General features: G+C 31.5%; 4 protein-coding genes and 1 pseudogene across 8 annotated transcripts; 1 reads left to right on the top strand and 4 right to left on the bottom strand.

Moving 5' to 3' along the window:
• Positions 1-14,194: 14,194 nt before the first annotated feature.
• On the bottom strand, positions 14,195-16,677 carry LOC110652339 (probable WRKY transcription factor 49). The gene is made up of 3 exons (XM_021807905.2): positions 16,233-16,677; positions 15,988-16,134; positions 14,195-14,731 (listed from the first exon to the last, which is right to left on the bottom strand). The coding sequence occupies exons 1-3, from the start codon at positions 16,505-16,507 to the stop codon at positions 14,332-14,334; spliced, it is 822 nt and encodes a 273-aa protein (XP_021663597.2). The 5' UTR covers positions 16,508-16,677; the 3' UTR covers positions 14,195-14,331.
• Positions 16,678-29,301: 12,624 nt separating this feature from the next.
• LOC110672668 (laccase-17) lies at positions 29,302-32,187 on the top strand. Its single transcript, XM_058147099.1, has 5 exons — positions 29,302-29,516; positions 29,609-29,760; positions 29,876-30,120; positions 30,250-30,378; positions 30,699-32,187. The coding sequence occupies exons 1-5, from the start codon at positions 29,430-29,432 to the stop codon at positions 31,661-31,663; spliced, it is 1,578 nt and encodes a 525-aa protein (XP_058003082.1). The 5' UTR covers positions 29,302-29,429; the 3' UTR covers positions 31,664-32,187.
• Positions 32,188-32,709: 522 nt separating this feature from the next.
• On the bottom strand, positions 32,710-36,471 carry LOC110672654 (protein FAR-RED-ELONGATED HYPOCOTYL 1-LIKE-like; annotated as a pseudogene).
• A 2,052-nt stretch (positions 36,472-38,523) lies between these two features.
• Positions 38,524-46,158, bottom strand: LOC110672650 (probable protein S-acyltransferase 16). 3 transcript variants are annotated; one of them, XM_021835475.2, is made up of 8 exons: positions 45,999-46,158; positions 44,794-45,169; positions 42,588-42,680; positions 42,403-42,504; positions 42,109-42,186; positions 41,930-42,028; positions 41,736-41,831; positions 38,524-39,151 (listed from the first exon to the last, which is right to left on the bottom strand). In XM_021835475.2, exons 2-8 carry the CDS (start codon positions 45,064-45,066, stop codon positions 39,041-39,043), a joined length of 852 nt encoding a protein of 283 aa, XP_021691167.2. In that variant the 5' UTR covers positions 45,067-45,169; positions 45,999-46,158; the 3' UTR covers positions 38,524-39,040. The 3 variants fall into 3 exon arrangements, with proteins under 3 accessions (XP_021691167.2, XP_058003081.1, XP_021691169.2); XM_058147098.1 differs by having other exon boundaries at positions 44,794-44,870; positions 44,973-46,122; XM_021835477.2 differs by lacking the exon at positions 42,403-42,504 and having other exon boundaries at positions 44,794-46,121.
• Positions 46,159-47,833: 1,675 nt separating this feature from the next.
• Positions 47,834-51,485, bottom strand: LOC110672647 (laccase-4). Of its 3 annotated transcripts, none has more exons than XM_021835471.2 (6): positions 50,605-51,485; positions 50,366-50,517; positions 50,024-50,268; positions 49,821-49,949; positions 48,760-49,722; positions 47,834-48,234 (listed from the first exon to the last, which is right to left on the bottom strand). In XM_021835471.2, exons 1-6 carry the CDS (start codon positions 50,731-50,733, stop codon positions 48,104-48,106), a joined length of 1,749 nt encoding a protein of 582 aa, XP_021691163.2. In that variant the 5' UTR covers positions 50,734-51,485; the 3' UTR covers positions 47,834-48,103. The 3 variants fall into 3 exon arrangements, with proteins under 3 accessions (XP_021691163.2, XP_021691164.2, XP_021691165.2); XM_021835472.2 differs by having other exon boundaries at positions 51,367-51,485; XM_021835473.2 differs by having other exon boundaries at positions 51,395-51,480.
• Between the last annotated feature and the right edge of the window lie 20,604 nt (positions 51,486-72,089).

The following is a 72,089-nucleotide window of genomic DNA, read 5'->3' as shown; positions in this document are numbered from 1 at the left end:
GTACTGGTTATATTCATTATTTTATTAAATTTATCCACTTTCATTTTTTATTATCCAAGTAACCTATACTGGACGACTGGACTGGATAAACGGGTAAACTGGCACTGGGTATCAAGTACCTCGGGCCGTCACACCATTGGTCACATATGTGTCTCCCGGTGTGTAACAGAACAACTAATAAGCTGTAATAACTTTATGCACAAGGCCAAGTATCAACATAATGTCAAAATGGCTAAAAGCCATGAAATCACAGAATGGCATAATGCCATGTGCAGTACTGCTAACTGAACCCTATTGGCATGCCAAGCTATCTAAACCAATCTCGTTAGGTATACTAGGGCATTTTACACTTTTGAGTTTTACAATTTTTGAATTTCAAGTTTTGGTGTTACTATTTACTTCATTAGTCAACCAAAATGTTGACTTTTACATAGACAACAGGTACATTGGTTTTAATACTCCCAACATACCACATTTTGCATTCAAAATTTGTTGGTATTGGTTGCCAATACCATTTCTAAGCTTAAAGTTAATTGAGCAGAATTTTCAGTTTTCATACCTTATTTTACTATTCCATTAGTTATTTTTGCAGTGGGAATTTGGCAAAATGATCAACATGAAAGTTGTTCCTTATTTTGTCTAGTTGAATTTTCTTTTTTGAACTACTCCATTTGGAGTTTTGTAACTCAATTTATGGTCCAAAAACCATAACTGGCCAGATTAGAATTTTTCTAGACTGACCATATCTACAGTGCACTGAACAGTGACTGCAACTCACTTGGTGGATAGGTTCTGGTCATAATTTGGGTTAGGTTTCTTCATGAAAGTTGTTGGTCTATATCTCAACTTGTTGCTAGTAAAATTTCAGGTCAATTGGACCATTCTACACTGAGTTATGGCCAAATGAACAATCACTGTTCATTTGGTCATTCTGCAGAAACAGACTGAAAGTCACCCGGATTGGGGCAAGCTTTTGATCCACTTGGTTTGGTTTTATGAGCATAGTTTCTTCACCAAAGTTATGCAATTATGTGTCTAGTTTCATGTCCAATTGGCCTTGCACTAATTGAACCTTTACAGTTCAAGTTATGACTGCCCAAACCTGCTGGACTCATGTCCAATTCTGCAGGTCACCTAGGGCAGCCGCACTAAACCTAAATCCCATCACTAAAAACACTTCATTTCTTGTTTACCAATAACCAAATGGTCACTAATTGACCATTAAAATGTTTCTACACCATTATAGGATTAAAACCTCAATTTGGTCAAAACCTTAAATTCTCAATTCCTCTATTCTTCTATTAACTTACAATATAAGGTGCTAAGTGTTAATTTCATATCAAAGGACAGCTTATATACTCTTTTAATCTAAAAAAAATCATCAAAACTCTCATAAGTCCATAGCTGCCAAAAATGGTAAAAATTCATCATGCAACTTTTGTTTAATTTCACTTAATTTTCACACTTAATTCCTACTCCACATATGATATACATAAAATTTCTAGAAGGAATTGGCACTAACCTCTTTTGGGAGATAACTTGAGCTTATAAATCTTCTTAGTTTCTTCTTCTAATTGCTGCCTAGAGATGGTTTAAGGTTTGAGGAAGAGCTTTAGTGAAGAAAGTTTAGGGTTTTATGGTGAAAAGGTAAGGTTTGGCATGAGAGAAAGAGAGAAGCTCTTCAATGGTGGAGGGAGAAGATGGCTGCCTGAATTTGGGAAGAACAATCTGGTTTCTTTTTATTTTTTTATCCTTATTTATTAAGTTTTTATCCTCTTAAAATATTTGTCAAGCTCCCATTGGTTGGCACTTTAATTTATTGTAAATTTTAATTTAAACTTTATGACATCATGGTTTATGTCATAGGTCTAATTTTTATTTTAAATTTCTTTTCTTTTCTACTCATTTCTAATTTAATTTTTAGCAATATTTATTCATATTTTATGTCATAATAATTATTTACTTAGCTGAAAAAGTTGGCCAAAAATAATCTCTGAAGACAAAATGACCAAAATGCCCTCCGTTTGGCCTAACAGACTAAAATTATCTGTACCGATTGAAAAATTTTTCTAAGTATTTTCTTGGCATTCTAATGCCATAGAAACCTCAATAACCCTTCTCTGGAGTCCCAAAAATTATTTTATAAATTTTTCCCCAGGTCTAGGGCTCCTAGATGCGAGAACCGCAACTTCCTACTAGGTTATCCATCGCTTGGGCACCGGCTCATTTAACTTAATTGTATTTTATTTCTAAAATTTTTCCTAAATTTTTATTATTAATATTTGAGTTAATTATGGTTCCTCACTTTAGTTTAAATATTTTTCCAGACGTTCTAGCTGTCCGGACCGACACCGATCACCGAAACAGTAGAATGTACGGAATTGCTACAGGGAGGGTGTTACAACTCTTCCCCTCTAATTTAAATTTCGTCCTCGAAATTTACCTGATGCAAACAGTTGAGGGAACTGTTGCCTCATCGTCTCTTCACTTTCCCAAGTTGCCTCCTCGGTGTTGTGGTGCCTCCAAAGCACTTTCACTAGTGGAATCTGCTTATTTCTCAACTCTTTCACTTCCCGAGCTAGGATCCGTATGGGTTCTTTTTCATATGTCAAATCCGGTAGTACTTCAATTTCTTCCATGGAGATGACATGTGAAGGATCTGAGCGATATCTTCTTAGCATAGACACGTGGAACACATTGTGGATCTTGTCCAGCTCTGGTGGTAAAGCTAGCCTGTAAGCTACTGGTCTCACACGTTCAATGACTTCATATGGGCCAATGAACCTAGGGCTCAACTTACCTTTTCTTCCAAACCTCAGTATCTTCTTCCACGGTGACACCTTGAGGAACACTTTGTCACCAATCGCATATTCTATTTCTTTTCTCTTCAGGTCGGCATAAGATTTCTGTCTATCTGAGGCAACCTTTAGATTGGCTTTGATTAGTTTTACTTTCTCTTCAGTCTGTTTCACCAGGTCTGGCCTTACTAGTTTGTCTTCGCCCAATTCAGTCTAGCACACTGGAGTTCTACATTTCCTCCCATATAGTGCTTCATACGGGGCCATTTGGATGCTAGCTTGGTAGCTATTGTTGTATGCAAATTCTGCCAGTGGAAGATATCTATCCCAACTTCCCTCAAACTCAATGACACAACTCCTCAGCATATCCTCAAGGACCTGACATATATTTCACATTATTATTACCATTTCAGTTCAATATGTGTATTAGTTTAATTGATTTCAATTGTTTACCTGGATTACTCTTTCTGATTGCCCATCCGTCTGAGGATGGAAAGCTGTGCTGAAGTGGAGTTGTGTACCCAAGGACTCATGCAACTTCTTCCAGAATCTCGATGTAAACCTTGGGTCTCGATCAGATATGATAGAAAGTGGAATTCCATGCAGTCTAACTATCTCACTCATATACAATTTTGCTAACTTCTCCAGTGAGTAATCAGTCCTAACTGGCAGAAAGTGTGCTGACTTCGTCAATCTATCTACTATCACCCATACTGCATCATGCTTCTTTTGGGTGAGAGGTAGACCACTTACAAAATCCATGGTTACCCGATCCCATTTCCATTCAGGTATGCGTATAGGCTGTAGTAAACCCGATGGAACTTGATGTTCTGCCTTAACTTGCTGACATGTCAAGCATTTAGTCACATAATCAGCTATGTCCTTCTTCATACCAGGCCACCAATACTGAAGCTTCAGATCATGATACATTTTTGTACTTCCTGGGTGCATAGCATATACACTGGTGTGTGCCTCTTTTAGAATACTGGCCTTCAATTCCCCATCATCTAGTACACACAATCTTCCTTTGTAGTATAGACACCCATCTGTTTTCACTTCATAGTCAGTTTCCTTCCCTTCTAGGATTTTTCTCATAATAGCCTTTAGCTTCTCATCTACCTTTAGCCCATCTAAAATCTGCTGTAACAAGTTTAGCCTCACTTGCAACTCAGCCAAAATAGCTCCATCTCGAACCAAAGATAGACGGGCATTCAATGATCTCAAAGCTGTGATGGATTTTCTGCTCAAAGCATCAGCAACTACATTTGCCTTCCCAGGATGGTAGTCAATTACACAATCATAGTCCTTCAGGAACTCAATCCATCGCCTCTGTCTAAGGTTGAGCTCCTTCTGGGTTGGCAAGTATTTCAGGCTTTTGTGGTCTGTGTAAATGTAGCACTTTTCACCATACAAGTAATGCCTCCATATCTTCAGTGCGAAGATAATTGCTGCAAGTTCTAAATCATGGGTAGGGTAATTCTGTTCATGTGGCCTTAGCTGCCTGGAAGCATAAGTGACCACCTTCCCCTCTTGCATCAATACACACCCTATCCCATTATGAGAGGCATCACTGTAGACCACAAAGTCCTTTCCCGACACTGGCTGTGTTAACACTGGTGCCTCTGTCACCATAGCCTTTAACTTCTTAAAACTAGTCTGACACTTGTCATTCTAGTCAAATCTGACATTCTTATGTAATGACTTGGTCATTGGAGCAGCTATTAAGGAAAATCCCTTCACCAATCTCCTGCAATATCCAGCTAGCCCCAAGAAGCTTCTGACCTCAATTGTATTTCTAGGAGGCTTCCATTCCATCACTGCTTCTATTTTCTTGGGATCCACCCTAATCCCATCAGCTGACACTATGTGTCTAAGGAATGCAATCTCATTCAACCAGAAGTCACACTTGGACAACTTAGCATACAGCTTCTTTTCTCTCAGGGTTTGCAGAACAATCCTCAAATGCTCATCATGTTCTTCACTGGTCTTGGAATACACCAAAATATCATCAATAAAGACCACTACGAACTGATCTAGGTATGGATGGAAGATACGGTTCATAAGGTCCATGAATGCTGCTGGTGCATTTGTTAGGCCAAAGGGCATCACCAAAAACTCATAATGCCCATACCGAGTCCTAAATACAGTCTTTGGCACATCTGCATCTTTCACTCTCAACTGATGATACCCTGATCTGAGATCAATTTTGGAAAATACTCCTGCTCCCTTCAACTGATCAAATAGATCATCAATTCTAGGTAATGGATACTTATTCTTCACACTTACTTTATTCAACTGCCGATAATCAATGCATAACCTCAAAGTCCCATCCTTCTTTTTCACAAACAGCACTAGAGCTCCCCATGGTGACACACTGGGGCGTATGAACCCCTTATCCAGCAACTCCTGTAACTGGATTTTCAGTTCCTTCAATTCTGTGGGCGCCATCCTATAAGGAGCAATAGAGATTGGTGCTGTACCCGGCAGTATATCAATAGCAAATTCAACTTCCCTTTCTAGTGGCAAACCAGGCAATTCTTCAGGGAACACATCTGGAAGTCTTTTACTGTGGGTATGTCACACAGATCTGGCTTAGCCTGCCTAGTATCCACCACATGTGCTAGGTAGGCTTCACAACCTTTTCTCATCAGTTTTCTTGCAAGTGTGGCTGAGATGACATTGGACAAGAAATCTGTCCTTTCCCCCATAACTATAATCTCATTACCCTCAGAAGGTTTCAAAGAAATCATCTTCAGTTTACAATCAACCATTGCCTGATGACGTGACAACCAGTCCATTCCCAAAATCACGTCAAACTCATGGAAAGGCAACTCAATCAGGTCTACCAAGAATTCATACCCTTGAATCCTTAACGGGCAACCCTTGTAAACTTTGTTCACCACTACCCTGTGGCCCAATGGATTAGTGACCAGAATGTCTTGGTCACTTTCCCCTACTAGTATCCCCCTTTCTACGGGTAGGTTGATGTAGATGTATGAATGAGTGGATCCTGGATCCACCAATGCATGCACAGATGTATTGTAGAGGAGAACGCACTCGATAACGCCCGGCATCTTGCTCCTCCCGAGCTCTCATGGCATAGGCTCGCAGTGGTCCGCCTCGTGCCTCTCTGCTGGCTCAGATGCAGGCCTCTGTGATGGTCCCACTGCCTCAGATTTGCCAGATTTCCTACCCCTTTGTGGTGCAGGAGCAGGTCTGTCTACTTGTGTTAGAGCAGCTGTAGTAGTTCTGCGTGGACAGTTCCTCAGCTGATGCTCTGTCGACCCACACCTTAAGCAGGCACCAGTCACTCTCCAACACTCCCCCTTATGCCATTTCAGACAATGTGGACATGCAGAAGATGCTGGGACTGGTCCCCTAAACCCCGTCCCTGGAGAGCTGCCCACTGATGGTGTGAACTGACCTCTCCTAGGGGTGAACTGTGGCCTGGGCCCCTGAGACTGACCCTGACCTTGTGGTTGACCTGAACTCTATGCAGGTGGACCTTTGAACTTCTTTCCAGGTGCAGGAGATGAACTAGACTGACCCGGGCCCTCTTCTGCTGTCTCTCTCTTCTGGTCTGCTCACTTATTCTAACCTTTTCAACTTTTATTACAGCTCCCACTAACTTGGTGAAGTCGGTGATTCCCAAGGCAGTAATCATAATCTTTATGTTGTCATTTAATCCCTCTTCAAATCTCTTACACCTTTCAGCGTCATTAGGGACTATCTCCCTTCCGTAGCGGCTCAATCTGACAAATTCCTTTTTATACTCTGCCACTGTCAGCTGTCTCTGCCTCAGGTTAATGAACTCTCTTCTTCTCTCTTCCAAGTATACACTACCCACATATTTCTTCTTGAATTCTGAGAGGAAGAAGTCCCAAGTTATTACTTCTGGCTGTACTTCACTGAACACCGTATCCCACCATTCATATGCATCATCTTGCAACAGAGATAAAACAGCTTCTAGATTTTGTTCAGGAGTGCAGTGGAGTTGTTTTAAAACTCACTGCTCTGTTTCAACCAATTTTCTACCGCAATGTAATCATCTTCTCTCTTGCCAAAGAAGTCCACTGCTCCAAATTTTCTCAATCTTTCTAGGTGTGATTTCGGTTGTGGAGGTGGTGGTGGTGGTGGCATTACCCTAGCCATTTGTTTGAAGAATTCGGCCATTTGCTGGAACACGACCTTTGAGGTCGAAAGGTGCTCACTGAGCCGGTAGAGCAGTTCTCCCTACCCCCGCCTCGCCATCAGTAGGTGGAGCATGACTCTCCACTTCCTCCTCAACTGCCCTCTGAGATGTGGGGTCCATATCCTAATCAAAATAACAAAGACAAACAGATCTGCATTAGTGTCACCTCGACTCTTACAAATGCAATGCATGGTATGGACTCAATCTAGGCCTAGAAACGCCTAAACCGTGCTCTGATACCACTAAATGTGACCACCCTTACCCGTCTATAGTGTAGCCGAGCAAGATATGCCACGCAGTATATCGGAATACCCTATTTTAATTCAATCATTTTTTTCCATAATTTATTATTTTTTTTTGTTTTTTTTTCATAATTATGAAGTAAAATTTATGAAATATAATTCATTTAAGTCATTTATTGAAATTATAATTTATTTGAGGTTTCGAAAATTTTATAGAAAAGTACCGGCTAAAAATGGAGAAAACAGTTTTTTGGAACCTGTGAAAAACACTTCCAAAATTTTCAACCAATCCCAAACTCCATTTCATCATCAAAATCTCAATATTTTTCAATAACATTTCCATTTCTCAATCATTCATTTCTCATAGTATTCATATACAAGCAATAAATAAATACTCAATTTTTCATTCATAAACACAATTTTCACTATTTACATTAACATCAAAATATATTATATAAGTCTCAATTGCACAAGAGAAAATAAAAGTTAGTTACAAAATACCAAAATGAAACCTAGTGTCCTACCAATGCATTGAAGATGGTGAGGTGACACAGACACTATGCAGAGCTGCAGGAGGTCTCACCCAGTCTGTGGTCTACTGGGCTCTCAACAAGATTCTCGGAACCTACGCGTGGCAAAAGCAACGCGCTAAGCAATAATGCTTAGTGGTGCCAACAATAAAATAAAAAGAAATAACAGAAAATAAGTATGCAGTGAATGTATTGATGTCTCATTGCAAATAAATTTTCGATGAGTATTTGTAATCGTACTTATTTTGTACTGGTTATATTCATTATTTCATTAAATTTATCCACTTTCATTTTTGGTTGCCCAAGTAACCTATATTGGACGACTGGACTGGATAAACAGGTAAACTGGCATTGGGTATCAAGTACCTCGAGCCATCACACCATCGGTCACATATGTGTCTCCCGGTGTGCAACAGAATAGCTAATAAGCTGTAATAACATTAGGCACAAGGCCAAGTATTAACATAATGTCAGAATGGCTAAAAGTCATGAAATTACAGAATGGCATAATGCAATGTGCAGTACTGCTAACTGAACCCTATTGGCATGCCAAGCTATCCAAACCAATCTTGTTAGGTATACTAGGGCATTTTACACTTTTGAGTTTTACAATTTTTGAATTTCAAGTTTTGGTGTTACTATTCACTTTGTTAGTCAACCAAAATGTTGACTTTTGCATAGAAAATAGATACATTGGTTTTAATACTCTCAACATACCACATTTTGCATTCAAAATTTGTTGGTATTGATTGCCAATACCATTTCTAAGCTTAAAGTTAATTGAGCAGAATTTTCAGTTTTCATACCTTATTTCATTAGTCATTTTTGCAGTGGGAATTTGGCAAAATGATCAACATGAAAGTTGTTCCTTATTTTGTCTAGTTGAATTTGCTTTTTTGAATCACTCCATTTGAAGTTTTGTAGCTAAAGTTATGGTCCAAAAACTACAACTGGCCGGATTAGAATTTTTCTGGACTGACCATATCTACAGTGCAGTAAACAGTGACTGCAACTCACTTGTTGGATAGGTTCTGGTCATAATTTGGGTTAGGTTTCTTCATAAAAGTTGTTGGTTTATATCTCAACTTGTTGCTGGTAAAATTTCAGGTCAATTGGACCATTCTACACTGAGTTATGGCCATCATTCTGCAGAAATAGACTGCAGGTCACCCGGATTGGGGCAAGCTTTTGATCCACTTGTTTGGTTTTATGGGCATGGTTTCTTCACCAAAGTTGTGCCATTATGTGTCTAGTTTCATGTCTAATTGGCCTTGCACCAATTGAACCTTTACAGTTCAAGTTATGGCTGCCCAAACCTGCTGGACTCATGTCCAATTTTGTAGGTCACCTAGGGCAGCCACACTAAACCTAAATCCCATCACTAAAGACACTTCATTTCTTGTTTACCAATAACCAAATGGTCACTAATTGACCATTAAAATGTTCCTACACCATTATAGGATTAAAACCTCAATTTGGTCAAAACCCTAAATTCTCAATTCCTCTATTCTTCCAATAACTTACAATATAAGGTGCTAAGTGTTAATTTCATATCAAAGGACAGCTTATATACTCTTTTAATCTAAAAAAAATCATCAAAACTCTCATAAGTCCATGGCTGCCAAAAATGGTAAAAATTCATCATGCAACTTTTGTTTAATTTCACTTAATTTTCACACTTAATTCCTACTCCACATATGATATACATAAAATTTCTAGAAGGAATTGGCACTAACCTCTTTTGGGAGATAACTTGAGCTTATAAATCTCCTTAATTTCTTCTTCTAATTGCTGCCTAGAGATGGTTTAAGGTGTGAGGAAGAGCTTTAGTGAAGAAAGTTTAGGGTTTTATGATGAAAAGGTAAGGTTTGGCATGAGAGAAAGAGAGAAGTTCTTCAATGGTGGAGGGAGAAGATGGCTGCCGGAATTTGGGAAGAACAATCTGGTTTCTTTTTATTTTTTTATCCTTATTTATTAAGTTTTTATCCCCTTAAAATGTTTGTCAAGCTCCCATTGGTTGGCACTTTAATTTATTGTAAATTTTAATTTAAACTTTATGACATCATGGCTTATGTCATAGGTCTAATTTTTATTTTAAATTTTTTTTCTTTTCTACTCATTTCTAATTTAATTTTTAGCAATATTTATTCACATTTTATGTCATAATAATTATTTACTTAGCTGGACAAGTTGGCCAAAAATCATCTCTGAAGACAAAATGACCAAAATGCCTTCCGTTTGACTTAAAAAACTAAAATTGTCTGTACCGATTGAAAAATTTTTCTAAGTATTTTCTTGGCATTCTAATGCCATAGAAACCTCAATGACCCTTCTCTGGAGTCCCAAAAATTATTTTATGAATTTTTCCCTAGGTCTAGGACTCCTAGTTGCGAGAACCGCAATTTCCTACTAGGTTACCCATCGCTTGGGCACCGGCTCATTTAACTTGGTTGTATTTTATTTCTTAAATTTTTCTTAAATTTTTCTTATTAATATTTGAGTTAATTATGGTTCCTCACTTTAGTTTAAATATTTTTCCAGACGTTCTAGCTGTCCGGACCGACACCGATCACTGGAACAGTAGAATGTACGGAATATATATATATATATATATAAGTTTTCATGATTACTTTGTTTAAAATATAATAAAATTACTTTATTCAAAAAATAATTTAAATTTCATGAAATTTTTAAATTTTATCTTATTATTTATGTAAATTAATATTTATATTTTTTATAAATTACAAAAAATATATTAAATTAATGAGAAAATAAAGTTATTTTAAAATATATAAATATAATATTTTTTGTTATTAATATAATAAAAAATATATTAAATTACTAATAATGAATTAAATTACTTAATTTTAATAATAATGAAAATATATAATTAATTAAAAATAACATTTTATTATATTATTTTTTTAAAAAACTATATCTTTAAATTTTTTAAAGTGTAAGTCTTTTATTTATATAATATATTTTTTATAAAATAATTCATTTACCAAAATAGTTATATTTTTATATAAATTTATGATATAAAAATTAAAATTTTAAAATATCATAATTTTCTATTAATATAATAAATATTAAAAATATATACTATTTTTCAAAAGACCGATCCCATAATTTTGATATTGTAACTTTAATTTTTTTTTAATCATCTTTACTTGTAACTAAATTTTCAATGTAATTATATTTATAATCTATTTTTATAATTCTACTTCTATATAAAAATATAGTTGAAAGATAATTTATGCATAAAAATTTAGATATTTAATTTAAATTTAAAAATAATAAAAAATAGAGTAAATAAAAAATGATTTGAGAGCACTTAATTAGGTGGAATGAAAATATTTGGTAAGAGAAGTATGGTTGATGTGTATCAAATATCTCATATGACACACTATATATATAGACAAATAAATGAAAACCATTTAAATGAAAATTTAATTTTTTAACTAAATATTATTTAATTGAAAATGGTAGCAAAAAATTCAAATTCAATTTTTTTAACAGTAAAATATTTTTTATTTACTTGACCATTTCAATTCAATGGCAACTATAATGATAATAATAATAATTAATCTTAAGAAAATGAAATAAAAAGAATATTAAATTATTAATATAAAAAATAATACATACTAATTATGAATAAGCCAAATATCTATATTTTATCTTTACAACTGTTATGTAAACTACACTTTGTCTCTCAATTTTTTTTTACAAAGATTTCATAATAAAAATAATGCAAAATATAACAATATAATAAAAATATTTATTAAAAATATGAAATAATTTAAGGTTGATTAAATTATATGATAATTGATTATGATATTACAAATTAATGATATTTTTTTAAAATTAATGGCCATAGTGAATTATTATTATTATTATTATTATTAAGGGTGACGTATGATAAATAATATTTTTACATAAATGAATTTATAAAAAAAATAATATAAATAATTTTAAATATTATATTTAATCACAAAATGTCTTAATTTTTTAAAATTAAAATTTAAAGAAAATAATAATTTAAATAATAAATATTAAGGTAGTATTATAATTAATATTAATAATAATAAGAGAAATAAAAAAATTAAATAATAATTCGTATTAAAAAGAGTTATTTATGGAAAGTGACATGTGTCAAGCTTTTTAAGGAAAATACCATATATATATATATATATAACATATGTGTTATTATAATTAATAAATTAATTTAATTAGCTTTTAATTTTTTCTATCTCTAATTAAATTAGCTTTCTAGGCATTTGTAATAATAATAATAATAATAATAATAATAATAATAATAATAATAATAATAATAATAATAGGTACTTATTATAATATTAAAGTGTAATAATTTAAATAATTTATAATTTATATATACATAATTAGGAAATTAATAACTTAATCATAATTTAAAGAAATTATATAATTAATTAATAAAAAATAAAGAGAAATTAATAAAATTATTTGGCATATATATATATATATGATTTAAAAGTTTTTCTAAATAATAATAAAATAATATAACATGATTAATATTGATCAAAGTAATACTATTAATTATTTATTAATTATACTATAAAAATATCAAAAATAATGAAAATTGAATATTATATAAATATCTTGTTTATCATAACTATGAAAATAAAATTTTATTTTATTTTTTCATAAGTCATTATATATATAGCATTCAATATATAGTTGAAAATATTTTTTTATTAAATGCATACTAAAATAAAATAAATAAAAATAAAATAATATTAAAGTAAATTAAAATTATTAAATATATAAAAAAGAGGAAGGATAAAGTGTTTAACTCTATGCGACCACTTTTATATTATAATTTTAAATTATTTTATTAATTTTAAGATATATAATTCTTAAATTTCTATAATTAAATGAAATAATTAAAAATTTAATAATCATTAAATGAAAAATTTATAAAATTATTGAAATATATAGTATTTTTAATTAGTTAGCTATAAAAATTATAGTGTAAAGATATTTAATGGTAATAGCAATGGTAATAATTATTTATATTAATTATTATAATTATTAAATATAAGTGCCACATGACAGTATTAAAGTTTAGAATACCATGTGACGGTAGTAAGAAGAGATCTTACTTTATAATGCGATGTCACGTTATAGTACTAAAATTTAGAATGCTACGTGACAGTAGTAAAGTAAAACTTTCCTACTTTATATATATATATATGACAAATTATAGAGCGATGTCCATTAAAAAGAATTACAAAATTCATTTTTTATTATTTTTTTAAAAAATTATTTGCTCTTATAATCTTTTATATTGTTCATAAGAACAATGCCTATAATTTTTTTTGGCTTTTTATTTTTTTTTAATATCTTTTTTTTAATTGTTTACTTTTTTTTTATAAGAGTGTAACTCCACTTAATATCTCCTTTATGTTCCACTATCAGTGGGTGTAAGTCGAATTTTAAAGATTTCAAACTTAATTTATTAAAATTATATATTATTTATTATATTATTATAATTATTTTATATTCTATATTATCGGCTCATTTTCTAAACGATCAACATGAATTTTTATGGAACCGAACTTTTATTAAACTAAAATTTGAACAGCTTATAAGCGACTTGACTCACTTATACCCTTAACCGTTTACCTTATTTCTCCCAACTATCTATATTTTAGATTTTTTTTTGTTAAATGTTTTAACTTAACAATAACTACAATACTGTTTCTGATGATATATCTTAACTTAGAGCTAATTACAAAGCTTTACCATCAATCAATTATAATTTGTAATTTTAATTAATTATAAAATTGTAAATTAATATTTTAATAAATTTGTAATTTACAAAAGGGTTTGGCTTTCTTCTCTGTCAAAAGGCTTATTTTTAAAATATGAGGTAAGTTTTTTCAAGTTAAATGCTTGCAGTAATATATTTTTTTTTATTTAGTTTCATTTATTTCATAAAAAATATATTTTTTAAAAATATTTTTATATTTTATAGCGTTTGGAATACTTAAAAAAATAGATTAATAGAATTTTTATCATATTTTCAGATTTTTTGATATTATTAAATTTTAAATTTATAATCTTTAATAGATTTTAACAAGTAATGTCATTATATAAATGTAAAATACTAATAAAGAGTGTCGCAATTTGAAGACCATTTAGTCACACAATTATGTCTCTACATTTTTTTTTTTAAATTGACACTAAAATAATAAAATAATTTTTTCTAAACTTTTTTTAACGGTATTTAAAATGATATTTTTTTCTTAAAAAAAATTTATTAGAGGATATTCTCATTATTTTATTATTTGTTTAAAGAAATAAAAAAAATTCTAATGAAAGAAAAATATTTTTGAGATACAAATCTAAATATATAGAGTGCAAATGGTATTGCTAGTTGAGATAACTATGGATACAATACAATAGTAGTATTAATTAATATATAATTATACATTATTAAACCAAATTATCTAAGCCATAACAGAAGAAAAGAAGAGGGATTATTGGGTTATATAATATGATCCACTTAACATACATTCATGTAATGATCAAAAACAAGAATGGGTATGATTAGGAGACCAAGACAGTGAAGAAGGTGAAGTAGGTGGAGAACGGTAAGAAGAGCAAGAAGAAGAATTTGAAGACAATGGATTCCTAATCATCAAAGGCACTACATCTTCAAGCAGACCCTGAGGCTCGCAATACTCATCCACTGAGCCAGTGGTCGGACTTGCTCGTGATGGGCATTCTTCTGCTGTTTCAGCTGTCTTCTTGGGCTTCTTGAATGGTTGTGGATTCACAAGAATAGGTTGGTCCAGTAAGAAATATGGGTGAGCAAAGTGTAAATGGAGGCCCTCATAGGTGACTATGAGTGTGTCCTCGTCTTCTCTGGATCTTTCCACCTGCTTTTTTGCACTGCACCTTGGGTTTGTGCACTTGTAGTAGCTTCTGTTCCATATCAAATTATAATTAATGTAGTAACAATTTGTGACTAAGATATTATAAATAAGCATCATAAGTGTGAAAATTAATTGTCAGTTAAGGGCAAGTTTAATAATCACTTTGATTAATTAGTGTATTAAAATGCAATTTGCTATCTAAAGTAAATAAGTGTCTGTTATGTTAGTAGACTAAAACTGTTTTTTAGAAAAAAAATATCATTTTAAATGCTGTTAAAAAAATAATTTAAAAAAATATTTTTTTATTTTAATTATGATTAAAAATTATCAAATTTAATTTAAAATATTAAAAAATTACTTTTTTCAATAGTAGTTTTAACAGTAATATTAAACAGTTTCTAAAGAAATAAAGGATAAGCCTAAGCTAAGCTAGAGTAATTAAGATGTTAGGTGAAATTACTTAAATAAAGTAATTAAGATATGCCTCTTTCATTATCATAAAATAATTAAATAGGACAAGGAAACGGTTCAGAATAGAGCATGCTTTAAATGCTTTTTAATTTGGCCCATAAATAAACAACATAATTAATTGAGTCTCTATAATATAGTCCAATATGAGAGTTTGTCAACTAGGATGTCATATCTTCCATACAACAACTAATTAAGCTTTAATTAATAACTACTTAAGCCTCTTTCAACCATATTCTTTTCATGGTAAAAGCAATAACAAATGTTTTATTTAAAGGAAAGAATGCACATGCTTGGTTATATATATATATATATATATATATATATTATTACCAACCAAAATGAATGCATATTATATAAACTTTTGTAATATTAATTAAATTCGTCTTTAAAATTGTAAGATTTTAAATTTAGACTCAATTGAAGTTATATATATATATTATTATAAAAAGGTGGCAACGAAAGTGTGATTCACAAAATTTACCATGTATTATAAAAGATCAATGAAAAAAGACTATTGGGAAATGAAATGAAAAAAAAAAAAAACCTAATAGGAACATGAGATTATTTTTCATGTCCAAGAAAAAGGGTCATTAACTGTCACTTATAAGCAATGACTTGATGAGAAGATTGTTCTCCTTCTGAAGGAGTCATTGTACAAGGCCATGAGGAACTGTGGAAAGTGAGGATTTGATTAAAGATTTTATGTATGAAGGTTATGAATAAAATAATTCATAGCGAAATTGAATTTAGATATTTGAAAGTACTCAATCTGTCATCTCTAGGTGTATATATGTGTTAATATAAGGTAAAAGATAAGAGAGAGTTACTAGTTACCTAGGATATGGGCTGTTCTTGATAGATTTTTGGCCGTACTTTCTCCATTTATAACCATCATCAGCCATTCCATTGCCACACGTTTTGAATTTAAGAGTATATTTGTTATTCTCAATCTTACTGAAACCCCTTTCCAAAATCGAAATTCTGCAGAAAAAGGAGTCAAGTTCAATCAATTTAACAGGACCCAAGTCTAGAAATTTGAGAGAGACAGACAGAAATCTAAGTATAATATATATCCAAACCTGCAGGCCTGTGAAAGTGCTTGGAATTGGTCCATCTGAGTGCTGCTGCTAGTGATGGATAAAGCATGATCAATATCTTGGATTGTTGGCCCAGAATAGACAGTGGAAATGAGTCGAGTAACAGTTTGTTCATTGGAATAATTAGGAGTTGGTTTGGATTCAACAGCTTCATTTGGCAACAGGAAGAAAGGGGATTCATCATCAAGAAGCTCGCTCACAATAAGCTCATCTTCAGACCCATCAAGCCAATTATTTCCCTTTACTTGTTCCATCATTCTTGCCAACTCAATTATTTAGCTCTGAATTGCAGAAGAAGAATATGTCTACCCCTACCTCCCACACAGGCCAAAAGAAAGTGATAAGGAGGAGAGTAAGAGAAAGGTTTATGAATTGGGTATGAGAGTGGAGTAGATGAAGAGGATCGAAGTTGCCAAGTCTTCGTGCCTTCTTGACCTTTAAAGGAAGACTTACCCCTTCTTAAACTTTCTTTTTTCTTTAAAAAAAAAAAACTTGCAATTAATAATTAAATCATCTTTTATTATTTTTCTTCAATATTATTGACTCTAATTGAAATTGAAATTCGAAATTTTATACAACTCTAAAAAAATTTTAATATCACTGAATTAGAGTCTATTGATAATAATAATACTAATAATTATTATTATTGTGAAAAAGTTTACGGTAAAAAGGATATCTTCATCTAAGAGAAAATTGCTATAGTGAAATTCGAACTGAAAATAAAGTGAATTAAGAATTGAACTTTTAACCGTCGAACCATTCTTCGCAGGTAATAGTTATTATTTTTTTATGCATACGACAAAGTTGTATATTTTGCACATTGACTTAGATGAGGAATTCCGTGACCCTCAACTGGAAAAATTTTTGGTAAACTGCAGAACGGGCCACCACCTCATAATTTTTATAGGGACATAGTTTCTACTTTCTAGTTTGCATGCATGCCTGGTAATTCACATGTAGATCATATGCACAGGCAAAAAAAATTATTAGAATGATTAATAATTCATATACCCAAAGCATTAGTTTTCAATTTTTTGGAAAAATTACAATTTAATCTTTATATTTTAATAAAATTAATTATTTAGTCTTTATATTTTTGAAAAAATATATTTTAGTTCTTGTATTTTACTTTCATTAAACTATTTAATTTACCTATTAAATTTTTTGTTAATTAATACTTATCAAACTACTATTTAATCTTCCTCTTTTAGTGAAAGTAATTAGTTAGTTTTTATATTTTTTAAAATATTTTTATTATATTTTAAAAAATATATTATTTAATGAAAATGAAAATTTTGTTAAGAGAAGACTAAATCTGAATTTATATTTTTTAAAAAAACTATTTAGGTATTTTCATTTAATTTTCTTGATATTATTTTTATATTTTCTCAATTGAAAAATTTTTTTTCTATATTATTGCCTTAATTACTTAGAAATCTAGAGGAATTGATTTTTTTTTTTCATGCATACAATCTATATAAAATTTTATCAAAAGATGAAAACTATAGAGAGAATAAGAGAGAAAAAGGTGTGGATGTAAAGAGAAAGAAATATAGAAAAAAGAGAATAAGAGAGGGTAAGGGAGAAATAGAAGAGACAAGGTCAACCTAATTTGGGTATAAAAAAAATATTAGAAAGGACTAAAATAGTTAATGAAAATAAATTATAGAGATTAATTAATACATTTTTTAAAATATAAGAATAAATTAATTAATTTTATTAAAATAAATAAATTAAATAATAATTTAATTGATATTAAAATTATTTAACTAACAAAAAATTTAATAAAAATAATTTAACAAAAATAAAATACAACAACTAGACAGTGTATATATGGGAAGCAAATAAATAATTTTATTAAAAGACAGGGCTAAATTTTTTATTTTTTTGTTTTTTTACAGTTTCTATTTCTAACATCTGCATGGCATCTCTCTGTAATTCATTTAGTGTCTTGTTTTATTGTTTTGATGGGATAGATGAATCCCTGTGTACCTAAGCTATATCTCACATGACCCCATGTCAACCCTAGGGCAATAGTCAACCACTAGCTAATTATAATTAATTATATATATATAATTATTCTGTATCCTAATTAAATTATTTTCCTGTTTGTATCATTCTACTTGGAATTCTTTTTGGCAGTTGAGGATGCATTAGATACATACATTAGGTAGATAGGAGTAGAGATGCATTAATTATATGGATAATATACTTAATTAATTGGATATTATATATGGATTGTGGATTTAAATTTTCTATATTTTTTTAAATTATAAAAATATATTCAATTCCAATAAATTTTAATTTAATTATACTCAAATATTTTTAAAATTGTGAGTTAACCCAATCAATTATATAAAACAAAATTATAATTATATTAATTGTTATAAATTTATAAAATTTATTATAATATACTATTGTGGTATTTTAAAATTTCTATCACAGACGGTGGTGGCGGTGACGTGGATCAGTGGTTGCTTCATATTGAGGGAAGTTGTGCCCATATGTGGCTTTGACTTTGTGAATAGAAGAAACGGCCACTCTACTTAAGGACAACATGTGTGAGTGTGGTTGACTGTCAGAATGGGCTTAGGTTTGGCTTCGTTCGCTGTAGTGGGCGCAGGTTGAACAACAAGGAAGTAACAACACCAAACTAAAACTCCTGGACTTTTCTTAAAAGTCAACCCTTTATTAGGTGGGACCATCTGCTTTCTGATTAGCTTACACGTGTGGTGTATTGAGTCCCTGAATTTCACGGGTGCTCAACCATGGAGGTCCTGCTCCAGCCCACGCCTGATCTGATCCGACAAACTAACGGAAAAACCCATCCGTCTCCGTTTTCACGTTGCTGGATCCTTGTCTCTTCGCCCACGCTTTTTTCTTTTTTAAAATTTCATTGTTATTATTTATAAACTTCAATTGTTATTATTGGCCCAATATTGTTGGGTGAATCCAACTAATTGCTTTAGAGTTTGTAGGTCCAATTGGGCACTTTTATTATTGGGCTTTATAGAGCCCATTTAATATAAAGGACGAGAATGGGCATGGTTTCTAGAAGTAGAATAATTGGTAGTAAGTGTGCTTCGATTGAAATTTAATTATTAAAACCCTCTTCATCAATAACTTATAAAGTTGTACTTAGTGTTTTGATTAAAATTAAAATATTATTTTTTTATTTATATTATTTGATGGTATAATATTTATATTAATATTTAAAGATTAAGTATTTTTACTTAAGTTAATAAGATTATTAGCTTGTTTGACATTACTATTAAAATTACTGTTAAAAAAATCATTTTTTTAGATATTTTATTTAAAAAATATTAAAAAATAATTAAAAATTAAATTTAATAAGTTTAAATTATAAGAATAATAAAATAACAAAATAACTTTTTTAAATTATTTTTTCAATAATATATTCAGAAAAAAAGTTTTAGATCTTCAAAAGTAATGCTAAATAGGCACTATATTAATATCTTTTTTTACATTTAATGCCTATTTAAATAGTTATTTTTATTAAATATTTTTATTTTAAAAGCTATATAAATAGTTAATCACTAATATTTAATATCTAATAATTAATAAGTAATAAAATATAGCTGACAGTTAATAAAATAATTAATATATAATAAAATAATTAATAGCCACTGAAATAAGTAATAATTATTAAAATAATTAATATTTTCAAACAGTTCTAAATTAAATTAACAATTTAGAGTGTAATTAATTTATAGTAATAGGTGGGCGTAATCTTTGTTTTGTAGTGTGATTTGACGCCTCAGAGCAAAATAATTAGTGAGTTTGGTGAAGTCTCAGCATTTTCCAGCTGCAACGGAGAGGGAGAGGGAGAGGGTTTAGTTCCTTTGATAGAAAGAAATAACATTTATTGGGGACCATATTAATTGGTCTTAATCTAAGAGAAATTTATTATTATTTTTGATGCCGATGTTATCAACTTATCATTATGAAATTGAAAAAAAAATTGCTACTTCCCCGACGTTAAGCAAACTTCAAACAAGCTTTGCAAATTTACAGCTCAGTTGATGCCTTTTTGTTGTACTGTTTTAATTTTATATTAAGTTTCGCTTTGATTACTTATTACGGAAAATTGATGAGTTTTTTTTTTTTTTAATATATATATAGTTTTTTTAATATTTTCATTAAATTTATAATATTACACATTAAAAATACATTTATAATGTAAAATAATTAAATAAATACCAATTACTAAATAATATAGAAATATTATTAATTTTGAAGTTAAAATTTCTTAATTTTAAATTCTCAACCTTTACTACTTTTATCATTAAACCAAAATCTTATTGGCTTGAAAAATAATTCTATAGCTATCAAATTTTGAGTTTTCAACTATTGATATAGTTAACAGGCAACATGACTTTTATGATAATTGCTTCATTAAAAATATGTCATAAAACATGCATTTAATGTTTGTATTTGTACATTACAAAAGCGTATAAATTATAAATAAAATAAAATAAAATAAATATCATAACAAAATTTACATCTTTTATTCTTTTAATATAAGGTTATATTCATAAGTGTGTCTTTTTTCATTGTCTTTAAATAAATCATATAATTACAATCTCAAAATTGTATTACCCATTAATTTAATATGGACAAGGGCAACTTACTAATTATTCTACTCATAACCTCAATTATACATTATGCAAAGTATTTTTAACTATATGGGTAAAAGTCCCCTTACCAATAAATAATAATTCATTTCTCTTGAGTTCTATATACTTTCTGCACACCCTAAGTTAAAACCTCTCTCCTTTTATGGAAGTGCAATTTGCAATGAGTGAAAGTCACTCTTTTTATAGGCAAAAAGCAACTCTCTACACTTTAAAGATGAAGTAAAACTAATTAAGTTACTCATACTTCCTAATTGACAAAGTAATATTTATTTATTGAAAAAAATTAAGGGAATGATGATTCAAATCTGATATCTATTAAATAAATCTTATGCCTTTAACTATTAGATTAAATTAGATTAGGTAATGTGTGAAACCTTGATTTACAAAATAATGAAAAAATTAAACTAGATCTACTTAATAACAATTGAAGCCAAGTTATTAAGTATCCTTAATACTCGAAAATTATGCCATTTTCAAGCCCTTTTCACCCAATTGAGCAAAACTATCACTTTCTAAACGTGGCATTTTCCCCTCAGTTGAGAAATCCTTATCTCTAGACAAAAACAAAGACATCCCAAGGAAGAAATAATGTTTTTTGGGTCTTCTGGATTCAAACCCACACGAACAGTGGCAAATTAAGAGCCATGGGATCATAAACTAGGTGAAACATCTCATAATTAATCATATTATTGAGAAATGAGTTGTATTGACTATATGGACATGAACCTAACTATAATTAAATCTCATATTAAAAATCTTTGCTTATATGAAAATCATACTATTTATATGGTGCATCCTGCAGATTTTAATATTCCTTACTTTCAAAGATAGAATAGGTGGAAATCCAAAGAATTTCAAATCAAGGCAAGTACGATCTACCTTCGGAATACCTTTCGAGGGATTCGTATACCTGCTAGGATTCAACTGCCCAGCTCCTCTATGAAGCTAGTTATAGTAGTCTCCAAGACATATTATATATTTGTGGTTTTATGTAAATGTTTCAATTTTGAAGAAATTTTACTCAAAATTAAAATTTAATTTGACGAGAATTTAATTTTGGTTATTGAGAATTTTATGAAACAAGATCCAAGAGTGTTCTGTTAACTATTCATAAACGCATGACTTAAGTGTGATGTTGTTAATTAGTCAATTAATGTTTAATTTTAACAAAAATTTTTAAAATTAAATGATTTGGATAATTAATTTTATAAATTAGTGCAAAAGTTTGAATTTTTTAAATTAAAATTTTTTTAACATTGTTTTTTTTTTGTTTTAGCATCAAACCCAAAGGGTAAATATCATATATTTATGGGGAAGTGTGTTTTCCATATTCATTTGAGTCATCACTTAAAAAAAAATTCTCTCCGTCCACAAATAATAGCTATATTTGACCTTTTTATTTTGTCCAAAATTATCTATCACATTTAGAAGATCAAAGAGAATTAAATATTTTTTTTTTTAATTTTACCCTTTATCTCTATAAAATACAAAAAATATTTATACAAAATTTTCTAGAATTAATATTATCACCTCCTTCTTAATTAAACCAGCTGTTTGTTACATTGATATTCGTTTCTTCAGATTTTCAAGAAAGGGTAATTGATGTGCCTTGGTGAGGAACGAAACAACTCAGTCAAATTGAACAAAAAGAAAATTCAAATTAAGAGAAAGAAAATAAGCAAACTAAACTAAAACAAGTATGGAGCTAAGTGGAATCAAGCAAGAACACTTAAAACACAAGAATAGAATTCTACCAGATTGAAACTCTTTTTGAAATTTTCTTTTTTAACTTGGAACAAAGTAAAAAAGAAAGAATAAAAGAAAATATTTTTGTAGTTTTGATGTTTATGAATTGAACTAAAAACAAAACAAGAAAGATAAAAGGATAAGTAGAAGAGAGAAATTCTTTGATAAGTTTAAAACACCACATAGAACCCAATCTTCAAAGGTAGACACTACACAAGAAACTTTGTGATAGGTCAAGTAATTCGCTATAATCAAACTAGATTGATAGTAATTGAAATTTGGTAGCACTTATTGTAACAACCCTAATTTTTAAATTTATTATTTTGTTGGTAAATATTAATATTTTATTTTATTTAAATTTTAGAAAATTATTTGAAATTTTTCGGATTTTAAAAATCGGGTTCGATTTTCCAAAAATATAAAACTTTGATGATTTTTAAAAATTAATTTAAAGACCACGTGACAAAACTAAAAATATATTTGGACTCTACGAATTTTTTTGAGTTTTCTAGAATTTTTTTGAAATTTTTGGGCCTCGTTTTCGATCCCAAGATAGAGTAAAAATTCAAAATTTTATATTCTGAATCGGACTGGCCGAATCAACCTGACCGGATCGGACTGGTAGAATCAGACCGGCTGAATCAGATCGGCCATTTCCCTTTTCTTCTTCCTCCGCGCGCGCCCGACACTTCTCCTTTCTCTCTCGTTTTCTCTCTCCTCTCCCCTCCTCTAGCCGCACCACTGCCACCCCAGCCTTTCCAGCTCACCGGGGCACCACCCCAGCCCCTCCTCGCCGCCAGCCGACGCTCCAGGCCACTGGAAAAGTCGCGCGAAACCTCCCCTTCGCGCAGCGCACTGTTTCGCCTTCCTAGCCAAAATGTGGCCGATCTGGCCACCAATCGGACCGGATCTTGGGCTAAACCTCTTCTACACCTCAAGAGCTTTCCATAGATACTAAGAACACCAAAATTTATCGAGCGGTTTTCCCAATTTTTATCCGGGAAGTTTTAGCCCATTTCGATTTTTGGACTGAATTTCTCGCAAACCGTGAACCCCATGAGAAAACCTAGAGTACCGGAGTGCTCTACTCGTCGAGAGCTTCACGGCTATACCAATTTCAAAATTTTTCGACACCGTTTTTCGGTGGGTCCCACGAAAATTCGTAGTGTTTTTTCGAGCACTAAATGAGCTTAGAAAATTTCGTAAAAATTATATACTAACCCCCGTGTTGTGGGCTTTGTGTAGGTACACTCAATTCGAGAAAATTCAACGGTTGCCTAGGTTTGTAAATTTCGGGCCGAACAGACAGGCTATTGAAAAAGTCCTAGAATTGGATCGAGATTTTGGCTACCCAATCATTGTCAGACATCCTGAGCGTGTTCCCGAGGTCGAAATCGGTATAGGTAAACCCGAACCTTACTTTTTCTTAATTATCTAGTGCTTGAATTGGATTAAAAATCCATAAAATATTTGTGATAGTTTAAAAAATTATAATTCCTTTTGCATTAGCTTAGTAAAATGCTAAGGACCACCGGCCAAAGTTTTAAAATTTTTAGAGTTCATTTGGATAGTTTTTGCAAAAGGGTTAATTATAAGGACTAAACTATAATTTTTCATATTATGATTATTGACTGTTTGGATACGCCCAGGAGGGGCTGTGTGATGTGATTGAGTTGTGGATATGTGGTTTGAGGATATAGAAGTGCGTTTTAAGCCCTTTTACAGGTTGGGTAGGTCCTAAGTATAGGAGAGACTCTACCGGATTTTTGACACGACTTAGGACATCTTTGATTTTTTCTTAGTTTGTATTAAGTGAAATGTATTAAATAATTGTAATAAAAATTATCAGGTGAGCCAGGACAGCCTTCCTCCTCCGCCCAGTCGCTACAGTGACTTCAGTTAAGTCTGTGAGTAAAATATTAATTTTAATTATAATTTCGATATTATTATATGTTCAAGCATACCCATGCATCACTTATAAATATATATCTATGTAGTTAAACATTAGGCACGTTTTATATTGCATTCATAATTGTTGAAGTGCCATGGATGTTGTTTGTGGTAATTTGGAGCAGTGTGTGTGCGTGGCGTGCGTGTGGTATGGTATTGGATATGGACAGGATGGGTAGACATGGCTTAAGAGACACTAGTTGGGACCCGATCCTTCGGGGTAGACACGGTTTGAGAGACACTCACTGGGACCCCGCATTTGGTTTATTAAGTGAAAGTCCTGCTTGAGAGACACTTGCTGGCAGAGGTTGGATTAAGAGGGCTGTATAGGGGACAGCTCCCATATACGTATTGTTTGACAGTGTTGGGCGTGTGAGTGCTCCAAATTGCCTTTTTGCTGTTATGATATGAAATTATTGACGATGTTGCATTTCACTCCACAGGGTGTATTAGCTTTAGATAGCTATAGAGATTATGGTTAAAATTGATATTTTACTCTCTGAATTGAACGCTCACTCCTGTTCATCTATTTTTCCATGCTACAGGAGGATTATTTGTTGTGGCTAACCTACTCTTCTTCTTCACAGGTCTATTGATAGTAATTAATGTATTTTGTATAATTGAGTTAAATTTTTAGACTCCGTATGTGTTAGAAGCACTTATTTTATTTGGGCCTATATGATAAAAGTTATGTTAGACCTGTAAAATTTTTAACTGTATGTATGATGAGACTGGATGAGGGAGCTGAGCTCCCATTTGAGTTATGATATTTTGATTATGTGGAGGGTGAGCTGAGCTCCCCAATTTATTATACATTGTGTTTACAGGTCGGGCGAGTCAAAAACTCCCAGTTAAATGGTCCATTTTATGGTCGGACTCTGTCCGGGTGAATTCTTGAAATTAGGCCCAAATGGGCCTTAGAGTTGGGTTAAGGAATAGTTAGGCTTACTACGGGTCTCGGAGGCTTTAGGCTGGCCCAGGTCCTAGTGCCGGTCCGGCCGACACTTATGCTATGCTTTTCTCTTCATTCTCTAAAGTATCTGAAATCTCTCAATTGTGTTTGAAGCACTAAATAAGTGAGCCTATTTATAGGTAAAGATAAGAAACTAAAGAAGAAAATTTTAAAGAAACTAACTAAGAAATAAAGAAATACAGATCTGGAATAAATCATAATAGAAATAGGAAAAGAAAAGCAAAAGATTCATAATTAATAAAGTGCTAGTCAAGATCTTTCAAGATAGTAATAATCTTCTAAGATTGTATTCTGAGTTGACAAGTCAAATTTGTCCATATAGTTACTAGCCATAATCTTTGAAGATCTTGGAGAATATTTAGTGGTCAAATTTGCGAAATTGACTCTCAACCCATATAGGAACGTAAAAGGCATCAAAAGTATTAAAATCTCCTTAATATGAGCTTTCAAAAGTGAATAAATAATAGCATATTATGGACTCACGAATTTTGAAGAATCAAGGCTCACATAAGGTAGCTCAATACATGCCCATTAGTGTGCTCCATTTGGGCTAGATTTTTTTTTTTCCAATAGGTTTAATTCTTTTGCTTTCGCTAAGCCCATGCAATTATAATGAAGGAGTTTCTGTTTTTTCCACCTTAAATACTTGTGATAAACATGCTTGAAGGTTCTAAAATTGATGAAAATTTTTGACCTCATACTCCCCTTCTTAAAAAGGATTTGTCCTCAAATCCTCATCAAGAACATTAAGAACAAGATCTAAAATGTTCACTCTTCTTAATTCTTGGTTCATCATTTATTTGAATACAACATGATCTTTTTGGGGTAGAGGAACAAAAGTGTCAAACACATTTGGTACCTTGACTTGCACCTCTTCAAACTTGCAATTTGACAAAGACAATGAAACTTCATTGGGAATTGTTAGTGATAAAGTCATTAATTCCTTAGTTTCATTATCTTGTACTAAGGAATCCAAGGATAGCAATTCTCCCTCATCAGTATGCAAAACAATTTCTTCCATAACATCATCTTGCTCCTTCTCTGTTAAGAGTACAGCATGCTGGTTCTCAATTTCTTCTTAAATAGGTTACAAGCTTTTCTCCTCTTTTAGGTTGGAATTAGATGATGTAGAAGCTGATTTGGTATCATGTACACATTGTCATTCTGCTTCATATGCAAGTTGAATTAATTCATCCAAAGAATCAAATTGTTGCAATTCAACTATTCTTGCAATATCATACCTCAAACCTGTAATAAATCTCACAATTGTTTATTATTAAGGCTCTTGACAATCATAGCATCCAACGAACTCCATCAAATATTCTTGCACAAACTTGTTACATTGTCTCAAGTTGAAAAGCCTAGTCATTATCTCCGAAGTTTGAATGATGTTGTGAAGTTGTAACAACACCTCTTCATAACCTGCTGCAAATATTTTTTTTTTGTGTATATATATATATATAGAACACTCAATTCACACACTCCCTCACGTTTTTGCACTCTCAAGAATACAAAGTGCTACCACCTAAGCTTTGATACCAAACTGATGTGCCTTAGTGAGGGAAGAAACAACTTAGTCAAATTGAACAAAAAGGAAATTCGAATTAAGAGAAAAAAAAAGTAAACTAAACTGAAACAAGTATGGAGCTAAGTGGAATCAAGCAAGAACACTCAAAACATAAGAATGGAATTATGCTAGGTTAAAACTCTTTTTGGAATTTTCTTGTTTAACTTGGAACAAAGTAAAAAAAAAAAAAAGGATAACAGAAAATATTTTTGTAGCTTTGATATTTATGAACTGAGCTAAGAACAAAACAAGAAAGATAAAATGATAAGTAGAAAAGAGAAATTCTTTAATAAGTTCAGAATGTCACAAAGAATCCAATATTCAAAGGTAGACGCCACATAAGGAACCTTGTGATAAGTCAAGTAATTCGCCACAATCAAACTAAATTGATAAGAATTAAAATTTGGCAGCACTTATGCTATGCTTTTTCTCTTCATTCTCTGAAGTGTCTGAAATCTCTTAATTGTGTTTAAAGCATTACATAAGTGAGCCTATTTATAGGCAAAGATAAGAAAATAAAGAAAAAAATTATAAAGAAACTAATTAGGAAATAAAGAAATACATATCTAGAATAAATCATAATAGAAATAGGAAAAGAAGATTCCTAATTAATAAAGTGATAGTCAAGATCTTCCAAGATAGTAATAATCTCTCAAGATTGTATTCTGAGTTGACAAGTCAAATTCGTCCATATAGTTGCTGGCCATAATCTTTAAAGATCTTGGAGAATGTTTGGTGGTCAAATATGCCAAATTGACTCCCAATCCATATAGGAACATAAAAGGCATCAAAACACTAAAATCTCCTTAATATGGGATTCCAAAAGTGAATAAATAATAGTATATTATAGACTCATGAATTTTGAAGAATAAATGCTCACCATAAGCCAGCCCAATACATGCCTCATTAGTGTGCTCCTTTTGAGCCTAATTTTCTTAACTCCAAATAGGTTTAACTCTTTTGCTTTCGCTAAGTCCATGCGACTATAATGAAAGAGTTTATGTTTTTTTTACCTTAAATGCTTGTGATAAACATGCTTCAAGGTTTAAAATTGATGAAAATTTTTGACCCTCTTGTAGGTATATCAGTAATTAAGTAAATTACTAGTATTTTTTTTTTTATGAAAATGAGGGTATCTAATCATTTCCTTAATCACCGTGAAAACTTCAAATGTGACTATTATTTATAGACTGAGGGAATATAAAATATATATGCTAGAAATATTCAAATATTACAATTCTCCTACCAAGAAAAGATGAGATGAATGAAAAACTTATAAATAGAAAGGATTCATAAATTCATTATCTTAAAATTTTAAGTTGGATTTGATGTGAAGTCATCAATGTATACCTTCACAATGAATCATAAAAAATAGTTGTCTTATGATGTTTTGAACTCAAGAATCTCTTACAACATGAAAACAAGAATAATCTAGAGAAAATGCTGGCATGATGCAGACATATGCTCTCTCCATCTGCTGTTATCAGAAGAATATTATTAATAAATAGTGGAGGAAATGCGTGCATTTATTTTATTCAAATTTATTTTTGTTAATAATAATAATAATAATAAATAATGAGATGATATCCATATGAAACTTGAAAATAAATTTGTCAAGACTACATATAAATCATTGCTTGATGATCCTTAAAATGTTGTTTTGCCAAAGCTGTTAAATTTTCCGAGAATTAATCTGTAGGATTTCTACTTCTGTGGGGGCCATAGCTACAAGTCTAGCTAAGATTTAGCCCAAGAATTTTATTTATTTATTATTGCTTTGTTTGGTGAAGAGCGAGCAGAGGTCTATCAATTTAGAAGAATTATAAATTAATTAAGAACATTTTAGAAATTGTATTTGTTTAATTTCTTGTTACAGTAGTCTACTTCATGGGAATTAAGGGTCCAATAAGGAAAGGTCATACTGGTAATCAAAGTATAACTGGATAGGATTATGAAAAATCTTACTTTATTAACACTCTAAAATTCAGCTCAACCAAAAAAAGCAAAACCGAGGAGACTAGATGTAAAATTCTATATGACCATCTCAACCATCAATTCAAAGGATGGAAGCTCTTAGCTTTCTCCTTCAGTCTTCCTTGTGTTCTACATGTCATTCCTGCCACCTAATTTACCTTCTCTCTCCCTATAAATATAAGTCTTGTTTGGTATCCCGACATTCTGCACACACACTCATTCCCTTCACTTCCCTTCCAACATTCACTCAATAGAGAGAGAAGAAGAGAAATTAAGCAATTGGTATCTCCTGTCGTCCTTCATTTGCTTCAATGGCAGCTCTCCTCTTCTGTTCTTTCTGTGTTTTATTGTTATTGCCAAACTCTGCGGTGGGCATAACAAGGCTTTACACGTTCAATGTACATGCACTATTACGACTAAAATTTAAAACTTATTTGTTTATATATTTCTTCTGTATATTCTAACTAATCTATATTTTCCCTTATTAAAGATCACGTACCAAAACATTACAAGACTATGCAATACAAGGAGCGTTGTGACGGTGAATGGCAAGTTCCCAGGGCCTCGCTTGGTTGCAAGAGAAGGTGATCGAGTTATCGTCGAGGTTGTTAACCATGTTTCATACAATATCACCATTCATTGGTACGAAACTATAACAAGCATATTTCTTTGATTTCCTGCTTTAAATTTGTTCAGAAAAAGAGCTCAAGTGATGGAACATATATAATTTTCTTCTTGGTTTAATTTGTCTCCATAGGCATGGGATAAGGCAGCTTACAAGCGGATGGGCAGATGGACCTGCTTATGTAACACAATGTCCGATACAGAATGGGCAGTCATACAACTACAACTTCACCATTACTGGGCAGAGAGGAACTCTCTTATGGCATGCTCATATCTCATGGCTCAGATCATCCGTTTATGGAGCCATCATTATCCTCCCAAAACGCAATGAATCATACCCATTTCAGAAGCCCTACGAGGAGATACCCATCCTCTTTGGTAATTATAACATACTGGTTTTGATTGATGTGTTACGTATATAAACATTAGAGTTTTTGGAGTTTTTCTTTTTCTTTTAATATATATATATAGAGACAGAGAATAATATTGATGGATTTGGAATTACAGGAGAGTGGTTTAACGTAGATCCAGAGGCTATAATTGCACAGGCACTTCAGACTGGAGCAGGTCCAAATGTTTCGGATGCATATACCATCAATGGTCTCCCAGGGCCACTATACAACTGTTCTTCTAAAGGTATAATTTTTTTTTAACAATAAAGGTAATTATGTTTATTGGCTCACAGATAAATAGTAATAAATATGAATAAAGTGATTATTAAGAGTTTATTTTCCTATAATAATCGCTTGTCTTGCATGTAAGTTTTGATAAGACCAAAAAGTCAACTAAGGAAGCTTCATGATATTATTGGTATACTTGGTTTGGTTTGCCTCCACTGTCCCTTACGTGACCTCATCTCATACGTTCTGTTAATTAAAAAAAAAAATAGAGAAAATCAACGCATCAAATGTTATAACTGGTTCGTCCTCTCTCTGTGGCCCTTTTGCACTTTGCAGATACATTCAAGCTGAAGGTAAAGCCAGGAAAAACCTACCTTCTCCGCTTGATCAACGCTGCACTCAACGACGAGCTTTTCTTTAGCATCGCCAACCACACTCTCACCGTCGTCGAAGCTGATGCCATTTATGTTAAGCCTTTTGACACTGATACACTCCTCATCACCCCAGGCCAAACCACTAACGTTCTCCTCAAAACCAAGCCTGCTTTTCCTAATGCAATCTTTTTCATGTCTGCTAGGCCTTACTTCACTGGAATTGGAAACTTTGACAACTCGACCACTGCCGCTATTCTTGAATACAAGCACCCTTCAAATAGTTCCACAAAGGTTCCCTTATTTAAGCCAACTTTGCCACCATTCAACGCTACAGGCTTCGTTGCAAATTTCACCAGGAAATTCCGTAGCTTAGCCAATGCCAAATTCCCTGCTAATGTACCACAAACTGTAGACAGAAATTTTCTTTTCACTGTAGGACTTGGGACTAATCCATGCCCTGCCAACAACACGTGTCAGGGACCTACGAATACTACCAAATTTGCAGCTTCGATTAATAATGTCTCCTTTGAACTACCTTCTGTAGCTCTTCTCCAATCCTATTTTTTTGGAATGTCTAATGGAGTTTTCACAGTTGATTTTCCTCAGAACCCACCTGTGCCTTTTAACTATACGGGTACCCCACCAAATAATACAATGGTTAGCAATGGCACAAAAGCGTTGATTCTACGGTTCAACACGAGTGTGCAACTGGTATTGCAAGGCACGAGCATTCTTGGTGCAGAGAGCCATCCTCTCCATCTCCATGGATATAATTTTTTTGTGGTTGGACAAGGTTTCGGCAACTACGATCCAAACAAAGATCCTGCCAAGTTCAATTTAGTCGACCCTATTGAGAGGAAGACCGTTGGGGTTCCAGCTGGAGGTTGGATTGCCATTCGCTTCCTAGCGGATAATCCAGGTATGTAAAATCTCCATTACCATGTAGCAGACATTTCTTTATAGAAGTTTTAGCTCCATTGATGGATTTTGTGAACTTGCGATATCAGGGGTATGGTTTATGCACTGTCACCTGGATGTGCACACCAGCTGGGGGTTAAGGATGGCATGGGTAGTGTTGGATGGACCACAACCTAATCAGAAACTACAACCACCACCGTCTGATCTTCCAAGCTGTTGATTTTTGTTTTCTTACTGACCATTGGTCCGGATTGTTCTTGTACATGCACTTGCATTCTTGTCTTGCATGACTCCAATTTTTTAACATAATAAATATAAGTTTTTTTTTTTTTTTTTTTTTTTTTTTTTTTTTTTTTGTGTGAGAGATTTCTGTATACGTGTCTATTGATATGAAAAGGTTTTATGAAATGTTTGGTTGTGACTTGTGTACTTTGGTTGGTGGAAGGTCAAGACTGAGATATGGGAAGAGCAGGTCAGTTGTAAACATCGTACGAAGTTAATAAGATTTTACTTCAACAATTTTTCAAATTTAATTTGGTTTCAAATTAATGTACTAATTTGCTTTTAATTGAAGTTATGTTCACAAGAGTCATTATTCTCAACTATCTTCTAGGCTTCTAGCTAGCTTACACTTAGATCTTCATTCTTGGGCTTTCTAAAGGGTAAAGGGGGAAGAGATCACATAAAAACTCATAGATGCAGGATTTCAAAATGGTAAAGGGAGAAGAGATCACATGAGAACTCGTAGAAGCATGCATCGTATGACTTGGATGCATATTTAGGTAATTGGATTTACTTACATGTATTATTTTTAGCTGCATAATTATTTGTGAAATGTTAGTGATTACAGTAATGATAATTTATCAGTTGGGTTTAAATATATATTAAACCCTTCGTTATATGCAATTAAAATTCCATGCTTTACAATTTATCACATAACAATTACAAATGAGAGAGAAGATTTCAAACGTCTCAAAGTCACAACAACGAAGGTTCTAAAAAAACATTAATCTCCTCTAAAGTAACAGCACCAACCACAACCACAAAAACAAAGCTAAGTTTACAATTCAACTTTACATCTTATTTATTTCTAATTCACAAAAGTTATACATTCAAGGTTTACAAAAGAAGCTGCTTTTGCATTTCAACTTCAGTCGGTCTAATTTATCAGAATACAGCAGAAATGTACCAATACAAGTTGCACATTTAATGGTTTATATAAAAGTATTCTTTGCTGTAGCATAAGAATTGAAAAGTACTGCTCAAATTCTTGATCAATGGTTGGTTTTCAGGTGCCAGGCTGAGCATCTGCATTCACAATATCAGTAGCTAAATTAAAAAGAAAAAGTAACCTTCAAATCTGAAGTAGCATTGGCAGGTTAAAGTTACCTTGGTTAACACTCCATTTTCCAGAAGATAGGACATACATATTTGGATTCACCCCATTAGAATATAAAATATCATCAAGCTCTTTATCTATACAGAGTTCAATGCTGTCAATTCCATCTTGAGAGCAAATGTAATTAAAAATGGCTTCCAAATTTTACATTGGGCTCATCAAGATCCTGATGTAATACATTATGGTAAAGATCATGCTCCCCTGCTATAAAAGCCAGTTCATCTTTGCCCGTACCACCTGTTTATGTTGCTGTAGCCCTTTCATAAAACACTGAAACATCCTTATAATCGTTATGGCCCCAATTCAACAATGACGAAGAAGAGGGCCCATTAGAACGCCACAACTTTGAAACTTCTGTTTCAAATTTAGCTACCCCCCACATACAGACATGACACAGTCAGAATCTCCAACAAAACTGTTGCTATCTTTTCCTGATTCAAGATCTGATCCATCCTCAATAGATTGTCTCTCAGCACTTTCCTTAACTTCTTTTGCAATCAAATCTTCTGCTTCTTGGTTTTCTTCCAAAATTAGGAGAGGCTTAGGGGATGAATCATGATCCCAGCAATTACGCTTTGGGACAGGCAAGCCAAATTGCTCGGCCTGTAACTTTCTTTCCTTACTCACGTCAAACATGTTTTCACTGAGTGCTTTACTGATACTTAAGCTTAAAATAATGATAGAAAAATGGGCAATAATGAGTAAACTATTAAATAATCTTTGCATTACCGCTAGCCTTAAAAAAAAATGAAGTCAGTCCAGGAACAATCTGCTCGATCCATTTCTCTCCACTAATTTCATTTTAGGTATAGAGACCAGGTAAATCCTTACAGCTCCCAGAAAGAAGCAGAATCATTTCTGAAAAGAATAAATATTTTTCATGAAAATAACTATGTCATAAAGACATTTAGGCTATGTTTGGTAGACCATACTCAATTCAACTAAGTCTTTATCTAAAAAATTTAGGGTCGGCTATATGGATTCTCTTTATCTACTCTAAACGATTTTGAGTTAAATCCTCGAAAATGTGTAATGCTTTTAGGTCATATTGTACTACTCTCCTCCAAGTCAGTTTAGGTCTACCCCTTCTTTTCTTTTTATCCTCTAACCTAATATGCTCTACTATGTCTACGCTTCACATTACCAAACCACCTCAATCTCTCTTCTCTCTCAACTTATCCTCAATTGGCACCACTCCTACTTTTTCTCTAATACTCTCATTATGAACTTTATCTAATATAGTATGGCCACTCATTCACCTTAACATTCTCAACTCTGCAACTCTTATCTTAGACACATACAACTCTTTCAGTGCCCAACACTCACTACCATATAACATGGCCGGTCATATGGCTGTACAGTAAAATTTTCTATTTAACTTATTGAGAATCTTGCAATCACATAAAACTCCCGTGGCATGTCTCCACTTCGACTATCCGGCTTTAATTTTATGACTAACATCCTCCTCACATCTCCCATCTACTTGAAGGATTGAGCCGAGATATTTAAAGTGATTACTTTCGGACAGTATCACTCCATCCAAACTAACTCATTCCCTAACACCAGTTCGGTCTTCATTGAACTTGCAATGCATGTATTTTATCTTCATTCTACTTAACTTAAAGCCCTTTGACTTTAGAGTATTTCTCTAAAACTCTAACTTTCTATTGACTCCTTCTCACGTCTCATCTATCAGAACTATATCATATGCAAATATCATACACCACGGTATACTCTCTTGTATATGTTTCATCAATTCATCTAAAACTAATGTAACAAGGTAAGGGCTTACAGATGACCCTTGGTGTAATCCAACTGAGATAGGAAAATCTCTTGTGTACCCTCCTACTGTACTCACAATAGTAGTTGCTCATTCATACATATCATTCAACACTTGTATGTACCTAATAAATGCCCTCTTTTGTTCTAACATTCTCTATAAGACATCTCTTTGAACACTATCATAAGCCTTCTATGTTTGGTAGACCATGATGCAATTAAAATTTCTGTTGAGATTTAATATAAAATTTGATTGCATTATGGCCTGCCAAATGCAGTATTAGGTCAAGGACAAAAAGTAGCACTAGCAGAGGCTATAAAATACCACAAATAAATGGAAGTTCTGTAACTAGCTCAGCTAAACTCAATAGAGCCTTAAAACCCAAAGAAGCTGGAGTCAGCTATATTTCATGGATATGTTGCTCCTTAGTTTCCTGATATTTTACACGCTAAAGCATAGCCTAGCCTCACAGATGCTCAATACATTTTTTCTTTGCTTGGCAAATAAAAGATAATCCAAAAGGGGGAAAAAAAAAAGGAAGAAAGTTTGCAATTCATTTTATGTACCTAGCTCCAAGGATAAAATATATAAAAAAAGAATAAAAATAAAAAAGGAGCTTTCAGAGAATCAGAGATTGAGAATCAAGCAACAATATCTAATCACTTCTATTCAAAACCATAACCTAGATCTCGTCCCAATTGCTTCCTATTTATGCACGAGAGTCCAAACTCAAACATAATTGAAATGAGAAGGCACAAAGGATTTGGCAATTAAGGTATAAAATTCATAAAGGGTCAAGATTTTTGGCATCAAAATGAAGGTTCCACTCCAGGTTAATACTTACCATCAAATACATAATAATAGTTCCCCCTTGCTACAAGTAAAGCAGGTAACACGAATAGTACAGCAGCCAAAGCAAGCTGCCGTTGTCACTTGTAAATTGTTGTCTCCACAAAGAAGGAGGTGGCAAAAAAACTGCGAGAAAAGAAAGTAGTAGCAGGAGTGGCAATATAAAAGAACAGCTGAGCAGATGGAGCACTTGGTTCAGCTGAGAAAGGTCGTTCTGCCCACAACAATCAGGCAATTGATTAGGCGTTCTCTTCTCAGGATATAAATATATGAAAGATTAAAAACTGAGAAGCAGAGAAGAGCACAGATGTATAACTATAAATCGAAGCCCTCCACCGCTTGACTAGCTAAAACCCACTTCAAAAACCCATCAATTAAAAACAGATCACCGAAATTAACAAAGAGAATATGGAGAAAGTACGAAGAGAAAGACATAAATGCATGCAAACAAACACAGATACGCAGAAAGAAAGAGAAAAGGCTACCACTGAAGCATTGGTCTTCAATTCGCAGAATATCTTTGAGAGTACATCTACTACATTTCTCTAAAGATCGCAGTCATTCTTTATCTGAGAGAAAAATATCGAAATTCCTTCGAATCAACCAGGAGAAAAAGAGAGAGATGATTAACATAAACTGTGGGGGAGGTGAAATAGAAATGGTTGTGGTGGCGATAGCGGGAGTCGGAGGCGTATACGGTGGTTGGCTACGGCGGTTCAGAACTTCAGATGGTGGGAACTGGGAAGTGGGAAGACGAAAGACGCACTACAAACGCAGGAAAATAACGACGGTAAATAATTATTTTTATCTGTTTGATTGGATGGTTGAGATTAGAAGGTTATCTTCATCTAACGGCCATATTGACAATCTCAAATCAATTGAGTTAATTTCACTGTAGGTCCCTTAATTTAGTTAATTGTATTAGAAATATCTCTTGATGTTATTTATATCATAAAAATTTTTAAATATTAATTTAAATATTATTAAAATTTTTATAATTTGTTATTTAGATGAGCTTTTAGTTAAATTTTATTTTTTATTTTTTAACTTCAATAAATACATCATAGGCATCTCTTAACTTTAATTTATCCTATTAAAATTTTTAAACTTTGATTTAATAGACAAATAACTTTTAATACAAAATATATTAAATAATAATTAAGATTAAATATATTATTTTGATATTTTAACAAATAAAGGGAAAAATTATATATAATATCAACTTATATAAAAATAATTATAAATCTTTCCTACTTAATTTTACTTTAAATATTTTCAAAATAAAGTAAATAATTATATATTATTATTTTTTATATTAAAATAAAGTAAAGAAATTAAATTAAATTAAACATAAATCTTTTAAATATTAACCTAAAATCAAATTAAAAAATAATATATGTAAAAATAATATTTTTTAATGATAAATTAAATAATTAATTAATTTTACATATTTATAAAAATATTACACTATTTTTAAAAGTATAATTTTATTTTAAATAAATAAAAAATAAAAGAAGATTTAAATTTTTAAATAATCATAAAGTTGAGAGATGGCTATGATCAATTTATTTACGTTGAGAGATGATGAGTGAAACTTAGTTATAAGTTAATATGAAAACCTTTAATAACAGGTCAAATAGGATTTTAATGATACTAAAATTGAAGATTAGAAAAATTTTTACGATATAAATAAAAGTTAAGAGATGATACTGATACAATAATCTAAGTTTGAGAAACTATTATTTTTCCCTTTGAAAATTTTCTCTTTTCTTATTGTCTATCTGTTCTTCCCTCTGTTTGATATGGAATGTTTCATTTCTCGTTTTGAATTTCTTGCAAAATAAATTATAAAATATGAGTAAAAAATTTCTTTATATAGTGTCAAAATTGTGAATTATTAACTTTACAATGAATGAAGTTGTGTGTAACATTTAAAAAGAAGTTTGTCTTCACACTTTTAAGTGGGGTAAAATTGAACCGTCTTATATCGAAAAAGAGAGCAAAAAGAGAAGCATTTAGAGGAAGAGGGAGATGGAAGAGAGAAGAGAAGAGAACATTCTTAGAGATAAATAGATTATAAATAATTATAATATTTAAAAATTTATTTATCAAAATATAAAATTTTATTTGTAAGTGAAGGAAAAGTACATTCATGTACTTTCACCTCTTCTAGTAAGTTTTTTTTTTACTATTTTCTTTTTATTTTTTAATTTAGGGCATGAGGTGTTAAAATTTTCAATTTAGGATTTATACTTTCAAATTTTTATATTTAAGTAAAAAAATAAATAAAGACATTAAAATTAATAACATTGCGTCCATGTATCACTATATCAGCATCATTTAATAGTAATTAAATCACAATTATTAATGAAGGAAAATAAAAAATATCAAATTAATAAAAATTAAATCACAATCTCTCATGTGTTAAAAATATTTTTTTTATACTTTTCCCTTTTAAAAATGTCCTCATTAAATTTTTTTAAAAAGCATCTCTCAAAAAAATTTATTTCCAAAAAGAAAGGATTTGAAAAATAAATGCTTTGAGTATTATTATTTTGAATATTTTTATTGGGAAAATTTATTTTCAAGAATTTTTTTCCAAAAAAGAAACTATTTTGAAGAATAAAATTTTGTAAGAAATCTACAATCAATGGCCCTGGTTAATTTGTTCCATTTATTTATTTTTGTTGTTATTTTTCTATTTAAAATAATATATGACCTTCTGTTCTCTGATAATCAAAATTTAATTTCATCCTTTTAAAGGTTTGCAGGCAATTATAGTGATCTATAGTAACATACAAGACAAAACAAAGACAAACTGAAAACAGAGAAGAAGAGCGATACAAACAAACAAAACTACTTCACAACTTTGATTTATTATTTGATTTTACAAAGATTACATGCAAGAATTATCCGCTCATCATACAAGTTCTCCTCATCTCCTCTATCTGCTCCTTTTGACAAGTAGGGGATTCAAATCCCTCTTTATACACAAGGTGTTATCCAAACAGTCCACATAAAAGAAAAAAAAAACCCTGAAAAACTATAATGTGAGAGGGGGAAAAAACACATTGCTATGCCTAATTACTTCACACTTCTCAGATTGACTACTTCAGCTATTCTGGGTCAGTTCCTTTCCTTACATCATCAGACTTGCAGTGGACAACTTTTCTTGGACTAGGCTGTTATGAGCATGTGATGATGCAGGATTCATTCTCTTTGTAAGTTAAAAAGCCAAAATTGTGGGCACTTGGTTTGACAATATACAAGCATCAACATGCATCCACCATTGAAGAGTTAAGAGAGCTCCACATCCATTTATTGCCAATGCACTAACACAACCAAACACAATGGAACTTCATTTGGAAGATGTTATAGTAGGGTTATCATATATTGTAAGAAAGTGAAGACCTGCACCGATATGTGTTGATAGGGGACATAACCAACAGAAAATACTTGGCCCAAGTACCTGAAGCAATCAAATTTAGAAGAGAGCTTAAATATGTAGAATAAAACCTTAGTGCTAGTTATAAAAATCATTTATGTTATTCATATTTCAAAACAGTCTCTACCTTCTAATTGATTTTCATTGCTCTTTACCTTCTAATTGATTTTGATTGCTAGGTTAACTCACCTAATTGCCATAATCTTTAGGTTCAAGGTTTAGATAATAGCTTCAAATGAAATTTGCCTAACACCTCAATCTTGATGGATAGCTAACTAAAATCATTTCTAGGACGCCAGTCTAGCAAAAGGATAGAACCTTGCCCAAGCTAATACCAAATAACAAACGAGGACCATGCCACAGTAGGAAAGGTAGCAATGAAGTAGGCAAGTCATGAGACTAGTTTACTTGTCCATACCACGTATGGTTTTGCAATTTGTGAGGCTATGCATGAGTAGAACTGAGTGATGTAACTATCCATATAATAGTAAATCTCCAAGTTCCTGGAAATGTATTATATTTCAGTAGTAATGAAATATGAGAATCTTCTTTTTTTTATTTTTTTTATTTTTAACATAATATAGACTAGCATCTCTATGCAATTTGTATCTTAAATTTGAATGATGCACCAAGAACAAAATGATGAATTTGTTCCATGAGAAGAAAATGAAAGTCAAAAGCCTAAAAAAATTGCACCAAAATTTGTAAGTGCTTTAGTTTTAAAATTTTCATCAGCTCACTGCCAAGCGATCATGATAATTACTAGTTGGTGCAGTTTTCTGTATGCTCAATTGGTAGCAGTGTGCGACTATGTAGAAACAACAATCTAAAAGCTAAAAATCAAAGTCAAGTCTTGTCAGACTCAGCAAGGCTCACATGTTCCATTGAAAATAACTTGCGAAAAGTATTTTGAGGAAAACAGAGTAAATTACTTTTTTTTTTATTTGGTGGTGACAATTAATCTTTTTGGCATTGTTATTTGAACAGAAATTGATAAAATACTATCTCAAAAATAAACCCTTAAAATTTGATTTTAATTTAAACAGCATCTAAAAGGGTTTTTTTTTTTTTCCCAAAAAAAAAGATAAAGTTTTCAATCTCAATCACAAACAAACTCAAAATCAATTGGAAATTATTTTCTAGCATTTTGAGTAAACTAGAAAAGAAATAAGAGTGGATGAGTGGCCATACTAGACTAGATAAAGTCCGTAATGAGAGTATTAGAGAAAGGTAAGAGTGGTGTCAATTAAGGATAAGTTGAAAGAAGAGAGATTGAAATAGTTTGGTCATGTGAAGCGCAGACATACAGAGGCTCCAGTTAGACAAGTAGAGCACATTAGGTTAGACAATAGAAAGAAAAATAGGGGTAGACCTAAACTGATTTGGATAAGAGTAGTACAACATGACTTAGAAGCATTATACATTTCCGAGACTTAACCCAAAATCGTTTAGAGTAGAGAAAGAGAATCCATATAGCTGACACCAAATTTTTGAGATAAAAGCTTAGTTGAGTTGAATTGAGTTGAGTTGTAAATAAGATTACACAACTGTTGGACCTACCATGACAATACTTTCTTCTTCTAATTGAATCAGAGGACAAATTACACAAAAAGGGTAAATTATAGTTGTCAGTGGTGCTAGCGTTCCATAAACCTAAGATAATTGGTAAAAGTGGCAGATCTAAAAATTTGTCAATGAAGGCAATGAACACACGCGCACACACACACACACACACACACACATATATCAATGTATTAAAAAACTATAATCATTTGATTTTAATGAAGGCATATTTAAAATTTCATTTTGGATTCAATGAAAGTCCGATGGGCTATGATAATAACTGCAAACTAACTAGGGAAAGGTAATCATCTCCCTTTCTCGTCATAAAAGTGATAAATCTCAAAGTAGGTAGATAGAGAGACTCGAACTCGAGACTTCCTCCTCTCTTACATCTTAAAGATGGAGGAAGACCAACCAGGCTAGCAGCATATTTAAAGTTTAGTGAGGCAATTACACAGATATACAAATTATATGAAAATTTTATATTGATACTGGGACAATTAAATCAATTGAGTGGCTGGAAATTTCTTAAAATTGAAAAATATAGCACAAATTTTATAAATAAATAGCGGGGCCAGTGGTGGCAATTAACCCTACTACCACCCACATAGATCCGCAAGTGGTAATGATCATTAAACTTGCGAGTATGAAAAAAATATGTGGTTTTCCTAGACATTTCTATTTTTTTCTATTAGTTTGTGAAAATCTAGAGAATGATTTTATTATTTTCAGAATAGGAAGTTACCTTAAGATGGCTAAGTTTTCTCTTTAATCATTTTTTTTTAATGTTGGTCAATTTTCCTAAGCAACCTAAAATACGAGAAATTGTGGACTTTCATGGAAAATATGAAATAGATGGAACCTAAATCAACCTGTCATCAACCAAGAAGCAATGGCCAACAAAATGGATCAATGCAATGAGGCATGCATTTTGAACATTATATTGAAGACCAAGTACTCAATCCTTCCATGTTCCAAGATTTCTAAAGATGCACAATAGATTATTTATGCTAGAAAGAAAAGCAAAGTGGTGCAAGTTTCTCACAGTTGTCAGATTTTCATAAGCTCCAATATTATATGGATGCTTATAAATGTTCCCTCCTTTCTCTGCAAGCCACAAAGCTCTCACTCCTTCATGATACTGCCAAAATAGAAAATAAGAACGTCATCAAAATTTAAGATCAAATAGGCCACAAAAAAGAAATACCAACATGAAGATGATTCATTAATTTGAATAACCTCAATGGTGGTTTTGTTTTGCAAGATAAGGTAGATATGCCAACCCAAAAGAACGCCGAGTGCAACATTTAAGGGGATTAACAACAACCCAGATATAACCTGAAAATAGTAAATAAAGAGCAACGTGATCAATCTATTCAGAATTATCTAAGACCATAAGAATGGCTATTGGCATGTACATATATGCTTCTGGAAAAGCCACCATTTTGTTGGTCATCCTTTTCAGGGTCGACAGTTAGACTACCGACAAGCAAGACCTGAAGAATTTATTTGACAGAAATAAAAGAAATTATTATGAGCTTTCTATTCAATAATGTGAAAAAACACAAAAGAAAAGAAACCATCCCATACAAAACAAATGATAACAACAAGCTAGCCATTTGAATGCATTAAGTGATATATGAATAGTTGTGTGGTAGAAGTAGACGCTAGAAGGTAATCAAACCACATTTGGAGTGAGGATAATGACATACCAGCGAATAAATGCACGAAATTACAGCGTACACAACAAATATGAAGAACGCCTTATAGTTTGCATGGCCTACGCAATTATTTATCCAAACGCAGTGGTGGTCCTTTTACAGTCAACAGGAAGCACTTTAAACTCTAACCAAAATATTTGAGATAAGGCATGAATGAAAATACATATCATGCATACCATTCGCAACACACATCTTTTGCAAATGCGACAATGATGAGCGCGAGGAGGTTTATAGTGAGAACACTTCCGACAATATCTCAAGTCTCCTCCCTACAAACAAATCAACAAAGTAAAGTGTCATATATAGAAATTTGCCAACTTTGACCTAGTATTGCAATTTCAGGTTACCAAATTCTTTCTTTGCATTCCAAAGATGATTATTTCACTGTCTCAATAAAGAAATTGGCTAGATACAATATTTGTTCCATTTCCATATGGATTTTGAAGGAAAATTAGTTCACACTAAACAATGACTACCTAATTATAAGCCAAACAGCATGATGATCTAAAAGGGTAATAGTAACTGACTAATGAATCACTAGTGTTATGAGTTGTTTGGATAGAGAGTTATCAAGGTATGTTACTCTTTCAGGGGAAATTTTTTTTTGATATGATATCTTATATCTTAATTAATCCATTTAAAAAAAAAAAAGAAATTAGTCAAAGTCTAAAAGGACATTAAACTTGTAGCTGATTCAATAGACAATGACCTCCTCTCTATACAAAAGTCCACAAATATTATTATTATTATTATTATTATTATTATTATTATTATTATTATTATTATTATTATTATTATTATGCTTACATAACTCAGGAAAAAAAAAGGTTCAATAAAATAGATAAAACTAGTATAGATGATTAATATAAACTTATAAAATGTTGATAAATAGGTGTAAGATTTGGCACATACCAATAATTTATTGAAAAATATTAGTAAAAAACAATATTGCAAAAAGAAAACCACAATCTAGGATGATAATAGCAGAAAATTATGATCTCAAACAACATGAAAGCAAGATTGCGAAACTTATAACTCAACTCAACTCAACTAAACCTTTATCCCAAAAATTTAGGGTCGGCTATATAGATTATTTTTCTCCACTCTAAACGATTTTGGGTTAAATCCTCGAAAATGTGTAATACTTCTAGGTCATGTTGTACTACTTTCCTTCAAGTCAGTTTAGGTCTACCCCCACTATTCAGATATTGAATACAACCAAATTTCTCAATAGAATATTCAAATATTTCATTAAGGAATGGCAAGATTTTAAGCATAAAAAAGAAAGATTGTATGTTGAAAATATGAACAAGCACATATGATAGGTTGCATAAAGGCACAACTAAAGAGCCAATTAATTTCCCATCCATCAGTTTCTACATGCCTGATTAATGATTTAATGTACGCTTTTAAGGAATATGTGCTGGTCTCAATTTAAGAATGTGTTTTGTGAATACAACAATCCAAGAGTAAAAATAAAGAACAATAATATATGACCAGTGGGATGTTAGGCAAAAATTGAGAGCCCAATTAGTTATCAAATCATCAATTTCTAAATGTTTGATTAATGCATACTATCAAGAATATTTGTTGGCCTTAATATGCATATGAACCTTTTGAAGTTCTACAAACATAAAAATCAGTATGCATATGCTGGCAAGGTTAACACGGAATGAAAAGCAATGGTTCTAACCTCTTTACTTTCCAAGTCAATAATTGAGTTGCATAACATAAGGCAAACAACTGCTTTTATCTCTTGCTATTCATTCATACATTTAAGACATACATTTGCTGAAGAAGAAAGTTATAATGGTGGCACATGATGAAGGCAATTCCCAGACCTTGAGCACAACACTAATTGGATGTCAAAACTAACAAGTTGCAAGCATCAACAAAAAGTAAAAGTCTCATTTAAACTAGGAAACATATTACTAAAATTCCATAGTACTGAAGAATATACAGATCCAGCCAATCGCTAAACAGGTAAACTTGTCTGCGCAGGGTCTTCCTCTAATCATTTAATTCACTGATTCTTATTCAAATCCTTTCACAGACTATTCCCTCCCATTTTAGATCAAAAATTAAAAGCAATTTTGTTGTTTTTGGATTTTAAAATGCAAAAATTCTATATAAACTCCGTTTGAATTTTGAATATGTGGGATTTCTTTTCCTCCAGATGAACTAAAATGACATTAACAAATTAAGAAAAAAACAGCTTACACCCTTGCTTTTACCACATCCTATATCCTAATCATTTGGCACAGATCAAATAAAAAAGCTGTACAAGAAAATAACATTTAATACACAATAGCATATACGACGTAATATTTCAAAATCCAAATGAATGAATAGAAATTCATAAATCCCAAGATTTTACTCTACTTTGCGTTTGATCTCATGAATTGTGCTATCAGCATCTTCGATATTAGGCATGTACGTGGACGGGACTGAACCGGGATCTGTCAAGATGGCAAAAGCATAGTTCAAGACACACATGAGAGCCACGGCGGTGAAGACAAGAGCGTTCATGATTCCTGGGGAGGACATAAGGCCAAACCAACCATCTATGAAGACAAAGAGCGTGGAGAAGTAAATGTAGATGATGGCCAAAACGACAATGGCTACAGGCACAGAAAAGCCTGAGGCTTGCTTCATTGCTTCTATTGGGTAGGCGTGCAAGGAGAAAATGAAAGGTGGGTGGAGGCGGCACCAGCAAAAAACAATGGCATTTCCAAAAAGTCAGCTGAGAGAGGTGGCTCTGCCCACAACAGTAAGGCAATTAATTCAGCTTTGTCTTCTGAAGGTATAAAATATAAATAGATGCATAAGATTAAAAAAGAAAAATAAAAAGAAAGAAAGAAATAGACCAAGAATAGGATACAGAAAAGAGAAATAGAAGGTATGTTTTACACTATACAAATTTTAGGTTGGAGAAACCTTTGAGAAATTAACAGAAAATCGATGCTAATTTGGAAACCATTCACAGGTAACAAAAGGACTGCAGTAGCTGCAACCATGGATGAACTCTAAATATTTTCTTTTACACATCCACCCGCCCCTCATTCCAGATCTAATATAATGTGAAGAGAACATGCATTATTTCAATTTCAGACCCACTGAACTAAGGCAAACCTAATAGACTAATAGGTAAAGTTTCCAGATTTATACTTTCCCACGGGTTTCTCACTAGCCAAACTGAGAGGCAGAGAAGATCAAACAGAAAAGAAAACCCAGAAGTCATATTTTAGTAAAAATTAAGATCCTGAAATTGGAGTTCCAACAAAAAATTAATTAAAGAAACAAGAAAATAATGAATTGAATTAGATTTTCATTAGAACAGACATAAAATTCCTCTTCCTTTACCCCCTTCTGTTTTTCACAAATACCAAACAAAAATAAAAGTTACAGTAGAAATTAGACGAGGAACCGAAGTACAATTCGAAACATCCAACTCTACATTAGCAAAAACCCATCAAATAAATACAGATCAACGAAATTAACAAAGAGAATAAGGAGAAAGGACAAAGAGAAAGGGATCAATGCATGCAAACAACACATATACATAGACAAAGAAAAAAGGGTATCACTGAAGCATTGGTTTTCAAATTGCTGAATATCTTTGAGAGAATATCTACAAAGCCAGAAACGATAGCACAGTCAGTATGTCTTCCAGAGAAAAGTTTAATTTTCGTGAGGACAATTTTATCCTTATTTTGTAAATATTTACAAATATATGACTTGGGTTCACCGCACTCTGCCGTTAGATGAAGTTATAATCGGTCTTGGGATTGTTGCAGCTTTTTTTCTATATTGGCTGGCTCTATAAAATGTATTTTTACTCTCTGTCATATTCTTTTAATAAAAAATAAATATATTTATTTTAAAAGTTAAAATGATAAATATATTTATTTATATGAATTTTATAAAATCTAAATATTTACTGTTTAAACTTCGCTATGCATATATTTATTGGTCAATTTATTTCGATAGTATTTTAATTTTAAAATTTATTATATTTTTATTATTATTTATATTTTATTATATAAAAATCACTCAATTTAAAAAAAAATATTATGTAAAAGTTTTCCACCTTAAAAAAATTACCTAAAGGTTTATTAACTTAAAATCTATTATACAAAGGTCACTCGTGATAGAATATCGTCGTATCTTTGATCAATTTAATACGTAATTAGATTATATTATATAATAAAAAAATTAAAAAATTAAAATGTTACGTATAAAATTTATATTAACCTCTCTCCTATAACATCTATTTCATATCTATTAATCTTTCTTAAAAATATAAAAATTATATTTTTTGCTCGATTTAGAATTAAATTATCATATCACTCGAAATATCTATAGTAATCGAAACTCTGTAATTTTATACCTAAACATATAAATGAGGTATATTCAGTTAAAAAATCGTATTACCAAAAAAAAAAATTCAGCTCTAAAATCAAAAAACCCATCTAACATACTCACCTCATATTTTTTTAAACTAAAAAAAAGTATTCAAATTTATTTGGCATTGAATTTCATAGACCAAAAAGTGCTCTTTAGAAAGAGTATCATTTTAGATGCTATTAAAAAAAATAACTAAAAAAACTGTTTTATTATTTTAATATTTTTATATTAAAATATGTTCAATTTATTTTTATATCAAGACTTTAATACTTTATAACTAATATATTTAATAGTAATTTTAACAATAATATCAAAACAAACTTAACATTTTCATTTTACATTGGTACATATCAAATTGTTAGATATATGAAGGGATTATAGCATGAGAGACTTTTATGTAATTTTTTTTTTAAGTTAAGGAACTTTTATATAAGATTTTTTAAGTTGAAGGATTTTATAGTAATAAAATAAAAATGAGAAATGAAGTGTAATAAATTCTAAGATAAGGGATGGTAAGTAAAAATTGGTCCATATTTATTACTTTTATAACAAGATAAAATTATATCTAGTTGAAAATATATTACCCGTGAGCGCATAGCTTGACTTATTACCAAATAACTAAACTTATTTTTAGAGCTTAAGTTAAGTAAAATGCTTTTCTAATAGATTCAATTTGAATTCTCAGTCTCTCAATCTCTTATTTAAAGATATACATATTTAATTACGAAAAATTCTTATGTGCAGTTAAATATATATATATATATATATATATATATATATATATATATATATATATACCCAATTCATAGAAATGTATATTCAATCTATAAAAATTTAATAAATTATAATTTAAAATATGCCCAATTATGATTTTAAATAGTATTCACTGTAATTTTATATAACGTGACATTTGTAAATTAATTGAATGTATAAATCAAGGTGTATATAAGATTTATTCATTCACTATTATAAAGTTATAAATTTAGAGTGTAACAAATTATTTTAAATTTTGGGAAATGTAATAGGATAAAATATGCAAATTTAAAAATTACAAATATGAATATTTATGCATGTATCTATCATTGGTAATTAAGTGAGTAATATTACCAGCCTAGCAAATTAATCAAAGCTCCACCCACTTTCATTTTGTGGGATACAGTGCAGTTGGCACATAATGGAAAGTGCAAATGAAAACAGCGTTGCACTCTCTCTTTCTTTCTGGGGAAGAAAAGGACAGTGAATGAAAAGATAAAAGAATGTGGAAAACACGTATAAAATTACAAAATTAACATTTGGGAAGATCAGAAGGTGGAGGTGGCAGCTTTTGATTGTGTCTTATCCCGTCCATGACAACCCAAGCCATCTTCAAGCCCCAGCTGGTGTGAACTTCCAGATGGCAGTGCATAAACCAAACACCTATTCACGCATACATATCATTTACACTTCATTTTTTCAAAAATCAATTTTATTTAAGTGATATTAAAATTATTTTTAAATTAAATTAAAAATTTTAAAATATCAAATAAAATTAATTATAAAAAAAATTTCACATTTAAAAAAATACTAAAATTCATTTATCATCTTTACTCTTTTTTTTTTTTTTTAAGAAAGTTTTTCCTTTTATTGAATAAGTTTATAGAATTATCATTAGTCGAACAAAATTATCAGCAGAAAGGATTATTGTTGAGAAAAATATATTTTTAAGTATAGGAATTAGGAAGTATTAAAAAAATAATTTAAAATAAATTTAATAAATTTTAACTCATAAGTTGGAAATAAATCAATATTTACATAATAAAAATTCTTTACAAATATATGATAGATTGTTTTTTTTTCTTTTTTTTTTAATTAAGTGTTATTAAAATTTGAATTTTATAAACTCAGAATCATGGAGATGGATAAATACTTAAATAGTATCGTTTATATATTGCTGAAACTCACCTGGGTTGTCTGCAAGGAACCGTATGGCCACCCAACCGCCAGAAGGCACACCTACAGTATTTCTCTCCGCAGGGTCAACAAGGTTGAATTTGGCAGGGTCCTTACTGGAGTTGAAGTTGCCAAAACCTTGTCCAACCACAAAGAAATTGAAGCCATGGAGATGAAGAGGATGGCTTTCTGCCAAAATAATGGTAGTATCCTGCAATACTAGCTCCACGTTCGTATTAAAAGGCAGCACCACCACCTTTGTACCAGTGGTTGCCATAATATTGCTAGGTGGTGTTCCTGTATAGTTAAATTTGAAAGGTGGGTTAGCTGGGAAATCAGTTGTATACACTCCCTTTGATTGGTTAAAGAAATGAGCCTGGAGAAGGGCTACATTTGGTTGCACAAACGACACATTGTTGATTGAAGCTGCTACTCTATTATTGTTGGGCCCTTGACAGGTTTGGTTTTGGGAGCACGGGAGTGTCCCTAACCCAACTGTGAAAAAGAAACGTCTATCAATCTTTTTGGGGACTTTAGCTGGGAATTTTGCGGTGGCCAAGCTACGAATTTTCTGGGAGAATTTCATGGAAAATGTGGTATCATTGAATGCTGGAAGTGATGGCTTAAGAAGGGGATGTTTCTTGTTCTTGGAGTTAGAAACAGAAGGTTTCTCATATTCGAGAATTCCAGAGGTGGTGGTGTTATCAAAAGCAGCTGGACCGGTGGCGTAAGGCCTAGCAGCCATTAAGAAGGTGGCATTAGGTGGAGTGGCTTTGGCCTCGAGCAGGACGTTTGTGGTTTGTCCAGGAGTGATGAGTACAATGTGGCTCTTAAAGGGCTTGACATAGACTGCATCCGTTTCAACAACAGTGAGACTGTGATTTGCGATGCTGAAGAAAAGCTGATCGTTGAGTGCAGCATTGATTAAACGAAGGAGATAGGTTTTTCCAGGCTCCACCTTCAGCTTAAATGTATCTGCACATAATTAATATAGGTCCTTTATAATATTCATTTAATTAATATCAAAATTCTCTCTATGATACGAAAAGGGATCAAATAATTAGTTGCAGAACCTTTTGCAGAACAGTTATACAAGGGTCCTGGAAGACCATTAATTGTGAAGGCGTCAGAGACATTTGGTGCTCCGCCTGTTTGAGTTGCTTGGTTAATAATTGTCTCTGTGTCAGCTTTCCACCATTCCCCTGCAATATTTTGAGGCAAAAAGTTTCAGAGAGCGCAATATTTATCACTATATAGTATGGTTTATGTGAATTACCAAAAATTATAGGGACTTCTTTGTGAGGCTGGGGAAATGGGTAAGAAGCATTTTTCTTTGGGAGGATGACAAAGGAACCATACAGAGTCACTCTAAGCCATGAGATGTGAGCATGCCAGAACAATGTTCCCCTTTGGCCAGTTACTGTGAAATTATACAAATAGGTCTGTCCTGTTTGAATCGGACACTGTGTGATGTAGGCAGGTCCGTCTGCCCATCCGCTCCTTCGCTGCCTTACTCCATGCCTATTCATCAATTTCTGATCTAAGTACAATAACTAATTAAGGAATACCAATTAAAATAGAATCCACCAAAAAATTAACATTAAGCTAGCTTCCATACCAATGGAGTGTGACATTGTATTGAACAAGATTGACGACCTTAATTAAAAGCCTATCGCCTTCCCTTGCTATGATCCGGGGCCCAGGGATCTTACCATTCACAGTCACTATACTCTTTGTTTGGCACAATCTTGTAACGTTTTGCATCACAATCTTCAAAAGAAAAAGGCCAAAAAAAAAAGGTGATTTCCTTAGTCTAATACAAGACATGGAGGGTAACTAATGATCAGCGATACATACATTGAACTTGTAGTGCCTAGTAATGCCTGTATGCTTTGCAACTACCAAGTCAGGGAAAATAAAGAAACTATACAATGAAAGCACAATAGCCCTCAAAATGGCAGCTGCTGGAAGATTGCTCGAACCCATCTTACTGTGGTGTTTGCTTGGAGGATATTGTTGTAGAAGAAAAAGGTAGTAAGATATGAAAGATTGTGAGAGAGAGAGTTATTGATTGGATGCAGAAAACGTGTTGAAAAGATGATGCTAATTATATAGTGAGTAAAGAAATGGTGGGGTTTTTCAATTAGGTGAATTAGATTGAGATTTTCATCAGAAGTCTATGCCTTCATCAACAAATTACAATTTTGGTCTGGCTAGTAGTTGGTCAAGCATAACTTTAGAGTGATATCGAAGCTAGATTCTAACGTTGTCTTAATATTCTTAACGGTTTTTCTTTAATTTCTCAAAATGCCAAGGCCTGAGGAAGAATAACACTAGAATAATGTAACTTTTGGCAGGCCTTAGTTTCATTATTGTCGATCAACTTTCAAAACGACACCGCATGCCAGGAAATGTCTAGATTTTTTTTTTTCTCATTTAGAAGTAGGAAAGGCCCCAGTTAATCAGCAGTGTATTTGAATAATAAGTTCTTTATACGTAATAAATTAAACAGTAATAGAGGTTTATTGCTTGGTAAATGGCAATGGTAGGGTTTCAGCTTTCAACCTCTAGCTGTTAATACATGATAATCAAAAGCTAAAGAAAGCAAAGGAGTCATACCGTCTTGTTGTTGTCGGTAGTTACTTACTGGATAGCTCTTAACAGCTTTTGATGTCTACTTGTGGCTCACTTCCCTTTTATAAAGCAAAGCTGCACTTGCTTTGTCATCTCTGCAATGCATCTCTGGAGCTCGTTGGCCTTTTATACTCTCCTATATATTAATTCAAATTAGCTTGCTTTGCGCAGTTGGCTTTCAAGGTCAAAATAATGTGCTTCGAGAGAGTATCATATGATTTTCGCACTTTAATTGTTTTTGTGGGTGTGCGCGCTTCTAAACAGTATCATATGATTTTCGCACTTTCAACTGTTTTTGTGTGTGTCAGTAAACGTTTTCCTTAAAAATAATTTTTTATCTTTTCTCTTGTTTGGACCAAAAATGAAAACACGAAATCATTTTTCCCATCATACTCTTTTAAGTTTGAGAAAGTAGCTTCCTGTTTTAAGATTGGGAAGTCGTTTTCTCCGATACTTATTTTACTATTATTATTATTATTATTTTTACTGAGACTAGTTACCAATAAGTATTTTTAGTTATTTTTTTTTCCAATGAATTTAATTATTTTTAAATAAAAAAATAATTTATTTTTAAAAAAATATTTTTTACAGACAAATTATTTTCAATAAATAAATATAGCCTTAATTTCCGTTATCATAATATATCTCGAAAAACAAATATTATCATAATATATTGATTTAAAATAGTCTATTAAATTTAGCCATTCATTGCCATAATACTAAATTACCATGATTGTATCTTTTTAACTTTATTATACTTTTAGTTTATTAGTCATAAATAAAATCAAAACTGTATTTTTCAAACCATCCTCTTTGGTTACATAAAGAGGATTTATTATTTATATAGTTTATGATTTTTTTATTCTATTATATATTTATATTTATTTATAAAGTTTAGGGTTAAATCATCCTCTTGTATTATTATTAGCAACGTAATTGTTTTATGAATAATATATATTAGCAATGCATTTATTAGTTTGGAGTTTTCATTTTTTAAATTTAAAATAATTTTTTTTATTTACACGTATTATATATATATATATATATATATATATATATATATATATATATATATATATATATATATATATATATATATATATATATATGTATGTCAAAAATTATTTTACATAATTTACATAAAAAATTATTGTATAAAATAATAAATCATCTGCTGAAAGTGGGGAAAAAAAGTATAATGATACATGCAATTTTTTATATGTAACATGAATAAAGTAAAAAATTAAAGAAAATAATTTTATAAAACAACAAATTCTTACTATAATATTGAGTTTACAATTTATCTTGACGAGTTTTCATTTTTTGAAAGTTTTGAATAATCATTTCATTATCAATGCCATCAATTTTTTTTTTTTTTCAATATATGTAATTAAAAAATTATTAAATAATTGATCTTTATTCAATTCAACATCAAGTATTCATAATTTTCATTGCAAAAATGCTCTTTTAACATTTGTAGTTACAATATGTAAAAATATTGGAGAGACCAATTATGTAACACCCCTGATTTTTTATATATTATTATTGGGCTACGTGTAGGTATCCTCAATTCGCGGAAATTCGATAGTTGTCCGGATCTGTGAATTTCCAAAAGTCTCGAATTGGATCGAGGTTTTGGCTACCCCACCATTATCGTGCATCCCGTTGGAATCTGCAACGGTAAACCCGAACCTTGCTTTTTCGTAATTTTCTAGTGCTTAAATAGGATTAAAAATCCATAAAATATTCGTGGTAGCTTAGAAAATTACGATTCTTTTTGCAATAGCTTAGTAATATTTATAAGGACCGCGGAGCAGAGTTTTATAATTTTTAGGGCTTATTTGAGCAGTTTTTGCAAAAATGATCAATTATAAGGACTAAATTGAAATTTTACATATTGTGATGGATGATTGATTTGATGGGCCCAGGAGGGGCTGTGTGACGTGATTGAGTTGTGGATATGTGGATTGTGGATATAGAAGTGTGTTTTAAGCCCTTTTTGCAGGTTGGGTATGTCAAAGTTATAGGGGAGACTCGGATTTTCTACGACTTAGGACGTATTTGGTCTTTTTCCTGGTTTGTATGGAGTCAAATTTATTAAATGATTGTAATAAAATTGTCAGGTGAGCCGGGACAGCCTTCTTCCTCCGCCCAGCCGCCTCAGTGACCACCGTCAAGTCTGTGAGTAAAATATTAATTTTAATTGTAATTTCGATATTATTATATGTTCAAGCATGCCCATGCATCACTTATATGCATATTTATGTAGTTAAACTCTAGGCACGATTTATGTTGCATTCATAACTGTTAACGTGCCATGGATGTTGTTGTGGTAATTTGGAGCAGCAGCGCGTTGGCATGCGTGTGATGTGGTGTGGACTATGGACGGGCGGGTAGTCACGGCTGAGTTCTTCATTGACCCGATCCTTCGGTAGTCACGGCTTAAGTTCTTCATTGACCCCGATTTGGTTTATTAAGCGAAAGTCTGGCTTGAGTTCTTCGCTGGCACCAAGTTGGATTTAAGAGGGCTGTATAGGGGATCAGCTCCCATATATTATGATTGATGTTACAGGGTGCGTGAGTGCTCCAAATTACCTTTTTGATGTTATGATGTGAAAATGTTGTTGATGTTGCATTTCACTCTACAGGGTGCATTAGTTTTAGATAGTTATAGAGATTATGGTTAAAATTGATATTTTACTCTCTGAGTCAAACGCCACTCCTCGCTCAATATTTTTCCGTGCCACAGAGGATATTTTTAAGGTTAACTCGCTTTCCTCGCAGTCGATTATTAATGTTTGTATAAACTTGTTAAATCTTAGAATTTCCGCATGTGTTAGAAATGTTTATTTGATTTGGAGTGTGGGTCTCAAACTAAATTATTATTTTGGACTCAGAAACTTAATATGGTGTTCATGTTTGATGGATTGGATGAGAGAGCAGAGCTCGCAATTATTTTTATGATGTTAAGAGTCTGTGGAGGTTGAGCTGAGCTCCCCAATTGATGATCTAACGTGTTTACAGGTCGGGTGAGTAAAAACTCCCGCTGAAAGGTCCATTTATGGCGGACTCTGTCCGGTTGATTTCTTGATATTGGGCCCAAATGGGCCTTTGAGTTGGGTTAATGAACAGTTAGGCTTACTACAGGCCTCGGGGCTTTAGGTCGCCTGTGTCCTAGTGTCCGCCCATAGGTTGGGTCGTGACAAATGTGGTATCGAGCTTAGGCTCGATTCATAGGGAAAAATTATCTAAGTGTTGGAAAGAGTCTACTAGGAGTCACATGCGAGTATAGGATTCTGCTTCGTCTTTTCTGTAATTCTTTGTTTCTAGATTCTACGTTATACCTCGGGAAATATAAGATTACCTCAGTTAGTGTCTTGATTTTCGTGGAGTACACAGAAATGTGAAATAGAGTTAGTAGACATGTGAGGTCTATCATGAGGATACGTACTCCAAGAAATGTTATATTTTTGTCAGTATGGGTTTAAATGGTGTGCCCATTTTGTGTACGGCACGAGTACATAAAAGTGAGTCTTAAAAGTACAGTTGCCCTAGATAAGGATGAGGATACCACTACTGGCAGTCATCAGTAGATGACCCTGTCAGAATAAGTTTGTGATAATAGAAGATTCAGGAGAGATAAGAAATTAGGAGACCTAGTCTGTCAGGACGTATCGTAGTAACTATACAATGTTTTCGATGTCTGTTCTGTAAGCTGTAAATTATAGTACCGACATGAGATTATTGTGTAGAGCTGCGTGCATCCCCGTGGTGCTCCATAATGAGGGTGTTTGAGATGGCTTCGCTTTGAATGCTGATTATGCCGCAACAGAGTTCTATATTTGCAGAGGAGTTGGGAACTCCTGGTTAAGAGTCTAGAGTTAGAATATTGAAAGGTCACAGTTGGGTGATAACTAGAGTCAGTGACTCAGTTGCCCCAGCATGAGCTAGAGTTACATCAAGAGTTGCCATCAGACCAGAGATTTCGGACTAGTTGCAAAGTAAATGTGACACTTATAGAGTGAGAATAGTATACCTTGTGTGTATCAGTATGGAATAAAGTACAACTCTACTACCTAGAGAAGGTCGAAACTATGAATTGATGATTTATAGAGCTATGATATGATAAAAGAGTCATTAACTTGACATGGTTCTGGCAAGGTGGTAGATGTAGTACCTTTGTTGCAGCAAGTTAGGATATAGTCCTATCTTTTCAGAATGGATCAAAGGTTATTACTGATAATGATGACTTATGGAATAGTGTCCCAGATGGGACTGTAGAGTGTGGTAGAGAGTAGTTGGCTCGGGTATCCTGGAGAGGATACAAGTTCCATTATAGGAATCATATATAATCAGATCATGATGGATGTAAATCCTTTGAATTGGATGACAGGTTTGGGTGCCCGGAATCTTAAGTTTTGGCTAGTTGAGTAAACATGGAAAATAATAATAATAATAATAATAATAATAATAATAATAATAATAATAATAATAATAATAATAATAATAATAATAATAATAATAATAAAATTACTGCAAAATTAGTTCTCGAGGTAGTAAGGGTATTATGTAAGCTAAAGGATAAGAATAGAGATCATACAATAAAAGTATGACTGTAATTTGCTGAGTTCCTTTCTAATTTCAAATTATTCAAAACAATAGTATAATCTAATTATAATAGTGTTAAGAGTAATAAATTAGTGAAGATAAATCACAGAAGGCCAATGGATAAAGAAAGTGCAGAATGAAAGTTTGGACAATTGATTGCAGATGCAATATAATCTAAATGCTAGTGGAAGTACTAGCTAGAGTGGTCAAAGGACCAAATCTGAATAGCACAGACATATGATAACGCGATAGAAACTCTGAAAGATATAGTTAGCAAGTACAACTATTATGTTAGGAAGAAGAATGGAACCAGGGATAGAATAGTCAAGTTCTATTTTGGGTAAGAAAAAGGAAATAAATGAAAGGACAACCTAAAGAGCGTATAATAAAAGGAACAAAGTTAAGATATAGGATAGGCTAAGTGTTATTCTTGGCAAGGAGAATGACAAGGATGGAAAACCCAAAATGGGACCACATTAGTGAGAAAAGTGATGGAGATATGGAATACAATAATAATGAGTAAATGTTAGAAGGTGTGCGATGGTATTGCGGACTACCTAAATAGGTAGAGAAAGAGAAGTTAGTAAGCAGTAAGTTGAATAAAAGTCAGTCTAAGGGATCAAATAGGTATGATGAGAGGAAAAGAATGATAGATAATGACACATAGGTTTTAGGTTAGACTTTTGAGATAGTGAGAAGGTAGTTAGAGGTTCGTTATGAATGTCAGGCAAACATTTTTAGTGTGATCAACATAATCACTTTGTAGTGAAGCAATAACGACAGGACAATAGTAGGGGTAGAACGAAAAGTGACAAGTCTGGATGGTTATAAATCACTAGAAAGTTCAAGGATCAAATTAATGACCCTAGATAAGGGTGGAATTAGTGTTGGAAGAATTTATTAGTGAGAGAAATCTTTCAGGAATCAACAAAAGTTAAGGGCACAATAAAAACGATGATAGATATGAATCATAGGTCGAGTATAAGTAAAGTTAATAAATTATAAAATATTATGTCAAGAAGGAAAATGGTACGGTAAAGGGTTCATGCAGATGATACCTTATAGGTAGAGCATAATTGTGCTAGGAGATGATGAAATTTGGAGAGAAAGACCAAGAAACTTAGGTGAAACGTTATAATATGACAATCGGGTGTAGTTGAATATAAGAGGATATTTTCTTTCTTTTCAAGTTTAGCTTGTGCTTTTGGTTCTAGAAGGTTATTTAAGGAACAGAAACTGAGTCAAGGAGACCTAGTTATTGAGAGTTTGGTAGGCACAAATTCATACATAATTTCCTGATATGAGAATGACAGTAAGTGCATACCTAGTATTAAGTATGAAAGGACGAACTGAGTAATGACAGGAGTTAAATTGAGTTAGCTACTAAGGCTTGCAACTGTTTTAAACTATGAGCTGGAGGAAATACTAATTGTGGATGAGTTTCAATAGATGAAATTATTGCTAATGGGTAATTTGAGGTTGAAGTTTGAAAAGTTGTGGGCAGTATATGTGATTATATTAAGGAGAATAAACACGTGAAGTATCTTATTTAGAATTAAGGCATGACACACATTTCCCACATCCGTGTTAGTTCAGATGGAACTTATAGTTTCTGGAGCTCCTATCCATCCAGGATGAGCAATTTCCTACTAAGGCTGGTAGGGAATGATAATGTTCTGATAGTTAAGTTGGGAAAGGGGTTACAAAAACGAATTTTCTATGGTTAATTATAAGTGTTACAAAAGGAGAAGAATGTGCTGGTAGGAGAAAATCGTAAGGTTAGAATCCCAGAAGTAATGGAACTAGTAATCAAGATAAGACTAAGAAATAAAAAGAAAGTTAAAGTTGATAATGGGATAGACATCTTTGAAGGAAAAGGTGTAAGGATGAGATAGGACTAAAATTAAGGAATAAGTACAGCAGGTTGAAAAGATACCAACAATACCAAAAATAGGAAAAGGGAAGTGGATAAGATGCAAAGGACAGGAAGAGAGCTCGATAGAGTCAGTTATAATGATGAGGATAAGGAGTGTCTAACCACTGCCCCTGTGTTAACACTACCTATGAGCGGTGAAGGATACACCGTGTACTGTGACGCCTTCAGAGTTGGCCTAGGGTGTGTTTTGATGCGGAATGGAAAAGTAGTGGCTTATGCTTCAAGGCAGCTGAAGAGGCATGAGCAGAACTATTCCACCCATGATTTGGAAATGGCGGCTGTAGTCTTTGCACTAAAAATGGAGACACTACTGTATGGTGAAGTGTGCGAGATATACACCGACTATAAGAGTTTGAAGTACATCTTCCAACAGAGGATTTAAACTTGAGATAGAGGAGATGGATGGAGCTTACGAAGACTATGATTGCACCATCCAGTACCACCTGGGAAGGCCAATGTAGTAGCAGATGCTTTAAGCGAGAAAATCTTACATTTCACAGAGAAGAGATCGTTGATTCGAAGTACATGAGTTGATGGATCAAGGTTTAATCCTAGATCTTTCAAATGAGGGGGTCTTGTTGGCTCATTTTTCAGTGAGGCCAGACTTGCGAGATAGAGTTAGAGTTTCCCAACGCAGAGACCAACAATTAATGAAGATCATAGAAAGAGTATAGCAAGGTGAAGGTGGTGAGTTTGGATTTGCCAATGATGGCGCCCTAGTGCAAGGTTCTAGGATATGTGTGCTCAATGTGGACAACCTCAGGAATGAAATCATGCGAGAGGCACACTGTACAATGTCCACCCAGGTTCCACCAAAATGTACCATGATGTGAAAGATAGTTACTGGTGGAATGGCATGAAGAAAGACATAGCAGACTTTGTGTCCAAGTGCTTGACTTGTCAGAAGGTGAAGTTTGAACACCAGAGACCGTCAGGGAAGCTGCAAGAGCTCCCTATCCCAGAATGGAAGTGGGAAATGATTACTATAGATTTTGTGACTGGGTTGCCTCGTACCACGCGAGGATATGATTCCATATGGGTAATTGTAGACCGTCTAACCAAATCAGCTCACTTCTTGCCTGTAAAGACTACATACTGCACAAGATGCGGCTCTACATTCGAGAAATAGTCAGATTGCATGGAGTTCCTGCTTCCATAATATCTGACAGAGGGCCCCAGTTCACTTCTCAGTTTTGGAGAAAGTTATAGGAGGCACTTGGCACACAGTTGAACTTCAGTACGGCTTTCCACCCTCAGACAAACGGACAGTCCGAAAGGACAATCCAAACACTGGAAGACATGCTTCGTATGAGTGTTTTGGATTTTGGAGGTCAATGGGATGAGCAGCTAGCTTTGGTGGAGTTTGCCTTCAACAACAGTTACCATTCCAGCATAGGGATGGCACCCTATGAGGCACTATATGGAAGGAAGTGTAGGTCTCCTCTGTGTTGGACGGAAATGGGGGAAGCGAAGGTGCATGATGTAGACCTAGTGCAGTACACTTCAGAGGTAGTTCCTTTAATCGAGAACGATCAAAACAACTTTCGAGGCGTAAGAGTTATGCACGGAGGGATGTGGAGTTTGCGCGACTATGTATTCCTGAAGGTTTCTCCAATGAAGGGAGTCATGAGATTTGGAAAGAAGGGCAAGTTGGCACCTCGCTATATTGGACCTTTTGAGGTTACGGATAGAGTTGGAGCAGTTGCCTACCGGTTGGAGCTACCACCCAACCTTTCTCACGTTCATCCCATGTTTCACATCTCCATGCTCAGAAAATACATTCCAGATTCTTCTCATATACTACAACCAGATGTAATAGAGCTAAAAGAGAACTTGACATTTGAGGAGCAACCTGTAGCCATAGTGGACTACCAAGTGAGACAGTTAAGATCAAAACAGATCCCTATGGTTAAGGTTTTGTGGAGGAGCCAGTCAGTGGAAGAGTGCACCTGGGAGTCAGAACGGAACATGCGTAGCAAGTACCCTTATCTATTCAATGTGTAATCATGTACTTTATTCTGCCTTGTGTAAAATTTGAGGACGAATTTTTTTTAAGGGGGGAAGAATGTAACACCCCTGATTTTTTATATATTATTATTGGGCTACGTGTAGGTATCCTCAATTCGCGGAAATTCGACAGTTGTCCGGATTTGTGAATTTCCAAAAGTCTCCGAATTGGATCGAGGTTTTGGCTACCCCACCATTGTCAGGCATCCCGAGCGCATTCCCGAAGTTGGAATCAGCAAAGGTAAACCCGAACCTTGCTTTTTCGTAATTTTCTAGTGCTTAAATAGGATTAAAAATCCATAAAATATTCGTGGTAGCTTAGAAAATTACGATTCTTTTTTGCAATAGCTTAGTAATATTTCTAAGGACCGCGGGGCAGAGTTTTATAATTTTTAGGGCTTATTTGAGCAGTTTTTGCAAAAATGATCAATTATAAGGACTAAATTGAAATTTTACATATTGTGATGGATGATTGATTTGATGGGCCCAGGAGGGGTTGTGTGACGTGATTGAGTTGTGGATATGTGGATTGTGGATATAAAAGTGTGTTTTAAGCCCTTTTACAGGTTGGGTAGGTCCTAGGTATAGGGGAGACTCTGTCGGATTTTCGGCACGACTTAGGACGTATTTGGTCTTTTTCCCTGTTTGTATGGAGTCAAATTTATTAAATGATTGTAATAAAATTGTCAGGTGAGCCGGGACAGCCTTCTTCCTCCGCCCAGCCGCCTCAGTGACCACCTTCAAGTCTGTGAGTAAAATATTAATTTTAATTGTAATTTCGATATTATTATATGTTCAAGCATGCCCATGCATCACTTATATGCATATTTATGTAGTTAAACTCTAGGCACGATTTATGTTGCATTCATAACTGTTAACGTGCCATGGATGTTGTTGTGGTAATTTGGAGCGGCGTTGGCATGCGTGTGATGTGGTGTGGACTATGGGTAGTCACGGCTTGAGTTCTTCGGACCCGATCCTTCGGGGTAGTCACGGCTTGAGTTCTTCGACCCCGATTTGGTTTATCAGTCCTTGAGTTCTTCACGCACCAGTTGGATTTAAGAGGGTATAGGATCCCCATATATTATGATTGATGTTACAGTAGCGTGAGTGCTCCAAATTACCTTTTGATGTTATGATGTGAAAATGTTGTTGATGTTGCATTTCACTCTACAGTACATTAGTTTTAGATAGTTATAGAGATTATGGTTAAAATTGATATTTTACTCTCGAGTCGAACGCTCACTCTGTTCAATATTTTCCGTGCCACAGGAGGATATTTTTAAGGTTAACCTGCTTTCTCCCTCGCAGGTCGATTATTAATGTTTGTATAAACTTGTTAAATCTTAGAATTTCCGCATGTGTTAGAAATGTTTATTTGATTTGGGTCTGTAAACTAAATTATTATTTTGGACCTGTAAACTTAATATGCTATGCATGTTTGATGGATTGGATGAGGGAGCTGAGCTCCCATTTATTTTTATGATGTTATGAGTATGTGGAGGGTGAGCTGAGCTCCCCAATTGATGATATAACGTGTTTACAGGTCAGGTGAGTAAAAAACTCCCCGTTGAAAGGTCCATTTTATGACCGGACTCTGTCCGGTTGATTTCTTGATATTGGGCCCAAATGGGCCTTTGAGTTGGGTTAATGAATAGTTAGGCTTACTACGGGCCTCGGGGGCTTTAGGCTGGCCCAGGTCCTAGTGCCGGTCCGGCCCATAGGTTGGGTCGTGACAAATTAAGGTGTTCTTGATATATAATATTAAGAAGTTATTTATTTATTTATTTATTTATTTTTATCTCAATAGACTTAAAATACCATACAAATATAGGGAGAAAATCTTTTTAATTTATTTTTTTTTATTTGATGGTATTTCAACTTTTATATAATTATTTTTTTTAAAAAAGGAAAAATTTAGATGAATCATTATTTTTTATTATTAATTTTGAGTGAGTTCTTTAATAAATTTTGGATGAAATTTTCATAATTTATATATATTAATTTTTTTTACTAAGTCAGTGGCTCAATTGGACCACCCTTTTATATATATATATATATATATATATATATATATATATATATATATATATATATATATATATTAACGTGCATTATATATTAATATAATATTATTATAATATATTATTTTTAACAGCCAATTAAATTTAATTATTCATTATTACATCTATGCTTTACTTCTAATTAAAATTAGTTTAAAAAAATTATAAAAAATAAAATTAATAAATTACATTATTTTAGTCAAAATAAAATACATTAAATAAAATTTTTAATATATATTACTTTTGTGATTAAAATACTATAAATAAAATACCATATTTGGGAATATAAATATTTTAATTTTATAAATTAAAATTTATTATTTACTAAAATTATTTTCATAATAGTTTTAATTTTTTAACAAAATTATTATATTCCATTTAGGATAGAGATTACAAAGTAAAAAAATATGTGTTCTATTATTTGACTTTATCTTAATGTAATAAGAATTCTAGAATTTTATGTGTGTGTGCAATACAAGACTTAGTATTTTTTGACAAAATTGTCATATTTTTGTCAAATGGTACGTGCCTTTTTTGTCTTATGTGTGTGTTTATGTTCTTAACTAATTCAGAAAAAAAAAAAGAATTTGAGTATGTTCGATGGGGTATCTATACTCTTTAAGGTGGTTAGGTTGATCATTTGAAATCCCACATCGGTCATAGTTATGGACAGCATGTATGTGAGATATAGGGCTTGGCATACTTCAAAAAAATTGCCATGATTTTTGTCAAAGGGTGTGTACCTTTTTTGTCCCGTGTGTGTTCTCAACCAATTTAAAAAAAGAATTTTAAAATATAGTCAATTCTTCAATTTTTGAGAATTTTAGCTTAATTTTAGATATTTATTATTTTTGGTGAGTAATTAAATTTGAACGGCCAAAATTATAATATGTTAATTGATTAAAAGAGAACCGAACAATTAGAATTATAACAAGTTAGATAATTTAAATCAATTTTGACTATATGTTAAAAAAAAAAAATTTAACCATGCTAAAATCATAAAAAAAACTAAAATTTTAAAAATTTGAAAAAAAATATTTTTTAACATTAATCCATTAAATTACATATTATTATTTATTATTAATAAAATTATTTATGAGTTAGGATTTTTATCTATATAAGTATTTTTTGAAATAAGATTTATAATAAGAATAAGATTTTAATATGTTAATTATTATTTATTATAAATTAAAAATTATAAAAATAATAATAAATTTTTTATTTATATTTTATATTTATTAATTAATTATTAGAAAAGAATACAAGAGTATTGGTGAAAAATTCGGTTAACGATTGAATTAATTTTATAATGTACATATATATATATAATTGAAATATTTAAAATAAAAAAGTATATATGATAAATATATTAATAAAAATTTAAATTATATAATTTAAAAATAAATTTTTGTAATTATATATTATATGATACTTTTATTCTTTAATAAAACTTTAAATACTCATATGCTTTATGTTAATTATCAATTTTAGTCAAAATTTTTAGTTTTATCAATTTGACTATAAAAATTTTTCCAATTGTTTTCCATTAGCAATAATTTTAATTAAAGTAAATGAATTCATTAATTGACAAAAATAATTTATGTATTTTCATTTATTATCAATTTTAGCTACTCCTTTTAGTTTTATTAATATATTCAATAATTTTAGTATTTTATTAATTTTAACAAACTTCATGTCATAAAAAAATAATAAATAATAAATATATAATATTATTATCCTAATTTTTATTTTTTTTTCTCTATCTCTTTATACTTATACTTTTAATTTACATTTTTATTATCATTTTATAGCAAAAAAATCAAATATTTAAATATAAAATATGAATAAATAACATAACAAAAATAAATATAATTATAATTTTCAAAATGATAGAGAAATTAATTAAAATAATATTTTTATCCATTTGAGAATAACTGCCAAAATTGATATAAAAAATAAAAGGACTTGCAAATATTAATAATGTAGGCTAATATTTAAATAGTTTTTGTCAATTAAGTGATCCAACTAGACTAATTGCTAAAAATTAAAACTAATTTGAAAGTTTGAGTTTAAATTAATAAAATTAAAAGGTTTAGCTAAAATTAAAAAAGCTTTTATTTTTTTAGTCATTTAGTCAATAAACAATAATTTAAAATTTATTTAAATAAATGAAAATTTGAAATGAATGAGCATTTAAATTTGATATTATGATTTTTTATTATAACTTATTAACTTTAATACAAAATTAAAATTTATATTTTTCAAAAGATTAATTATCCAAATACAATAAAAATGATTTTTATGAATAGTATTTTTTAAAATTGTAAAAAATTTATATTTTAATATTTTATTGATATAAAATAAAATTTATTTGGAAATGAGACTAATTAATAAAAAAAATTCTAAACATTTCTTTTAATTTTATTTAAAGTTTAATTAATTTTATCAAAAATTGAAAAAACTAGTGTTAGTTTTATTCTATTTACCTAAATGAATCAAATTTCAAATGCAATTATAATAATTTTATTAAAGTTTTCAATAAAAATTAGTTTTTAATTTATTATATTAAAATTAATTTGAGAATATAAAAATATTTTATTTTTATTTTATTTTTAACGAAAATAAAATAAATGAAAAATTATTTATATATATAAAAATAAATTCTAAGTTTTTTTAAAGCTATACTTTTATAAATATCAATAATTTTTTTAAAATAATACTATAATTTGTGAGCAATAAAGTAGTTCTTCTACTAAAATTGGATAAAAAATTCAAAATTTTGATTTTAATATTTAGTTAAACCTTATCCATTACTAATATATATATTTCTTAAAATAGTTAGAAATTTGTAAAAAATAAAATAGTTGTAATTCAATAGGATTAGAATTGCATATCTATTGATATAAATGTAAAATTTATTTAGTTAAATATTTAATTTTTTAATAATAATTTTATAATTATGTGAATGATATTTTTGTTTCTCTTATTATTCCCCCTCCTTTCCATATATATATATATATATATATATATATATATATATATATATATATATATATATATATATATATATATATATATATATATATATATATATATTATTCAAAAATTAAAATAAAATTTAATATTATAAGTTTGTAAATATTTAAAATAATTAAAAATAAATTACTAAGGGTAATATTTAGTGTTTAGTATTTTTTTATTAATTGCATTAAAATAAATTAAATAGTTTTTAATGAATTAATAATACTTTTAGAATTAAAATTATAGAATTACTATATTAAAAATTATAATATTTTTTCTAGTATAAGTAGAATTATTATTAAAATATTGTTGAAATTTAATTTATATTGATTATTATAATATTAGAAATCAAAATATTAGGTATTTAGCGGCGAATATTCCATCGCTAAAACTTATTAATGATAATATAGTAATAGTGTAGAAATTGACATTATTAGAGATTTAGTAGGAAATATTTTATCTCAAAAAGTTATTAACGACAATGATGTATGAAAAGTCTCAAATCAATAAAATTATTAGCGATGTATGTTTTTGCTAAATGGTATTAGTGACGGGTTATTGTCGTTAATATATGTTGTTGGAGACGAATCAATACATTTTTGGTATTTTTGTAAATAATAAAAATAATAAAGGGTATTTTTGAAAATACCAATATTCCTCTTTTGATATATATATATATATATATATATATCTTATTTTTCACTTTTCATTTATTAATTTCTTATTTTAGTTAATTATTTCTTATAAAATTTTATATTTAATTAAAGTTATAATATAAGTAGAACTAAAAATTTTAAATTTATTCAAATATTAAAATTAATTTAAATAATAAAATCTTAATTGCAATTAATTTGAAAAATGAAGAGCATTTTTGCAAAGCCAATGTTCCCCCTTTCCCATATCTATATATAGTAAGTAAACTAAAGTGTACATATCAAAGGAATATTCCGGGTGATACTGAAATTGGTGATATTAAAGTCATTTACAAAACAATAAAATTTTAAATTGAATTTCAATTAAAATTAAATTAGTTAAAGACATGAATATTTATTAAATAATAAAGAGTAGATTACATAGACTCTATCTCAACTTAGGAGTATGCAATAGTTGTTAGTATGATGCCTTAGAGCATATCATTTAGTATGTATCTTGTATATATTTTATTAACAAAAAATAATTTCACTTTTTCATTTACATAATGTATTTATGTGTAATAGAAAATGTCCATTGATATTTTGTAAGAAATTCTATTCTTAAGTTGTTAAGAATATGAGTGACAGTATTTCTAGCACAAAGTATCATAAATTGGTTTACAATTGAGGATACTTCACAATAAGGACATGACTTATCCAGAAAGATTGTAATCATGTTTGTTCCCAAAGTATTTATATGAGATATAAATAAGATGGAATGGTGAGTCTCATGCCATATAACAAACATGATAGTCACTTATACATGATAAGTAGGCCGAACCAGTGACGCATATGACAAGCACATAGAGTTTACTCTTGTCAATACATTGTCATATATCATATCAGTGCATATAATCTTTAAACCTGAGATAACACAATTATCTTGTATATAGGTGGTTTGAGTTTGAGACTGCTTTCATACTTATACTGTGTATGGGTATATGAGCATGTGTTGGCTCCTACTAGTTATATATGGAGGTAGATGTTGATCAAGATGGAATCTGTTACCATAAGTAAATAGAGATAAAGTCCTATGTTCATTTAATTATTCTTGATGTTTCAAGTTCCTGGCCAGGACAGACAGATTTAGTCAGAAAAGAGTTTCTGACAAGAAAATCTAATTAATCAAGAATTGGAATTAAAAGAGAACATAATATTCATAGCGAATGGGGTTTGACATAAACCATGACACCAGCTCGAATTGAGATTTTATAACAGAGAGATTCTAGTGCATGGTAACATATGATTATATGTTCATTTAAGGTATTCCTTATTACTGATTGGGTGGTAATGGTATGCTATGCTAGGTGTTAACCATGGCCTATGAGGTGCCTAAAATGATTTAGAGAAATCATTTATGGTAAGAAAGAGTTCTGATGATATTAAGAGTTAATATCATATCTCATTGCCAATTAGTGATGAGCCTAGTGAGTCACACACATACACAAGTAAATCACCAAGTTAAATGAGATTTAATTGATTAATTAAAGAGTTTAATTGATTAATTAAATAGGTTTGGTTTGCAATAAGATTGCAAAGTCCCTAGCATGGCTTGAAACCAAATCTAGGTTATTAGATGTATAGTACAAGTAAATTTATATTTAGAGTGTTTAAATATGAATTTAATTGTGAGAAATTAATTAATAGAGATTAATTATTAATTTATATTTGATATAAATTGATTAGAAGTTAATTATTAATTTATATTTGATATAAATTGATTAGAAGAGAAGAAATAATGATTTTGGGTTGAGAACTCAAAATTAAAACGTAAGGGGAATTTGGTCATTTCACAGGGTGACATGTGGCACCATGAGATGGTGACAAATGGCACCATATAAGCTTGCCATTTGTCTTCTTATCATGTAAGATGATCAAAGTCAAGATTAAGTCTAGCTTTGACACTTGGCTTAATATGATTAAGTCAATTAAAATTTAGATGTAATGTGGTGATGACATGTGGTAAGGGTTTTAAGTGATGACCTAATTATAAAAGAGAAAAGAAAGAAAAATAAAAATACTTTTATTTTTCTCTAAAGGTGCCGCCACATATCTCTTCTCTCTTCTCTTCTTCTTTTCTCATTAATTCAAAGAGAAATCAATTATTTTCTTTAAATGAAAATTGCTAGAAATTGTTTCTAGCGTCCTATACACACATACAACCTCTCTAAAGGCAAAAATCCAATTTATAATTAGTTGGCAAGGCTTGAGAAGCAAGATTGGGGGCTGCCCATTGATGATCTTGCTGTGGACAAACTAGAGGGACAATATTTGGGGTCTTAGGTGCTTCCTAAAGGTGCCAATTATATCAATAGTGCATCAAAAGGTTAGTGCACATATTCTTCTTTTAAACTAGGGTTCAATTAAATTAATTTGTTAATTCAAAAATCTTAAATGGCAAATGTAGATCCTAATACATATTAAAAGTGTTTTAATATGCAATTGAGTATTGAAATTAATTAAGCACATAATGAATATGGCATGAAGCATGAAACCCTAGAAGAAAATTTTTTAAATTCAATACTCTAGTCAATAATCTACATATTTTCGCTCCTTCAATTGGTATTAGAGCCACTATATTTGCCATTTAGATTATTTAATATGAGATTTAATTATGTGATTTAACCAAATTTTGATTGATTTATTGCTGGTTGGAATGATATATGTGGCAGCATGCTTTGTGCACCAATGGTGCGCATGGTTTAGGTTACCCCAAATGGTGCGCATGGTTACTTGGGTTCAATGTACAATTGTTGTATATTTTTAAGGCTCATGATTAAGCCCACATCTAATTAAATTGTTTAATTAAGAATTTTAATCACACAATTAAATTTTGATTTAATTGTTTGAATGAGATTCAAATCTGAATTTTTAAATTTATTTGAATGAGATTCAAATTTGAATTTTTAAATTTGTTTGAATGAGATTCAAATATGAATTTTTTAGTTGAATATGAGATATTCAATTTAATTTTAGTATGTATATTTTATTTAATTGTTAAATTTTAATATGCATGATAGATGATCATGGACAATAAAAGACCAATGTGATTGGATTTATTTCTTTTATTTTTCTTTGGGTTGTAAAATAAATTTTATTTTGGTAGCGTGTATTATAAATGTTGTAATAATTTTGGGTTGTAATTTCATTTATTTGAAGACTTTAAAGTCCATATTCTTGTAAATTCGCCTTGGTATACCAAGGATTACAATGTAATTGGATTGCAAGAAGATCAAGGAGGTAAAGAGCATTGGTGGGACCAGTGGGAGGAATTCAAGGTCAAGTATTGATTATGTACTCCTTTAGCAACTCTTGTAAAATGAATGAATGAAATGCACTTAGGAATGCCCTAATTCAATTCTTGGTGGCTCAGAATTGAATCCCTTAGAAAGTCCATAATCATACTATATTATATGTTTATCCATGTATGCATGAGATGTATGGGAATGTATGCAAGTATATGATATATGCATGCTAATTGGATAATGTGCAAAGTGAGACCATAATAGTAATTAAGCCGACCACTAAATCTTCCAAACAAATGATTAAGTTGGAAATGATATAATTAAGGTAATTATACCATAGGCCCTTTATTGAGGCAATTATTTTAAGAAATTTTAAATACTTGCATATGATGCAATTAATTTAAGAGATTTTCTTAAGAATAATTGTTAAGCATGAGATGTTGTAAATATGTAAATGGTTTGGTGGCCAATAATGGATGTGCCTAAGGACAGTAAAATTATTTTCATATTTACTGGCTCAATGGGATCAACTTAACTAATGCAAGATAAGTCAATAATGGATGTGCCTGAGATTTTAAGCATTAGGGGCTAGGTAAATGATTGAACCTCACATGAGATATGATAGGCAAGGAGTTGCTCACTTACAGTTTATTGTAATTCCAATAATGGATGTACGTGAGGATGATCAATAAGACTATAAGAATTCAATCACCCACTAGAAAGCTATCCAACTAGGATTTCCGTTTGCTACTGTAGAAGTGTAGGATTTGCTAAGTTAGTGGGAGGACCAATTTGATTAAAAGACCATAATCATTTTGGTTGATTACTTGATACATTTACTAATTAATCTAATTATTTTCTGCAGTTATTCTTCTGATAATAATGAGCACACTACAACCACCATGATCCAATATCCTTGCAAGCATACTTGATCATAATAGGTTGACGGGGCATAATCTTTTTGATTGGTTAAGAAATTTAAAACTTGTCCTAAACCTAGAATGTATTGGATATGTTCTAGACTCAAAGGTTCTTAGTCCCTTACCTCCAGAGGCCACTCAAGAGGAACATGACACTTTGGACAAGTGGAAGGAGCATTATTTGAGAGCCAAGTGTTACATGCTTGCTTTTATGAGTAATGAGTTACAGAAGCAACATGAAAATATACAATATGCAAGTGAGATCCTCCTTCACCTGCAAGAATTGTATGGTGAGCACAGCAGGAATGCTAGGTATGAGATATCTTGACAGCTATTCCGCATGATGATGTCTGAGGGACAGAATGTTGGGGATCATGTCCACAAGATGATTCGGCTTATTGAGCAACTGAAACATCTTGACTTTCACATGGATTTCCAACTACAGACGGATTTGATCATTTAGTCCCTTCCTGAATCATTTGGGAATTTTGTGACAAATTTCCATATGACTAAGCAGGAATACACCTTGGCTAGTTTACTTAACATGCTTGTTATTGCCCAAAAGAATATGCCGGGCAGTAAAGAAAAAGAGGTAGCTTTGATTGCATCTTCTTCTGCTAGAAAGTCCAACAAGAGAAGGGCAATAAGAAAAAGAAACCTCAAGTTCCAGGACCTTCCAAGAAGATAGCCAAACAGAAAGGGAAGACCAAAGTTGATGGAGGCAAAGGAAAGTGTTTCCACTGCCAGAAGGATGGGCACTGGAAAAGGAACTGCCCAGAGTATATTGCTTCTCTGAAGGACAAGAAGGATACACCTTTAGAAGGTATGTCTATATCTTATTATTTAGATGCTGATGATACTCATAGTTCATCTACAGCTTGGGTTTTAGATACTGGTGCCAGTTCTTACATTTTTTATGATATGCAGGAACTAGCAAACAGTAGCAGCTTGCATGCTCGAGATGTTAGACTCCGGATTGGTGATGGCTCAACTGTTGAAGCTTTAGCCATAGGATCTAAATCTTTTTACATGTATGGACATGTTTTGTGTTTGAATAATATTTTGTATGTGCCTGATGCTTTTAAGAACATAATTTCTATATCTAGTTTGACTAGAAATGGCTATAAATTTCAGTTCACAGATAATGATTGCAATATTTATTTTGAAAATAAATATGTTGGCTCAGGTTATATGCATGATAGTCTTTATTATTTGGATAATAATGATAAACACAAAATGAATGCAAGCAATCTAATAGAATGCAATGCCATGATGAAAATCAACTCAAGTTCAAAATATATTTGGCACTTAAGACTAGGTCATGTTGCAGAAGATAGGATTGCAAAACTGGAGAAAATGGGGATTTTATCCTCATTGGGTTCTGAATCTACTCTAACTTGTGAATCCTGCCTTCAGGGCAAAATGACTAGATCACCCTTTATTGGACAAGGACTAAGAGTTGAAAATATTTTGGAGCTAATACATAATGATATATGTGGTCCATTTAAGGAAATAGCTAGAGGTGGTTTTCATTACTTTATTACCTTTACTGATGATAAATCAAGATTTGGGTTATTTGTATTTGATGAAATACAAACATGAATCCTTTAAAAAGTTCAAAGAATTTAAATCTGAAGTAGAAAATCAAACAGGAAAAAGTATTAAAACTCTTCCATCAGATCGTGGAGGTGAATACTTAAGTACTGAATTTGATGAATACTTGAAAAACATGGCATTGTTTCCCAGCTGACTCCTCTAAGAACGCCACAGCTGAATGGTGTATCTGAAAGGAGAAATCATACCCTATTAGATATGGTACGTAGTATGATGAGCTATACTGATATGCCAATCTCCTTTTGGGGATTTGCATTAGAATCAGCTTTGCATATTCTGAATAGGATTCCATCAAAATCAGTTTCTTCCACACCTCATGAGATATGGCATGAAAAAAAACCAAGTCTTAAGCATGTTAAGATTTGGGGTTGTCCAGCTTATATAAAAAATCTGAACACTGATAAATTGGAAACCAGATCAGAAAAGGGTCGATTTGTTGGATATCTAAAAGAGAGTTTTGGATATTATTTTTATTTGTCTACATCACAAAAGGTTGTGGTAAGCAGAGATACCACTTTTCTTGAACAACAATTTATTTAAGAAGGAGGCAAAGGAAGGCAAATAGAGTTAGAATTGGAGAATTCTGACTAACTAACAGATCA

This window comes from Hevea brasiliensis, chromosome 5 (assembly GCF_030052815.1).
Source record: "Hevea brasiliensis isolate MT/VB/25A 57/8 chromosome 5, ASM3005281v1, whole genome shotgun sequence".
Lineage (NCBI taxonomy): Eukaryota > Viridiplantae > Streptophyta > Magnoliopsida > Malpighiales > Euphorbiaceae > Hevea > Hevea brasiliensis.
The sequence above is the reverse complement of the archived record's forward strand: the minus strand, read 5'-3'. Positions and strand labels throughout refer to the sequence as shown.

Bases quoted from the DNA above. Each gene is read 5' to 3' on its own strand.
- LOC110652339 (XM_021807905.2), bottom strand. From the start codon at position 16,507: ATGATGGAACAAGTAAAGGGAAATAATTGGCTTGATGGGTCTGAAGAT. The intron at 16,135-16,232 runs GTTTGGATATAT...CTTTTTCTGCAG, and splicing joins GCACTTTCACAGGCCTGCAG to AATTTCGATTTTGGAAAGGG. The intron at 14,732-15,987 runs GTAACTAGTAAC...GATATGGAACAG, and splicing joins AAGAACAGCCCATATCCTAG to AAGCTACTACAAGTGCACAA.
- LOC110672668 (XM_058147099.1), top strand. From the start codon at position 29,430: ATGGCAGCTCTCCTCTTCTGTTCTTTCTGTGTTTTATTGTTATTGCCA. The intron at 29,761-29,875 runs GTACGAAACTAT...TTGTCTCCATAG, and splicing joins TACAATATCACCATTCATTG to GCATGGGATAAGGCAGCTTA. The intron at 30,379-30,698 runs GTATAATTTTTT...TGCACTTTGCAG, and splicing joins ATACAACTGTTCTTCTAAAG to ATACATTCAAGCTGAAGGTA.
- LOC110672650 (XM_021835475.2), bottom strand. From the start codon at position 45,066: ATGAAGCAAGCCTCAGGCTTTTCTGTGCCTGTAGCCATTGTCGTTTTG. The intron at 42,505-42,587 runs GTATGCATGATA...TGACTGTAAAAG, and splicing joins AAAGATGTGTGTTGCGAATG to GACCACCACTGCGTTTGGAT. The intron at 41,832-41,929 runs GTTATTCAAATT...CTATTTTGGCAG, and splicing joins AAAACAAAACCACCATTGAG to TATCATGAAGGAGTGAGAGC.
- LOC110672647 (XM_021835471.2), bottom strand. From the start codon at position 50,733: ATGGGTTCGAGCAATCTTCCAGCAGCTGCCATTTTGAGGGCTATTGTG. The intron at 50,518-50,604 runs GTATGTATCGCT...TTTCTTTTGAAG, and splicing joins CTAGGCACTACAAGTTCAAT to ATTGTGATGCAAAACGTTAC. The intron at 49,723-49,820 runs GTTCTGCAACTA...AATTATGTGCAG, and splicing joins GTATAACTGTTCTGCAAAAG to ATACATTTAAGCTGAAGGTG.